The following is a 67,225-nucleotide window of genomic DNA, read 5'->3' as shown; positions in this document are numbered from 1 at the left end:
CGAGCCCTGCATGGAGCATCGAGCATCATCTGGCTCTCTGCTCAGCAGGGAGCCTGCTTCCCTTCCTCTCTCTGCCTGCTTCTCTGCCTACTTGTGATCTTTGTCTGTCAAATAAATAAAATCTTAAAAAAAAAAGAGGAAGAAGAAGTTCATTTCCTTTATTAAAGCACCTCTTTGGCAAGCTACTGCTAGCAATTTTAGTCAAGGCAGTTGTAAAAATATGTCCTGGACCAATCAGAAGTACTCTAACAACGAAAGATTATAGGCAGAGCTGTGTGAATGTGAGTGCAACTTACTGAATAGGGTTAGTCAGTTTCAAAAAAAAAAAAAAAAAATTGCCCGAGACTGGGAAAAGCCATTTTGGACTAGAAAAACATTTGTTCGGGTGCCTGGGTGGCTCAGTCAGTTGAGCTTTCAGCTCAGGTCATGATCCCCAGGATCTTGGGGTCAAGCCCCGCATCGGGGCTCCCTGCTCCAGCTCTCTGTCGCTCTGTCTCTCTCACTCAAGTAAATTAAAAAAAAAAAAAAAATCCTTAAAAAAAATTTGCTCACCTGATATATGGCAATATGTATGTATTTTATGAATATATGGGTAGGTTTAGATCCACTTGAAAGTAATAAAACAAAACAAAAGGAGGTCTATTGAATTCTAATGAATTCAAAAAAGAACAATTGGAGTCATCTTGAGGTGGAGACCAGGTAATAAAGGGCAAAAAAGGAAAAAAAAGAAAAAACACTTTGTGTTGAAATTAAAGCATGTAACATAATGAATCTTTTGCTCCATGGATTTAACCACTCATGCATGCAATGTAGCATAACTAAACAATCTGGGAAAGCATATATAGCTAGAATCAAGCACTGTTTAAAAGAACAAATTATTGGGGCACCTGGGTGGCTCAGTGGGTTAAAGCCTCTGCCTTCTGCTCAGGTCATGATCCAAGGGTCCTGGGATTGAGCCCCGCATAGGGCTCTCTGCTGAGCAGGGAGCCTGCTCCCCGCCCGCCCCCCCCCCCCCCCCCGCCGGCCTGCCTCTCTGCCTACTTGTGATCTCTCTCTCTGTCAAATAAATAAATAAAATCTTAAAAAAAAAAAAAAAAAACAACAGCAAATTGTTCACTGTGACTTGCATCAAGACTCCTTCCTGAAAGAATAAATGAAACAAGATGGGATCGGGAGGGAGCCAAACCATTAAGAGACTCTTAATCTCACAAAACAAACAGGATTGCTGCGGGGGAGGGCGCGGGGGTGGGGGTGGTTATGGACATTGGAAAGGGTATGTGCTATGGTGAGTGCTGTGAAGTGTGTAAACCTGGCGATTCACAGACCTGTACCCCTGGGGCTAATAATACATTATATGTTAATAAAAAATTAAAAATTAAAAAAAAAGAATTTGGAAAAAAAACCTCCTTCCTAGACTGCAACTTTCTTTCTGTCTAGTACCCTGGGCATTCCCGCAAGTCATACTGTGATATCCACTGCAACACATGCTCCTATCATCTACTAAATTCTGTTAAAAAAAAAAAACTAAGAATGCTAAAGTAGCTCTGGATTGTGAAATTGTGTAACCAACCTAGAATGAAGGGTGAATAGTATTTGGTTATAATCATTGTAATTAGATTTATACCAGGTTGCAAGAGAAGTTAGTGTGGGAACCTATTGTTAACCTTATTTTTTTAATTTTTTAAAAATTTTATTTATTTATTTGACAGACAGATCAAAAGTAGCAGTGGGTGGGGGGAGCAGGCTCCCCACTGAGCAGAGAGCCCAATGCAGGGCTCGATCCCAGGACCCTGAGATCATGACCTGAGCAGAAGGCAGAGGCCTCAACCCACTGAGCCACCCAGGTGCCCCTATTGTTAACCTTTAAAGGTGAGGTCAAATAAAACAAGGATTCATTCTGACCTATTTCCTCTTATTTCCTGAGTCCACATGGTAATTCTTACATTTTTAATTTGCTCTATTCAGATAACAACAAGTATTTCTTACCTCAGCCTAAGTCCTCCCACCCAGAGCCTCAGGCAGATATCTACCATTAAACCAGTTCATAAACTGCCTTTGCACTTACAATTCATTGTGAGATAATAGAAACTGGTATTATCTCATCTCCAGTTGGGAAAAATGAGGTCAAAGCAGTAAAGTTGCTGGCCAAAATTCTAGCACTCCACCCAGTGTTCAAGGACTGAGGGTTGCCCAATCTGGGTAATCTCTGTCCAACAGTAGTTTGACAGATAGAAGAGCGTATGTTAGTTCTGAGTCATTACACCAAAGTCACAAGTAAAAATTGAGTATCATATACCACGCCTCCTTCTTTCTTCCTTCACTGTTTGATACGACCTCCTTCTCAAATACTTGATTTATACCAAGATATAATCAGTGTTAATAATACATCAGAAGAAATTACAAGCTGAATCCCATCCTAAAAATTGAATTCTGTATTGATATCAACTGCAGTGTCAACAGAAGTGTATTACTTTCCATTGTTACCATAACAAATTACCACAAATGTAATAGCTCAAAACAACAGAATCTAGGCTTGCTGGTTTCACTGTTGAATCTCACAAGATTCAAATCAAGGTCTCAGGGGAGCTGCTTTCCTTTCTGAAGGCTCTGGGGGATAATCTGCCCCTGTGCTCCTTCAGATTGTTGGCAGAATTTAATTTTGTGGGTCATAGGATTGAAGTCTGTTCTCAGCTTCTATGCACCTGCATTCCTTGGCCGGTGGGCCCTTACCCCTCTCACCAGCAACAGTGAGTCAAGACCTTCTCACACTGCATCTCTCTGATTCTTCTGCCTTCCTGCTCCACTTTTATTTATTTATTTTTAAAGATTTTATTTATTTATTTGACAGAGAGACAGTGAGCAAGAGCATGAGCGAGGAGAAGGTGAGAGGGAGAAGCTGACTCCCATGTAGCTGGGAGCCTTATGTGGGACTCGATCCTGGGACTCTGGGATCATGACCTGAGCTGAAGGCAGTTGCTTGACCAACTGAACCACCCAGGCACCCCCTGTTCCACTTTTAAAGGGCCTATGGGATTACATTGGACCCACCCAAACAATCCGGGAAAAATGTCTCTAACAGTCAGCCAATTACATCTACGAAATATCTTTGTCTCGTAACATAACATATTGGCATGTTCCAGGGATTAGGGTATGACATCTTTGGCAGGGCTTTTCATCTGCCACCTGGGTGGCTCATTTGGTGAAGAGTCTGCCTTCTGCTCAGGTCATGATCCCAGGAGGCTCCCTGTTCAGTGGGGAGTCCGCTTCTCCCTCTCCCTCTGCCCCTCCCTTCTTTATCTCTCTCACTCTTTCCCAAATGAATAAATAACATCTCTAAAACACTACAGTCTTGGGGCGCCTGAGTGGCTCAGTGGGTTGAGCCTCTGCCTTCGGCTCAGGTCGTGGTCTCAGGGTCCTGGGATCGAGCCCCACATCGGGCTCTCTGCTCAGCAAAGAGCCTGCTTCCTCATCTTCTTCTGCCTGGCTCTCTGCCTACTTGTGATTTCTCTTTGTCTGTCAAATAAATAAATAAAATCTTTAAAAACAAACAAACAAACAAAAAAACCTGCAGTCTTTAGTTAATAATACTGTTTCAATATCCACTTCATCAATTATGACAAATGTAGCATACTAATGCATTATGTTAATAATAGGAGAAACTGCTGGCAGGAGGGCAGATATGGAATTTATGTGTACTCTTTGCTTAATATTTCTGCAAACTTAAAACTGCTCTAAATAATGAAGTCCATCAAATTTCAAAAAAGATGAAAATGTTAAAAATGAAATTTTCAGAGGTTTGAAGAATAGATAAAGGAAAATTAAAGGGAGAAAATAGAGAAAGAAATGTTTTTTGTTTGTTTGTTTGTTTTAAAGATTTTATTTATTTATTTGACAGACAGATCACAAGTAGGCAGAGAGGCAGGCAGAGAGAGAGGAAGGGAAGCAGGCCCCCTGTGTTTCTCATTCTCCAGTAACCCCCAAATTGTGTGTCAAATCAGTGTTCTCCTTACTCTTCAATGCTATTTGAAGATATTTTTTCCTTTTTTTCTTTAAGATTATTTATTTATTTATTTATTTGACAGAGAGAGAGAGAGAGATCACAAGTAGGCAGAGAGGCAGGCAGAGAGAGAGGGGGGATGTAGGCTCCCCACTGAGCAGAGAGCCTGAAACAGGGCTCGATTCCAGGACCCTGGGACCATGACCCAAGCCGAAGGCAGAGGCTTTAATCCATTGAGCCACCCAGTCGCCCCTCTTTCTAAGATTCTTATATTGAAATCCTAACCCCCAATATGATGCTACTAGGAGGTGGCTCTTGGGGGCTGATTAGGTCAGGAGGGGAGAGTCTTAGTAAATGAGATTAGTGCCCTTATAAGAGACACGAGGACTTGCTGCCTTTATCTCTCCTCACTGCCATGTGAATATACAAGGAGACGACCATCTCCAAGCCATGAAGTGAGTGCTCTCCAGATAGGAAATCTACCAGCGTCTGGATCTTGGACTTCGAAGTCTTCAGAGCTGTGAGAAATAAATGTTGTTTAAGACACCCAGTCTATGGAGATGGTTGTGGCAGCCAGGCTGACAAAGGCAGATGTATTATAAGCAACACTAGATGTTAATAGAAAAAATGCCTACACTGTTCTGAGGGAAAACTTTTTTAAGCCTAAAATTTTAAAACCAAACTATGAGTCAAGTTTGAGGGCAGAACAAAGTTATCTTCATACATAAAAGTGCTTAAAATGGTTCCCACCTATATCCCAATTCCTTTTGCCTGGCCCAGTCACCTGGTTGCTGAGTACAGTCCACTAAGGCCTTGTCATTGCCCATGGGTGGCTGGAGCTGGGAGTCTGCTTTCTAACCTGCTTCTCTCCTTCCACCCACCTCCCAGGCCAATAGCGAACAGCCAAGCACTGACACAAGGCTATCCAAAACTCCAGCTTCCTTGGGACCAACCTTGCAGTGTGGTTAGTGAGCCTTGGCCCCCTGGAGAACTAGACTGCGATTAGTCGCCACATGAAACATCATTCTGGCCCAGCTTCCTCCCCAAGCCCTAACCTGCTTCCCTTGCTCCCCTCCTCCCCAGGGAAAACCCTCATTAAATCACTCTCCTAAGAATTCCCATCTCAGGCTCTGCTTCTAGGGAATACGATCTAATCCCTTACACATTCCTCGAAAAAGACTGCTTGAGAATGATCTCCAACTTACAAAATAACAAAAAGAATCCAAGGGACCTCTACTTCTTTTTTTTTTTTTAAAGAAGATTTTATTTATTTATTTGACATAGAGAGAGACAGAGAGAGGGGGAACACAAGCAGAAGGAGTGAGAGAGGAAGAAGCAGATTCCCCACTCAGCAGTGAGCCTGATGCCTTGATCCCAGGACCCTGGGATCCGAAGGCAGATGCTTAAGGACTGAGCCACACAGGTGCCCACGGGACCTCCACTCTTGACCAATATGGAGTAACAAGGACTAAGTTTTCCCTCCCACATGAAACCACTGAAAAAACAGGCTCACTGTGTGAAACTGTACTTTTAGACATTGGATAGTGGGTAACACAGAACCGTGAACCCTGCAAAAAAGGGTGAAGAAATGAGGCGAGCCCTAGAATTACTCCAGCTGAGTGCTTGAAAAACATCTCCAGTCCACGCCACTGGGAAAGGGGACCCAGGAAGTGCCAGATGGTCTCTCTTGATTGAGGAAACGTAACTGGAAGTCTGAGAAGTGGCTAAAAATGCAGTGGCTAGAGTTTTTAGGGCAGAGCTGCAGAAAGGAAAGAGCTATACAGAGACAGAGTTCCAGAGACCTAAAGAGTATCTTTAGGGGTGCCTGGGTGGCTCAATGGGTTGAGCCTCTGCTTTCGGCTCAGGTCCTGATCTCAGGGTCCTGGGATGGAGCCCCAGGTCCAGCTCTCTGCTCAGCGGGGAGCCTGCTTCCCCCTCTCTTTCTCTCTCTGCCTACTTGTGACCTCTGTCTGTCAAATAAATAAAATCTTTTAAAAATTAAAAAAAAAAAAAGTATGTTTAAATCTTCGGCTGAATACTAATTCATGACTGCACGTGAAAGAAAGCCTGAGGTTGGGGAAAGAACCACCCAACGGGGCAGGAGGAATCATTCCCAAAGTTCCCCCTGAACTAGGAAGAGTCACTGAAATGTGAGGGCTGTTTTTTTGTCCCAACTCGTGCAAATTACTCCAGCTAATTCACAGGAATTTTATCATGGTCTTTAATTCCTAGCAAGCACTGAAAAAATTTAAAAAACTAGACACATACATATTAGACAAAGAGGCAGTGCTATCATTATTTAATAAATAGTGCTAGAGGCATGCTCCATTTAGAAAAATTATAAATTAAACCTCAGTTTGTGGCATGCAAAAACATATATTTCAAATAAACTAAAGTTTCAAATATAAAATAATAATGATCAAGTAATATTTCTGAGCTTTCATATTGAGCCTAATATAATCTTTACCACATCTTTATTTTTTTTTTTTAAACATTTTATTTATTTATTTGACAGACAGAGATCACAAGTAGGCAGAGAGGCAGGCAGAGAGAGAGGAGGAAGCAAGCTCTCCACGGAGCAGAGAGCCTGATTCGGGGCTCGATCCCAGGACCCTGGGATCATGACCTGAGCCGAAGGCAGAGGCTTTAACCCACTGAGCCACCCAGGCGCCCCTTTACCACATCTTTATGAAATCAGTATGCTATAACATTTGGATCATAGTGGAGTGGGATGCAGGCTTAGGAGTAAGACTGTGTCATTCCCCACCTCCAGCCCTCATTCTCTTTTAGCAGTGAAACTTAAGATCATGTCCTTTATGCATATCTCTTTTTTTTGCCCCTGTAAGGGCCTTTTCAATCCGAGTTATTTTTTTTTTCCTTTATTCTGGGAAATGAATCTTCACAACATATTATTTCATCATATAGTCCCTCCTTTTTCTTTCCTTTTGAGATTTCAATTAATTGGATTTGGCACTTTTGTTTCTCTTCACTCTACCCTTTAGTAATACACACAAACACATATACATAAACATACAGATAGTTAAAATTTGTGTATCTATTAATATTCACACATTATATATATATTTTTATATTTATTTATATATGTAAAGTTCATGTTTTTGTATATATCTATAATTTACATATTTATATAATTTATATATTTATATTTTTTCATTTTTTAATTTTCTAGTAGAGTTTCTCAATCTTATTTCACTAATTTGCATTTATGTGCGTTCATGTGCTATTAGCCTATCAATTATTTATTTTTATTTTCTTTTTAAAGATTTTATTTATTTGACAGAGATCACAAGTAGGCAGAGAGGCAGGCAGAGAGGGAGAGAGGGGGAAGCAGGCTCCCTGCTGAGCAGAGAGTCCGATGTGGGGCTCGATCCCAGGACCCTGGGATCATGACCTGAGTCGAAGGCAGAGGCTTTAACCCACTGAGCCACCCAGGCACCCCTAAACTATCAATTATTATGTTTTCTACCAAATAGTTCCACTTGTTTCGTCTTCATATTTTTTTTAATTTTTTTTAAAGATTTTATTTATTTGACAGAGATCACAAGTAGGCAGAGAGAGGGGAAGGGAAGCAGGCTCCCCGCTGAGCAGAAAGCCCGATGTGGGGCTCAATCCCAGGACCCTGAGATCATGACCCGAGCCGAAGGCAGAGGCTTTAACCCACTGAGCCACCCAGGCGCCCCTCATCTTCATTTTTTTAAAGATTTTATTTATTTATTTGACAGAGAGAGAGAGAGAGAGAGAGAGAGAGAGAGAAAGAAAGCACAAGCAAGGGGAGCAGCAGAGGGAGAGAAGAAGCAGGCTCTCCACTGAGTAGGGAGCCAATGCCAGGCTTGATCCCAGGACTCTGGGATCATAACTAGAGCCCAAGGCAGATGCTTAACCAACTGAGCCACCCAGGTGCCCGCGTTTTTGTTTTAGGTTTTTTTTTTTTTTTAAAGATTTTATTTATTTATTTGACAGAGAGAAATCACAAGTAAGCAGAGAGGCAGGCAGAGAGAGAGGAGGAAGCAGGCTCCCTGCTGAGCAGAAAGCCTGATGTGGGGCTCGAACCCAGGACCTGGTATCATGACCTGAGCCGAAGGCAGCGGCTTAACCCACTGAGCCACCCAGGCGCCCCAGTTTTTTTTTTTTTTTTAAAGATTTTATTTATGTATTTGACATACCGATCACAAGCAGGCAGAGAGAGAAAAGGAAGCAGGCTCTCCACTGAGCAGAGAGCCCAATGCAGGGCTTGATCCCAGGCCCCTGGGATCATGACCTGAGCTGAAAGCAGAGGCTTTAACCCACTGAGCCACCCAGGTGCCCCATTTTTTTAAATTATTTTTGTTCCATGGGCCCTTGGCTGGCTGTCAGAAGAGTACGTGATCTCTTGATCTCAGGGCTGTGAGTTTAAGCCCCATGTTTTACTTAATAAAAGTGAAATAGTAATGATTTTTGGTTCCTGAGAACCAAATCATAAATTATTTACTCATTTGTAGAAGATTCAGTGGGTCAGTCTTCCTCTTCTTCAGGAAAAACATTTATTCATTTAACAAACATTTATTGGATACTTCCCATGTATCAACAACTGTATCAAGTTCTAGAGACATGGTAGTTACAGGAGTTTCCCTCCTCCTAAGCTTTATTTGCTAATATATTAAGTCAGTAGATAGACTCTGTGAAACAAAGTTCACTGTTGGAAGTGATATTTTGATTAAATTGGTCAAAACCATCTCTAAGACTAATGTTTGACCTGAATGAAAAAAGGAAGTGGGCCAAAGGAACTGTAGGGGAGGATCATTCTAGGCAGAGATTATCATACATATGCAAAGGGCCTTTGTAGGGGGAATGCTTGGTAGTTGAAGCTCAAAAACCAATGTGGGGGTGCCTGGGTGGCTCAGTGGGTTAAGCCTCTGCTTTCGGCTCTGGTCGTGATCCCAGAGTCCTGGGATCGAGCCCCGCATTGGGCTGTCTGCTCGGCAGGGAGCCTGCTTCCCCCTCTCTCTCTCTGCCTGCCTCTCTGCCTACTTGTGATCTCTCTATCTCTCTATTAAATAAACAAAAATCTTTAAAAAACACAAAAAACCAAAGCGCTAGAACAGCCTGTGGGAGGTGTGGGGGTAAGGGAGAGAAAGAGAGAGAAAATATAAAGTCAGAAAGGTGGTGTTGGGGCACCTGAGTGGCTCAGTTGGTTAAGTGTGTGCCTTTGACTTGGGTCATGATCTTGGACTCCTGAAATTGAGCCCCATGTTGGGCTCCCTGCTCAGTAGGGAGCCTGCTTCTCCTTCTCCCTCTGTCCCTCACCTGTCCCCATGCTCTCTCTCTCTCCCTCAAATGAATAGGTAAAATCTTTTAAAGAAATGAATAGGTAAGTGGCACCTGGGTGGTTCAGTGGGTTAAGACTCTGCCTTCAGCTCAGGTCATGATCACAGGGTCCTGGGATCAAGCCCCACATGGGGCTCTCTGCTCAGCAGGGGGCCTGCTTCCCCCTCTTGCTCTGCCTGCCTCTCTGCCTACTTGTGATCTCTCTTTGTCAAATAAATAAATAAATAATCGTAAAAAAAAAAAAAAAAAGAAAAGAAACTGGGGCGCCTGGGTGGCTCAGTGGGTTAAAGCCTCTGCCTTTGGCTCAGGCCATGATCCCAGGGTCCTGGGATGGAGCCCTGCATCGGGCTCTCTGCTCAGCAGGGAGCCTGCTTCCTCCTCTCTCTCTGCCTGCCTCTCTGCCTACTTGTGATCTCTGTTGGTCAGATAAATAAATAAAATCTTTAAAAAAATAAAAATAAAAATAAAAGAAATTAATAAGTAAAATCTTGAAAGAAAGAAAGAAAGAAAGGTAGGTGGTGTTACAGGCTAAACCCCACATTCATATACTGCAGACCTTAACCCCCAGTCCCTCTGAATGTGACTACCTTTGGAGATAGGGTCTTTAAAGAGGTGAGTAAGTCAAAATTAAGGTCTTTAAGACAGGCTGTAATTCAATCTGACCAGTATTTTTGTAAGCAGAGGAAATTTGGACAATAGAGGGATACCTGGGGCATGCACAGAGAAAGACCGTATGACACAGCAAGAAGGTTGCCGTCTGCCTGCCAAAGAGGTAGGCCTGAGGAGAAACCAACCCAGCCAACACCTTGATCCCAGACTTCCAGCTCCCATAACAATGCGAAAACAAACACCTGTTGTTTAACCCACCCAGTCTGTAGTATTTTGTTATAGCAGCCCTAGAAAACTAATACAGGAAGCCAGGAGCCATTTTTAACAGTCAGCTGTTACAATTTGAATTGAGATTTTATTCATAGAAACTATACAAAATGATATGTCCTTGTTTTAGTGGTGCATTTGGTGAGACTTTCTTGAGAATAATATTAAGACTCTGTAGGGGCCGAGGGCAGGCTGCCCCCAAATATGTCACTTTGACATATTGATTATTTTAAATAAAGTAACTTAAGAGGGGCACCTGGGTGGCTCAGTGGGTTAAAGCCTCTGCCTTCGGCTCAGGTCATGGTCTCAGGGTCCTGGGATCAAGCCCCGCATCGGGCTCTCTGCTCGGCAGGGAGCCTGCTTCCCTTCCTCTCTCTCTCTGCCTGCCTCCTGCCTACTTGTGACCTCTGTCTGTCAAATAAATAAATAAAATCTTAAAAAAAAAAAAAAGTTACTTAAGAGATAAGTTATGCCAAAAGGACACTCAGACCTTTCTCCATTGCTCTGAATGCAGGAAATAAATTTCCCACGTGAAAGGTACTCTCCCTGTACCAGGAGGTGAAGAGACGTCCTTCTTACCAGAGATAGGAAACTGAGAACTCAGAAAGTTGTATAAATAACTCTTATTATTATGTTTTTTAGAAGCTTTTTTAAAAAGATTTTATTTTTAATAATCTCTATACCTAATATGGGGGTTGAATTTATAACCTCAAGATCAAGGGTCACGGGGCGCCTGGGTGGCTCAGTGGGTTAAAGCCTCTGCCTTCGGCTCAGGTCATGATCTCAGGGTCCTGGGATCGAGCCCCACATCGGGCTCTCTGCTCAGCGGGGACCCTGCTTCCTCTTCTCTCTCTCTGCCTGCCTCTCTGCCTACTCGTGATCTCTGTCTGTCAAATAAATAAATAAAATCTTTAAAAAAAAAAAAAAGATCAAGGGTCACATGCTCTACCAACTGAGCCAACCAAGGACCCCAACTCTTGTCACTCTACTAATTTACCACCCCAGCCCAAATTCTGTTTAGAATTTCTTACTAAGCAAAACTTCCTAAGTAAAGGGTTTTGTTTTGGTTTTAATCCTGTCAATTCAATTAATTGTTTTTCTGACTTAAAAAGTATAAAAACTGCTTGCCTTGGTCATTTCTTTAGGGCTTGATTTCATTACTGGGCCTCTGGGTACACCTATTAAAACTTTTTTTTTCCCTCCTGTTAATCTGTCTCATGTAAATTTTATAATGTTCAGTCCAGCTGGAAGACCTTGGGAGTAGAGAAGCATTTTTCCTTCCCTTCAACTCATGGTTTGTTTCCATTTTTTCCCCGTGAGAAAAGAAAACATAACCAGTAGTGTGGTGAGAATTGGCTAAAGGTCCTGAAGTAATGACAGAGATTCACAGAGACTCACAGAGAAAAAGATGGACGAATTTAACAACAAGAACAATACAAATTTAACTCCTATATTTCAAAAATTAAAGTAAAAAGGCCAATATAAAAAGGCAAACCATAAACTGTGGGTAGATTTTTGTAGTAACTAAGAATGACAAAACATAGATAGTCTGTAATCTACAGTGATTGTGTTTTGAATACCATTATCTGTTTACCTTACCTCTGGTGACATGGGGAGAGCTGTGTCCATTCTCATTTTCAATCCTTGTGATTCTGGAGAGAACCTAAACCCCAAAACTCCAAGCTTAACATATAAACCAGACTTAAGCCAGTCAGCGAGTCACATTCTTAGCGCCTCTCCCTTCCCTCCAATAAGTATGATTGGTTCAGGAATGGATGAATTACTGAAGAAAGAGGAGAGATTTTGCTGGGACATCTGGGAAGGAGAGCTTGTTTTTCTTTCTTGATGGCTCTGAAGTCAAAGAGGTCATAGAGAATGAAACTGTTGGCACCATGTTAGTACCATCTTGTTATCATGTGGAATCCAAGAAAGAGACCAGTATAGGAGAATGCAGTATTAATACATGGAGAGAAAGTAAATTCTGATCACAGCATTTCAGTCTTGAAATCTAGTTCTGATATCAGCACTAACCCCAACTATTTATACAGGCAATAAATCCCTTACTAGTCATTGCTCTTAACATTGAAATTGTCTATCTTTCAACTAGATTGTTGGGTTCTTGATTACAATGACTCTCATTTCTGATCTATTCCTAGCATCTGGCAAAGGGCCTGGTATATTGAGGACAAGGTACATATATTTTTACTAAGCGGATATTAAATTAAGATGCTGTCATTAAAAAAAAAGATGCTGTCACATTTTAAATTTGCCTTAAAGACTACTGCAACTTCCTACGTGATTTTGACTTTTCACAACATCATGAAGATATTTTTTAGTCTAAGGTAAATGCATGACTCACAGAGAACTCACTAATATTCTCTCAGTATCACGACTCCATATTTTTGGTGGGCGATACATTTGATACATTTCCAAACACCCCCATAGCAACTAAAGTTTTAAAAATACACTCAAAGTCATATTTTTATCCTTGTCAGCTCATATACTATATATCATCTCAGATCGGAAGTCCTGGTTTGCCTTCCTCCTACTTAGGAAGGAACACAATCTCCAGGGTTTCATTATTAAGTGAACATTATTCATTTGTTCATTTATTCATTTGTTCATTCTTTCCTTCATATGTTCAATGTATTATTAATCTACTGCTGCTACAATCTACTACTGCTAATACCCACAAACTTAAAGACTTAAAACAAGACCACTTGGGGCACCTGGATGGCACAGTGGGTTAAGTGTCTGTGGATGAATTAAGCTACTCTATATTAATCTTAGCTGGGACACCAACAATCCATTCTCACTATTCCATCCTGAGCGTTAACTCAAAGTTAACCATAAAATATAAAACCCTTAGGTTCAGGATGTCACAGGATAGGCAATATCAGGAGAAATTAGTGATAAGACTGGAATAAAAATCAAATGTGAATTTAATGAAGGTGAGACTGTATTCAAAAGTATTATTGTGGGGTGCCTGGCCAGCTCAGTTGGTAAAGCACATAATTCTTGATCTCAGGGTCTTGAGTTTAAGCCCCATATCGGGCATCTGACCCATTTTATTTATTTATTTAGCTTTTAAAAAATTTTACTTAAAAAAAAGGAAGAAAAGGATTTTACTTAATTATTTTAGAGAAAGAGTGCACGGGAGTAGGGGTAGAGGGGGAGCGGCAAAGACGAAGGGAGAGGAACAAGTAGACGCAGTGCTGAGCACGGAGCCCTATGTGCGGCTCGATCTCACAACCTGAGCCAAAATCAAGAATCGGATGCTCAACCAACTGAGCCACCCAGGCATCACTAGCCTACTTAAAAAAAAAAAAAAAAAAAAAAAAAAAAGTGTTATTGCAAGAGAAAGAAACCAACTACTGCAAGCGGGGGAGGCTGATTATTGCAACATGGGGAACGTTTTGACCACAAGGTGTACGAACGACACTCCAGACTTAGGCAGAAGAGAAAGTAAACAAAGCTAGAAAGAGCTTGCTGTGGGGACATGGGGTGAATGGGTGATGTCAAATATAATCATGAAAACTTTACTAAAAAGGCATCAGGAGTTTTCAGCCCCACCACTCACAGTCAGCTGCAGACCCAACAGGAGGAGAAAACCTGATTTTAAGACCTGACCATTCACAGACTTGACCTTGCACACGCATACTACCCTACTACTCCAGCCAGAAGAAGAGATGCTTTCCTCCCCGGCTCCCCTTCCCCTGCGACAGCTCAGTCAATGAGAAGCCGCCACACTTTGAGCTCCCATTTTATCCCAATGGATTTCTCATTTATAACAGCCTTCCCAACTTAACCCCTTTTCTCCTTTAAAAAAAAAAAAAAAAAAAAAAGGTGCATTGAGTGAGTGCCCCGGGTGGCTCAGTTGGTTAAGATACTGCCTTTGCCTTAGGTTATGGTCATGGAGTCCCTGGTTTGAGTCCTTCACGCAGCTCCCTGCTCAACAGGGAGTATGTTTCTCCCTCCTACCCTTTCCTCTCTCATGTTCTCTCTCTCTCAAATAAATAAGTCAAATCTTTAAAAAGAGAGAGAGAGAGAGAGAGAGAGAGAGAGAGAGAGAAAGGTGCCTCTCTTTTATTCCCTGGAATAAATCTTGAGTGAGGTGTTGCTACAGCTTGTTTGTTCCAGATTGTATTTTCTTTTATTCCCAAATAAACCCATCTTTGGATGGTAAAGTAACTGGCAGTTTTTATTTTTATTTTTTTTTAAATTTATTTATTTTTTTATTTGACAGAGAGAGATCACAAGTAGGCAGAGAGGCAGGCAGAGAGAGAGAGAGGAAGGGAAGCAGGCTCCCTGCTGAGCAGAGAGCCCGATGTGGGGCTCGATCCTAGGACCCAGGGATCATGACCTGAGCCGAAGGCAGAGGCCTAACCCACTGAGCCACCCAGGCGCCCGAGAATAAGCTATTTTATCCTCAAGGGAATGTATACTGGTGAGGCTGAGGATGGCCCAAAGTTTAGGAGCCTGGGGTAAGGAGACAGAGTAACAGGGGAAAAAATTTGTTTTTAAGTTATGTTTTAATTACTGAATGGGAGCCCCTGAAAGATATGAGACTCAAAAGGGGGACTAAAGGATTGGGGCTTTATATACCATCATGAGCCAAGGGAAGATTTAGGGGTTTGTGGCTTCAAAGACAGGAGGGTGAGTCACAGGAAGTTGAGAAAAAGTGTTTGGTAAACAAAGATTGTCCTGCCAGGCAGGTAATAGCTCTCTAGTAATAGCTCTCTTCCTGGTACAGACCCCCTTTCTTATGTAAATTACCTTTATAATGTAGCTTTCTCTTACAAAAGGGTAATTCCAGTTTTCAGAGCTCTCCTGGGCCGACAGTTTCTTCAAAATAATCAGTTCAAAATAATCCTTCTGCCCAAATAGCACATTTTGGGATGGCATATTCTGCCCTTCAAATTGTTAAATTGTTTTTATTTTTTTTTTTTAAGATTTTTTATTTATTTATTTGACAGAGAGAGATCACAAGTAGATGGAGAGGCAGGCAGAGAGAGAGAGAGAGGGAAGCAGGATCTCTGCCGAGCAGAGAACCCGATGCGGGACTCGATCCCAGGACCCTGAGATCATGACCTGAGCCGAAGGCAGCGGCTTAACCCACTGAGCCACCCAGGCACCCAATTGTTTTTATTATAATAAATCTCAGAAAGTCTTATCTTTTAGGGATGGATAAATACAATAAAGTCTGGAAGAAAGGTGATCCCTCAGTCTGGTAAGTAAAAGCTTTGCATGTCAGTGAAGATATGATTATTTCATACTTTCCAAAGGAAAAAGGCAGGAACTTCTTCCAGCCTACATTAAGTTAACTGAAGCATTTTTGGTTGTGAGGAGGGAATGATTTTTAAATGTGGACATCCTGATGGCAGTAGGCAGAAAGAGAATGAACTAAGATGTTCTATTAATATCAAGGGAATGTGTGTGGGTGTCTATGATCCCGCTGTGAGTTAAAGGACTGCTGACTTGGGGGGTAGAGGCCACTGGGTGAGTCAGGTGTAATCCTGGGCCTCCGTCACAGCATGCTGAAAGGACTGGCATCCAATAGTTACTTGTCACACCTGGGGAGCAGTGGTTCCATGTCCGGAGAGGCAAGCCAAGGGGATCTCAGGCTGCTGCTTTCCCCACTTCACTGAGCACTCTGCACCCACAGCAAAGCTGGCACTTTGAGAGAAACATGCACTGTTCCTAACCCCAGCTCAGAAGTGTTGCCTGGGAAGAGAAACTTGTTCCTCATCTCCTCCTCAGGAGGAGCTGGAAGCTCCCAATCTGTTTCCAAAGGAGCTGACTGCATTCTTAACAGGGCTTGCAGAAGTTCAAGCCTAAGGGCTTCAACAGTGGAGGTTGTGGTGAAAGGCAACTGGAAAGAGATTCGTGCATTTAATGAGGATGCAGACTAGGCTTGTGGGCTAGAGAGAACAGAACAATTGGACAGGTGGGAGGAATTCTCTTGGAGACAGAAAAATATATGGAACACTAACTTCAGAAACTATGCCTTTAAAGGAGGCACGATTTGGGACACCTGGGTGGCTCAGTTGGTTCAACACTGGACTCTTGATTATGACTCAGGGTCCTGAGACTGATTTGTGCATCAGGCTTTGCATTGAGTGTGGAGCCTGCTTGAGATTCTCTCTCTCCCTCTTTCTCTGCCCCTCCCCTCCACAGTCACGATGTGTGTGCTCTCTCTCTCTCTTTCTCTCTCGCTCTCTCTCTCAAAACAATAAATAAAAGAGACACAATTTTATTGGATTACTTTGCAGAATAATTTAAGCTCATGGACAGACCAAAAAAAAAAAAAAATCAAATAATAATAGAGTAATTGGCCAGAAATTAGTGTTTAACAGCTGAATGTGGGCAGGGAGAGAAAGGAAGAATGCAGGTGATTGTGATTGTAGGCTGTACCTCCTTCAGGAGCAGTATGAGAGGTTCAACACTGTGTGTATGTGTGCATTGAGGAGTGGAGTGGGGACTAGACTTCCCTAAAATGATCTCGCTAATTATTGAACAAATCAAGGGAGAGGTGTGCTTGCTTGACTAGGGTTGCTGCTAGCAACCTGGACCAGCACCGTGGCTGAACGCCCTTCTAAAGGTAGAAAAATTAGGGTACAAATACATGACAAGTGGGCAGAAGGAGAAATAATAGCTGAGCATCAAAGAATGCATAAGTGGGTTATGAAATGAGCGAAATCCAGCATTGTATTAATGCCTTGAGAGAGAGGCTCAGGGCAAGAAAATAGTATTATCTCTTAGCATGATTATACCAAATGTCCTGAAAATCGAAGCTATGTTTGAGGCTACCCCTGCTTTTGGAACCTGACCAGGTCAGATGAAAAGTCTACAAACCTGAGTCTGGGAGACATTATGGTTGTACAGTCTATTGATGAACTAGAGCAACTGTTAATGACTATTACATTGAACTCTAATAGTGGGCTCGCATCTTTTGACTAGTATTTTCAGGCAACATCTACTACAAAGGACATCATTTGGCAGAGAATTTCAGAGAACCGCTTCCTGTGGAGACCTTAAGCTATGTGGTCTGTTGCTCCCAGCACACTGATGCTGTGGAACTATAAACCCCCAGGATCAAATGCTTGCAAGGGTTTCTGGTTATAAAGGAAACAATGTAATGGTTGTGCCCAACATGCTACAGTGTGTTATGCACACACACACACACACAATCATCCTTATTTGGGGGGTTGGAAAGCTATTAATTAGAATAGAGGGAAACAATGGGCTCCTGAGGAGATGAAAACAGTGGCCATCTGAGATCCCCGAAGGAAGGGCCCCACCCTGACACCTGAAGGCAATGGAAGGCCTTAGGGCATACTCACTAAATTACATATGGTTTTGACTACCACTCATTTTTTTTTAAGATTTTATTTATTTATTTGACAGAGAGAGATCACAAGTAAGCAGAGAGGCAGGCAGAGGGGGGGGGGGAAGCAGGCTCCCTGCTGAGCAGAGAGCCCGATATGGGACTAGATGCCAGGACCCTGAGATCATGACCTGAGCCGAAGGCAGAGGCTTAACCCACTGAGCCACCCAGGCGCCCCTGACTACCACTCATTTAACCCTTGCATGGGGTGCCCAACATTTTGGGACAGAAAATTTGTATGCTAACCACACCCAGCCATTAGTACATAATGGCAACAACCTACGTGGTATATTCAACAATGGCCCACAAGTTAGAAAAGAGCCTTAGGGGAGATAGATGCCAGTCTAGGTATCCTGGGACAAGGAGAATTTGCTTTTAATGAAAAGCAGAAAAAAAAAAAAGCAACAGTCAGGGGGAAAGGATTAACTAGAATTCGCAGACTAGAGGGTGTTCTCTTCTTGGAAAAAAGCGAAGGATAGGAATCACCCTGGAGATATAATGAAGCATTAGCAGAGCAGGTCAGGCAGACTCAAAAAATAATGCTGGATAACACTAGGACATAGCTTTGGGAAAGGGCCTATACACTGATCCAAAAGGTCCTCTTGACTAATTTAATACAGAGAGAAGCTGGAGTGGCTGTGGGGAAAGGGATCCTAGCCTGGGGTTTAATGGGTGCACCTGTGCAAATCTTAGGACCTCCAGGCTTATGGAAGTTCTCTAGGGGCACCTGTAATTTACATGGATGTGTCATGACGGCTCATGCCCCCAAACAGGTTGAAATAAAACATATCCTGCAGGATAATTAGTAGGGATGACGTAGTTTTGGAATGTTGGTGAGGTCAAGAGGCGACCGCCAAGAAAGAATTCTTAAGATGTCTTTGGTACAATGAGGTGATTTTGTTAAAGCATGGGGAGAGCTGCTGCACTTGGGGGGTGTGAGGAATGGCTGATTCTGTACTCTGGGGTTGGGGGAGATAAAGAAAAAGGGAGGTTATCAAAAGGACTTTGACATGTTAAAGAAGATCCTCCGGATACTGGAGGCCTTGCTATTATCAGGCTAAGGTTGTTTTCTCTCTAGCAAAGCATTAAGAGAGCTGGAAGTTTCCTGGAGGAATGTCACGCATATCCTGGGAGAGAGGGGTTCCGGGTGTTAAGTCAGCCTGTGCTTTGTCCTCAGCTTGCCTTCTGCTCCCTCATAAGGGATAGGGAAACTGCTATAGAAAATGTAAAAATGGGTGCATATTAAGATGGACACACTAATGCTTCAGGAAAGCTCAACTTTAAAATGAATGAATTTTTCTCTGCCCCATTCTTGAAGCCCCCACCCCTTCACTTGCTTTTCTGTAGAATCCTTTGTTCCAGGTACTTGGTATTAATGTTAATACTTAGTAAGGAGACTCAGATGGCTGGTGGCCGTGCCAGTCAGGAGACCATCTCAAAGACACAAGGAGCCTGGTCGGCAGTATGTACCAGATCCTATCAAAACTCCCCAGGGGCACCTGGGTGGCTCAGTTGGTTAAGCGTCTGCCTTTGGCTCAGGTCATGATCCCAGGGTTCCTTGCTCAGTGGGGAGCCTGCTTCTCCTTCTCCCTATGTCTCTTTCCCCAGTGCACTTTCTGCCAAATAAATAAAACCTTAAAAAAAACCCAAAAAGCAAAAAAAACTACCCAAATCCTGTATTGTCCTAGAAGATCCTTCAGCCTTTTAGCTTAGGCTAGCTTTCGGTCTTAGAGGCATCAGCCTGCTCCGGTCTCCTTTGCCTGGCACAGTGACAAACTATCTTCCTTTTTTATATCCAAACATCGACTTCATGTTTGAGCTTCATGAGCTCCGGACACAGAGGTCGGTTTCACAACTGTAGGAACTATTTGAATTACTACATATATCCTACTGTTGGAGGAAGGTGGTCCCCACTGTATTTACATACGAAAACCCATCTCAGTGTAAGCCTATGAGATGAGGGTGATTGACTTTTTCTTAATTAAATTGAATTAACCCATGTGAAGCTGAATAAGGAAAACCTTATTTAAAAGGGATTCAGGAGGGACACCTGGATAGCTCAGTCAGTTAAGCTCAGGTCATAATCTCAGTGTCCTGGGATCGAGTCCCGCATCGGGCTCCTTGCTCTGTGGGGAGCCTGCTTCTTCCTCTGCCTCTGCCTGCCATACTGCCTGCCTGTACTCACTCTCTCTCTCTCTCTCTTACTCTAACAAATAAATAAATAAAATCTTTAAAAAAAATATCTGTTAGATGGGCAAGGGTAGATTCTGCTGGGAACGCAAAGTAAGTACCTCTTACTGATTTGTTTGGTAATGAACCCAAATCACACTATGACCATGTGGCAATAGGGTATAATGTGGCTATTGTTGGGAAGATGTAACTACCTCAGTTAATACTGACTGATGGTCAAATGTATTGGGAGATTGAGTCAAAGCCTACTCAGATTGTAATATCTATGGAAAATGGCCAGAAGAAGAAAGGAATTAGACCTAGGAACCCATCAGTGGGTATCCATGCTAAACAGTTCTGCACAGGTTTAGGGGCGGAAATCAACTAGTACAAGAATATGAAAATGTTTATAATAGCTTTGTAGGAAAAAATAAATGTTTCTTTTCTTCTTCTTCTTTTTTTTTTTTTAAGATTTTATTTATTTATTTGACACAGAGAGACACGGAGGAAAGGGAACACAAGCAGGGGGAGTGGGAGAGGGAGAAGCAGGCTTCCCGCCAGGCAGGGAGCCTGATCCCAGAACCCCAGGGTCATGACCTGAGCCGAAGGCAGATGCTTAACGACTGAGCCACCGAGTGCCCCTAGATATTTCTTTAAATCTATCCCTGGCCTCCCCAAATGTTGGGCATATTTGTATTGGTTCTATTGCTAGATCTGTCCTATAAATGTTATACCCAATATAACTGTTCTGATAGGTATGGTTCATTTTGCTGTCAGGAATATGTGCTAAAAAAACAAACAGGGGCGCCTGGGTGGCTCAGTGGGTTAAGCCGCTGCCTTCGGCTCAGGTCATGATCTCAGAGTCCTGGGATCGAGCCCCGCATCGGGCTCTCTGCTCAGCAGGGAGCCTGCTTCCTCCTCTCTCTCTGCCTGCCTCTATGCCTGCTTGTGATCTCTCTGTCAAATAAATAAATAAAATCTTTAAAAAAACAAACAAACAAACAAACAAACCACCCAGGGTGTGGTTTGTGATACTCTGAGATATAAAAAGAAGTATGTATTTTGTCTTCATCTGTGGCTCCTGGCTCATAGCTCACAAGACCCTTGTTATTTCCCAAGAGGTTAGAGCAGTCAGGGGATCTTGTGTTATGATTATTAGTTTTTTGTCTTTGGTTCCTGAAACAGTTTTAGAATAGTGAATTTTGTTGTTGTTGTTGTTGTTGTTGTTATTCATAACAAACCCTTTCAATCAGACTTGAGTTTATATTAATGAGGTGATGTTGGAAAGCCCCTAGGTAACCTAAGGGTAGGAGCTGTTGTCAGGGGAATCCACCAGTGTGATTAGAGGGTTGAAACTTTTTTGAGGGGGGGCGTTATTTATTTGATAGAGAGAAAGAGAGAAGGCGCACAGGCAGGGGGAGTAGCAGGCAGAGGGAGACGGAGAAGCAGGTTTCCCGCAGAGCAAGGAGCCCAATGTGGGACTCAATCCTGGGACCCTGGGATCATGACCTGGGCCGAAGGCAGACGCTTAACTGACTGAGCCACCCAGGTGCCCTAGAGGGTGAAATTTTAAGCCTCACCCTCCAGCCTCCAAGGGGAGAGAACAGGGGGTTACATCTTTTAATGGCCAATGATTTAATCAGCTGTGCCTTTGTAAGAAAGTCTCCATGAAAATGTTAAAGAATGAGGTTCAGAGAGCAGGTTGGTGAAAAAGAATGCATCCATATGTCAGAAAGATGGCGTACCCCAAACTCCATGGATACAAAAGCTCCTGAGATCAGGACCCTTCGAGACCCCACCCTATGTATCTTCATCTAGCTATTCATTCATATCCTTTAGTATCCTTCTACAATCAACTGTCAGTCTAGTAAGTAAATGGTTTCCCCAGTTCTGTGAGCTGCTCTAGTGAATTAATTGAACCCGAGGTGGGAGTTGTGAGAACCTCTGACTTATAGCCTATTGGTCAGACGTACAGATAATAACCTGGACTTGGTGATTGGTGTCTGGAGTGGCATGTGTGTGGTCAGTCTTGGGAGACGGAGCCCTTAACCTGTGGCATCTGATGCTACAGTAGGTAGATAATGTCAGTGCTGACTTGAACTGTAGGGTGCCCAGCTGGTGTTGCAGAATTGCTCCGTGTGGGAAAAACTCCCACATAGTTGATGACTGGAAGGAAGGTAGTACCGACAATACAGGAGTATTTTGTGAGTAGTAAGAAAACAGTGTTTTCTTTACACAATCGAACAAGAAGATAACAATAACAGGCCTGGAAAGGGGGCAGGAGGACCAGTATGAGAGTTGCTAAAATGTATTACCAAAAATGTCCATTTGCAGGGCGTCTGGAGGGCTCAGTTGGTAGAGCATGTGACTCTTGATCTTGGCGTCATGGGTTTGATCCCCATGTTGGGGCTAGCGTTTACTTAAAAAAATAAATTAGAAACAATTTAGGGGAGCCCGGGTGGCTCAGTGGGTTAAAGCCTCTGCCTTTCACTCAGGTCATGGTCCCAAATCCTGGGATCAGACCCCTCATCGGGCTCTCTGCTCGGTGGGGCGGGGGGAGGGGGAGAGCCTGCTTCCCCCCAACCCTGCCCCCGCCTGCCTCTCTGCCTACTTGTGATCTCTGTCAAGTAAATAAATAAAATCTTAAAAAAAAAAAGAAAAAAATTTTAAAAAATGTCCATCTTCCAACAGAAATTTTGAGGCATGCAAAGAAACAGGAAATTGTGATACCGGCCTGCAACAGAAACTGCCTATGAGACCTACTAGATGTCAGATGTAATAGAAAAACACTTCAAAGTGGCAAAATATGTATTGAAGGAAAGCATGATGAAAGAAGGAGGGCACGACAACAATGTTGCATGAAATAGAGAATATCAGTCAATAGAATGTAAAAGAAAAACGAAATGCGAATTCTGTTTGAAATTGAAGTTGAAAAGTTGAAAGAGTAATTAAAAGATAAAATAATAATTAAAACAAAAATTGACTACAGGGACTCAAGAAATTTGAATGGTAGAATAAAGAATTAGCAAAGTTACAGATTCTTGGTTCATAACCCTCCTGGGAGCTTCCCAGGTGTAATCTGAAACTGACCCCCATGTTGGAGGGCAGGGAGAGACGGAAGAATGAGTGGTACGTCGCAGTTTCAAGAAGCAAAGGGAACTTAGCTATGAGGTTTATACTGGGCAGTAGAGAGATGAATGGATCTCCCTACCTGCTCTCCGAATCTTAAGTTAATAAAGAGGCCCTAACTCTTTCAGTCACATATGCAATGCAGGTGTTTTCAGCATGTCACCATCTCAAGCCTCTGTCCTTGGAGCAGCCTCTGGGAGCAGGAAAGACAAGTGGAACCCATATTTCAGGGACAGGGGAAGGAGTTAGGAGCCTCCATTTGAGTGCCCAGGCCCAGGTGATGGGTCAGTCAGTGGTCACATCTTTTTGATGACCCTCCCCAACAAAGATAGATTGATAAACTTCCTCTAAGTACTCTTTAGCTCTATCCAAAACATTTGATGTATGTTTACTACTAGTTTCAAGTACTTACTAATTTTTCATATGGTTTCCTTTCTGGCTATTTAGAAATTGGTTGGGGTACCTGGGCAGCTCAGATGGTTAAGCGTTTACCTTTGGCTCAGGTGATGCTCCCAGGGTCCTGGGATGGAGTCCGAATTGGGTTCCCCACTCCTTGGGGAGCCTGCTTCACCCTCTCCCTCTGGGTGAAGGGATAGAAGAAGAGATAGAAGAAGATAGAAGCTGCTTGACCCCCTGCTTGTGCTTTCTCTCTCTCTCTGTAGGATAAATTAAAAAAATTTTTTAAAAATTTGTTGTTTAACCTGTAAATCCTTGAGGCTTTTAAAAATTTCTAATTGTGGGCGCCTGGGTGGCTCAGTGGGTTAAGCTGCTGCCTTCGGCTCAGGTCATGATCCCAGGTCCTGGGTTCAAGCCCCACATCGGGCTTTCTGCTCAGCAGGGAGCCTGCTTCCTCCTCTCTCTCTGCCTGCCTCTCTGCCTACTTGTGATTTCTCTCTGTCAAATAAATAAATAAAAATCTTTAAAAAAATAAAAATAAAAATTTCTAATTGTTATTGACTTTCTGATTTAATGTGGTTGTGTTTAGAGAGCATATTCTATAAATTGCAAGCTTATAATATACTGAGCTCTTTTGTGTCCCATCCAGCAGAAGGTCTATCTCGCTTAATGCTTTAGGTGCACGTGGGAAGGATGTGAATCCTGCTATTACTGAATAAATTATTCTCCAAAGGTGAGTAAAGTTAAAGTGTTCAATAATTATTTTTAGATCTCCCACATCCTTCTAGATTTTTATTTAGTTATTAAAGGGGAAATTGATATTTCTACTTCTGATTGTAGATTTGTCTATTTGTCTCTTTAGTCAGATTTGCTTCATCTATTTTTTTTTTAATTTTTTTTTTTATTTTTTTTTCAGCATAACAGTATTCATTATTTTTGCACCACACCCAGTGCTCCATGCAATTCGTGCCCTCTACAATACCCACCACCTGGTGCCCCCAACCTCCCACCCCCCACCCCTTCAAAATTCTCAGATCGTTTTTCAGAGTCCATAGTCTCTCATGGTTCACCTCCCCTTCCAATTTCCCTCAACTCCCTTCTCCTCTCCAACTCCCCTTGTCCTCCATGCTATTTGTTATGTTCCACAAATAAGTGAAACCATATAATAATTGACTCTCTCTGCTTGACTTATTTCACTCAGCATAATCTCTTCCAGTCCCGTCCATGTTGCTACAAAACTTGGGTATTCATCCTTTCTTTCTTTCTTTTTTTTTTTTTTACAGCTTTATAAACATATATTTTTATCCCCAGGGGTACAGGTCTGCGAATCGCCAGGTTTACACACTTCACAACACTCACCATAGCACACACCCTCCCCGATATCCATAACCCCACCCCCTCTCCCAACACCCTCCCCCCATCAACCCTCAGTTTGTTTTGTGAGATTAAGAGTCACTTATGGTTTGTCTCCCTCCCAATCCCATCTTGTTTCATTTACTCTTCTCCTACCCCCTCGACCCCCCATGTTGCATCTCCTCTCCCTCATATCAAGGAGATCATATGATAGTTGTCTTTCTCCGATTGACTTATTTCGCTAAGCATGATACCCTCTAGTTCCATCCACGTCGTCGCAAATGGCAAGATTTCATTTCTTTTGATGGCTGCATAGTATTCCATTGTGTATATATACCACATCTTCTTTATCCATTCGTCTGTTGATGGACATCTAGGTTCTTTCCATAGTTTGGCTATTGTAGACATTGCTGCTATAAACATTCGGGTGCACGTGCCCCTTCGGATCACTATGTTTGTATCTTTAGGGTAAATACCCAGCAGTGCAATTGCAGGGTCATAGGGTAGTTCTATTTTCAACATTTTGAGGAACCTCCATGCTGTTTTCCAGAGTGGTTGCACCAGCTTGCATTTCCACCAACAGTGTAGGAGGGTTCCCCTTTCTCCGCATCCTCGCCAGCATCTGTCATTTCCTGACTTGTTAATTTTAGCCATTCTGACTGGTGTGAGGTGATATCTCATGGTGGTTTTGATTTGTATTTCCCTGATGCCGAGTGATATGGAGCACTTTTTCATGTGTCTGTTGGCCATCTGGATGTCTTCTTTGCAGAAATGTCTGTTCATGTCCTCTGCCCATTTCTTGATTGGATTATTTGTTCTTTGGGTGTTGAGTTTGCTAAGTTCTTTATAGATTTTGGACACTAGCCCTTTATCTGATATGTCGTTTGCAAATATCTTCTCCCATTCTGTCAGTTGTCTTTTGGTTTTGTTCACTATTTCCTTTGCTGTGCAAAAGCTTTTGATCTTGATAAAATCCCAAAAGTTCATTTTTGCCCTTGCTTCCCTTGCCTTTGGTGATGTTCCTAGGAAGATGTTGCTGCGGCTGAGGTCGAAGAGGTTGCTGCCTGTGTTTTCCTCGAGGATTTTGATGGATTCCTTTCTCACATTGAGATCCTTTATCCATTTTGAGTCTATTTTCGTGTGTGGTGTAAGGAAATGATCCAATTTCATTTTTCTGCATGTGGCTGTCCAATTTTCCCAACACCATTTATTGAAGAGGCTGTCTTTGTTCCATTGGACATTCTTTCCTGCTTTGTCGAAGATGAGTTGACCATAGAGTTGAGGGTCCATTTCTGGGCTCTCTATTCTGTTCCATTGATCTATGTGTCTGTTTTTGTGCCAGTACCATGCTGTCTTGATGATGACAGCTTTGTAATAGAGCTTGAAGTCCGGAATTGTGATGCCACCAACTTTGGCTTTCTTTTTCAATATTCCTTTGGCTATTCGAGGTCTTTTCTGGTTCCATATAAATTTTAGGATTATTTGTTCCATTTCTTTGAAAAAAATGGATGGTACTTTGATAGGAATTGCATTAAATGTGTAGATTGCTTTAGGTAGCATAGACATTTTCACAATATTTATTCTTCCAATCCAGGAGCATGGAACATTTTTCCATTTCTTTGTGTCTTCCTCAATTTCTTTCATGAGTACTTTATAGTTTTCTGAGTATAGATTCTTAGTCTCTTTGGTTAGGTTTATTCCTAGGTATCTTATAGTTTTGGGTGCAATTGTAAATGGGATGGACTCCTTAATTTCTCTTTCTTCTGTCTTGTTGTTGGTGTAGAGAAGTGCAACTGATTTCTGTGCATTGATTTTATATCCTGACACTTTACTGAATTCCTGTACAAGTTCTAGCAGTTTTGGAGTGGAGTCTTTTGGGTTTTCCACATAGAGTATCATATCATCTGCGAAGAGTGATAGTTTGACTTCTTCTTTGCCGATTTGGATGCCTTTAATTTCCTTTTGTTGTCTGATTGCTGAGGCTAGGACTTCTAGTACTATGTTGAATAGCAGTGGTGATAACGGACATCCCTGCCGTGTTCCTGACCTTAGCGGAAAAGCTTTCAGTTTTTCTCCATTGAGAATGATATTTGCGGTGGGTTTTTCATAGATGGCTTTGATAATATTGAGGTATGTGCCGTCTCTCCCTACACTTTGAAGAGTTTTGATCAGGAAGGGATGCTGTACTTTGTCAAATGCTTTTTCAGCATCTATGGAGAGTATCATATGGTTCTTGTTCTTTCTTTTATTAATGTGTTGTATCACATTGATTGATTTGCGGATGTTGAACCAACCTTGCAGCCCTGGAATAAATCCAACTTGGTCGTGGTGAATAATCCTTTTAACATACTGTTGAATCCTATTGGCTAGTATTTTGGCGAGAATTTTTGCATCTGTGTTCATCAAGGATATTGGTCTGTAGTTCTCTTTTTTGTTGGGATCCTTGTCTGGTTTTGGGATCAAGGTGATGCTGGCCTCATAAAATGAGTTTGGAAGTTTTCCTTCTATTGCTATTTTTTGGAACAGTTTCAGGAGAATAGGAATTAGTTCTTCTTTAAATGTTTGGTAGAATTCCCCCGGGAAGCCGTCTGGCCCTGGGCTTTTGTTTGTTTGGAGATTTTTGATGACTGTTTCAATCTCCTTACTGGTTATGGGTCTGTTCAGGCTTTCTATTTCTTCCTGGTTCAGTTGTGGTAGTTTATATGTCTCTAGGAATGCATCCATTTCTTCCAGATTGTCAAATTTGTTGGCGTAGAGTTGCTCATAGTATGTTCTTATAATTGTCTGTATTTCTTTGGTGTTCGTTGTGATCTCTCCTCTTTCATTCATGATTTTATTTATTTGGGTCCTCTCTCTTTTCTTTTTGATAAGTCTGGCCAGGGGTTTATCAATCTTATTAATTCTTTCAAAGAACCAGCTCCTAGTTTCGTTGATTTGTTCTATTGTTTTTTTGGTTTCTATTTCATTGATTTCTGCTCTGATCTTTATGATTTCTCTTCTCCTGCTGGGTTTAGGGTTTCTTTCTTGTTCTTTCTCCAGCTCCTTTAGGTGTAGGGTTAGGTTGTGTACCTGAGACCTTTCTTGTTTCTTGAGAAAGGCTTGTACCGCTATATATTTTCCTCTCAGGACTGCCTTTGTTGTGTCCCACAGATTCTGAACTGTTGTGTTTTCATTATCATTTGTTTCCATAATTTTTTTCAATTCTTCTTTGATTTCCTGGTTGACCCATTCATTCTTTAGAAGGATGCTGTTTAGTCTCCATGTATTTGGGTTCTTTCCAAATTTCCTCTTGTTATTGAGTTCTAGCTTTAGAGCATTGTGGTCTGAAAATATGCAGGGAATGATCCCAATCTTTTGATACCGGTTGAGACTTGATTTAGGACCAAGAATGTGATCTATTCTGGAGAACGTTCCATGTGCACTAGAGAAGAATGTGTATTCTGTTGCTTTGGGATGAAATGTTCTGAATATATCTGTGATGTCCATCTGGTCCAGTGTGTCATTTAAGGCCTTGATTTCCTTGTTGATCTTTTGCTTGGATGATCTGTCCATTTCAGTGAGGGGAGTGTTAAAATCCCCTACTATTATTGTATTCTTGTCGATGTGTTTCTTTGATTTTGTTATTAATTGGTTTATATAGTTGGCTGCTCCCACGTTAGGGGCATAGATATTTAAAATTGTTAGATCTTCTTGTTGGACAGTTCCTTTGAGTATGATATAGTGTCCTTCCTCATCTCTTATTATAATCTTTGGCTTAAAATCTAATTGATCTGATATAAGGATTGCCACTCCTGCTTTCTTCTGATGTCCATTAGCATGGTAAATTCTTTTCCACCCCCTCACTTTAAACCTGGAGGTGTCTTCGGGTGTAAGATGAGTTTCTTGTAGGCAACATATAGATGGTTTTTGTTTTTTTATCCATTCTGATACCCTGTGTCTTTTGATTGGGGCATTTAGCCCATTAACATTCAGGGTAAGTATTGAGAGATATGAATTTAGTGCCATTGAATTGCCTGTAAGGTGACTGTTATTGTATATTGTCTCTGTTTCTTTCTGATCTACTACTTTGAGGGTCTCTCTTTGCTTAGAGGACCCCTTTCAATATTTCCTGTAGAGCTGGTTTGGTATTTGCAAATTCTTTCAGTTTTTGTTTGTCCTGGAAGCTTTTAATCTCTCCGTCTATTTTCAATGATAGCCTAGCTGGATATAGTATTCTTGGCTGCATGTTTTTCTCATTTAGTACTCTGAATATATCATGCCAGCTCTTTCTGGCCTGCCAGGTCTCTGTGGATAAGTCTGCTGCCAATCTAATATTTTTACCATTGTACGTTACAGACTTCTTTTCCCGGGCTGCTTTCAGGATCTTTTCTTTGTCACTAAGACTTGTCAATTTTACTATTAGGTGACGGGGTGTAGACCTATTCTTATTGATTTTGAGGGGGGTTCTCTGAACCTCCTGGATTTTGATGCTTGTTCCCTTTGCCATATTGTGGAAATTCTCTCCAATAATTCTCTCCAATATACCTTCTGCTCCCCTCTCTGTTTCCTCTTCTTCTGGAATCCCAATTATTCTAATGTTGTTTCGTCTTATGGTGTCACTTATCTCTCGAATTCTCCCCTCGTGGTCCAGTAGCTGTTTTTCCCTCTTTTGCTCAGCTTCTTTATTCTCTGTCATTTGGTCTTCTATATCGCTAATTCTTTCTTCTGCCTCATTTATCCTAGCAGTGAGAGCCTCCATTTTTGATTGCACCTCATTAATAGCTTTTTTGATTTCAACTTGGTTAGATTTTAGTTCTTTTATTTCTCCAGAAAGGGCTTTTATATCTCCCGAGAGGGTTGCTTTAATATCTTCCATGCCTTTTTCAAGTCCGGCTAGAACCTTGAGTATCATCATTCTGAACTCTATATCTGACATATTACCAATGTCTGTATTGATTAGGTCCCTAGCCTTTGGTATTGCCTCTTGTTCTTTTTTTGTTGTGAATTTTTCCGCCTTGTCATTTTGTCCAGATAAGAGTTTATGAAGGAGCAAGTAAAATACTAAAAGGGTGGCAACAACCCCAGGAAAATATGCTTTAGCCAAATCAGAAGAGATCCTGAATTGTGAGGGGGGAGAAAGGGGATAAAAAGGGGTTCAGAAAGAAAGAAAAAAAAAAACTATTAAAAAAAAGAAAGCCGATAAAGAAAAAAATATAAAAAGAGGAAAAAATATATATATATTAGATAAACTATTTAAAAAACGTTAAAAAAAAGAAAACGGTAAAAGTTAAAAAAAATTTAGCAGAAGAAGAGAAAAAGAAAAAAAATTGAAAAAGAAAAAAAAATTAAATTAACTGCAAGGCTAAAAAATCATGGGGAGAAAGCCATGAGTTCCGTGCTTTGCTTTCTTCTCCTCTGGAATTCCGCCGTTCTCCTTGGTAGGTGAACTTGGTCCTGGCTGGGTTTCCCGTAGATCTTCTGGGGGAGGGGCCCGTTGTAGTGATTCTCAAGCGTCTTTGCCCCAGGCGGAGTTGCACCGCCCTTACCCGGGGCCGCGCTGAGTCATCCGCTCGGGTTCGCTTTCGGGAGCTTTTGTTCCCTGAGCGCTTTCCGTAGAGTCCGGAGGACGGGAATAAAGATGGCGGCCTCCCGGTCTCCGGCCCGGAGGAGCCGAGAGCCCGGGGCCCCACTCCTCAGTGCGCCCTCAGAGAACAGTGCCAAATGACTCTCGTCACCCTGGCCTCCGGCCGCGCTCTGAGCTGACCGAGCCTGCGACCGGTTCAAGGCAACCCCGAGCTGAGAGTCACTCCTCGGCTCTGTCTCTGTAGCCGGCTTCCCCGTTCTAATACCGGTAAGCTCTGCGACACTCAGACACCCCCGATCCTTCTGCGACCCTGCGGGACCTGAGGCCGCGCTTACCCCGCCTGGGCTTCACCCCAGTTAAGCCTCTGGAGCGATGTCCCTCAGCAGAACAGACTTTTAAAAGTCCTGATTTTGCTCCGTTGCTCCGCCGCTCGCCGGGAGCCGGCCCCTCCCCCCGCGGTCTATCTTCCCATTGCTTTGGATTCACTTCTCCGCCAGTCCTACCTTGCAGAAAGTGGTTGATTTTCTGTTTCTGGAATTGCTGTTCTTCTTCTCTTCAATCTCCCGTTGGATTTGTAGGTGTTTGCAATCTTTAGATAAGCTATTTAGCTGATCTCCCGCTACCCGAAGTAGTCTCAGCCTGCTACTTCTCCGCCATCTTGACTCCTCCCCCCGCTTCATCTATTTTTAAGCTCAGTTATTAGCCACCTACACTTTAGGTTTGCTATGTCTTCTTCATTTATCATTATAAATGTCTCTATCTCTGATCATTCTTTTTTTTTTTTTTTAAAGATTTTATTTATTTATTTGACAGAGAGAGATCACAAGTAGACGGAGAGGCAGGCAGCGAGAGAGAGAGAGAGGGAAGCAGGCTCCCTGCTGAGCAGAGAGCCCGATGCGGGCCTCGATCCCAGGACCCTGAGATCATGACCTGAGCCGAAGGCAGCGGCTTAACCCACTGAGCCACCCAGGAGCCCTCTGATCATTCTTCTTGTCTTGAGTCCATTAAGTCTAACATTAACACGACTCTTTCAGTCAATAAAGTCCGTTAAGTCTAACATTAACACGACTCTTTCAGTCAATAAACGTATTGACGTATCTTTTTTCATCATTTCCTTTTTTATCTAGTTATGTTTTTGTTTTCCATTTCAAAAAGTCATGGATATGGATGGATTCAGGTCTATTCTTTTCGTCACTTGTTTTCAATTTGCCAATGTTATTATTTTGTTTTTCTCTTTCTCCTTTCCTGACTTCTTTTGGGTTAAGAGAATACTAATTTAGTGTTCTAGTGTAATCATTTCTCTGTTGGCTTTTCAGCTATATTTTATACATTATTTTTTAGGGTTGCCATCAGAATTATAATATGCATGCCAATCATAGTCATCTTGCAGTGAATATTATGTGATACTTTATATAAAATGTATGAACCTTGTAACAAAGTAGTTTCTGTTTTTTAAAATTCCTGTCCTTTGTACTTATATATTTATGAACATACAAATAGTTATTATACGAACATTTTTTTTTTTTTTAAGTAGGCTCCATGCCCAGTGTGGAGCCCAGTGTAGAACTTGAACTCACTACCCTGAGATCAAGACCAGAATTGAGATCAAGAGTCAGACACTTAACTGTCTGATCCACCCAGGTGCCCCCACGTGTATCTATTATAATAGATTGTGGATGCCATGCTGTTGACAGCCTGGATTATCACTTTTTCCTCTATAAGGAATACTGAATTTTATTTTGCAATCATTTGAATGACTGGTAGATCCTTTTGGTCTTGTCAGGCATCGGTTTTGAGTTTAGTCCTAGGATGTGTCCCTTACTCTGGATCATGGTTCTTTGAAATAGGAACCTTCTGAAGTTCCAGGGATGCTTCTGAGAAAGCTGGGTGGGGTCTTCAATGTAGGGTTGTGGTTTGGCTCTCAGCTCTGTGGCAGGTAACCCTTGCTAGGCCTTGAGCAGTCTTGTCCTGTATTCATGAACCCCTAGCCCATGGCCCTGGCCCCATAGTGAGTCCCGACATCTGGGCTCCCTCGTCTCAGATACTTTGCTGCACAAATCTGAGCCACTTTGGAATCTCTAACTTTTGTCTGTTTCCTCAGCTGAACAAGACCACTGTTCTGCCAGGCCTCCACTTCTTCTTCTCACTGAGCAAAAGTGTCTCCTGACAAACATCTGAGGTGATTGTGGGACCCCCTTTAGAGGTGTCTATTTTGGGGCACCTGGGTGGCTCAGTGGGTTAAAGCCTCTGCCTTTGGCTCAGGTCATGATCCCAGGGTCCTCAGATCGAGCCCCTCATCGGGCTCTCTGCTCAGCGGGAAGCCTGCTTTCCTTTCTCTCTCTCTGCCTGCCTCTCTGCCCACTTGTGATCTCTGTCTGTCAAATAAATAAATAAAATCTTTAAAAAAAGATGTGTCTATTTTTGCAATGTTCAGTCATGTACTGACTGTTGTTCATGCCTGGACACAGGATTCTGTCCATATTTGGATTATATTTGGTAGTCTGGTATGGCTAGAAGCAGAAGTTTCTCTGTGATATTTTAGAAATGTAATGGATTTAACACAATGTGATATCTTGGATTGGATCCTGGAATAGAAAAAGGGCATTCATTTAATTTAAATCTTTTTTTTAAAAAGGATTTTATTTTTAAGGAATCTTTACACCCAGTGTGGGACTTGAACTTACAACCCTGAGATCAAGAGTCTCTCACTCCACTGACTGAGCCAGACAGGTACCCCAAGGGTATTACTTAAAAAACTGGCAAAATCAAAATAAAGTTTGGAATTAATTTAATAATAATGAGATTAATCTTTTAGTTTTCTTAAATGTACTGTGGTTAAATCTGTTAAGAGGGAATTGAGTGAAGGGCACAAAGGAATTCTGTTATTTTTTAAAAGATTTTATTTATTTGAGAGAGAGAGCGAGAGAGCACGAGAGAACCAGCATGAGTGGGGAGGGGCAAAGGGAGAGGGAGAAGCAGATTCGCCCCTGAACAGGGAGCCCAATTTGGGGTTGATGATCCCAGGACTTGGGGATCATAACCTGAGCCGAAGACAGGCACTTAACTGAGTGAACTACCCAGCTGTCCCTCTATTATTTTTTTTTAAAACTTGTATATCTAAAGTTATCTAAAAATAAATGGCTTATTAAAAATATAGCATTGGATGCTGTGGCCATTAATAACAGTAGCTAACATGGCACCACTATATGCTGGGTATTGTTTTGAGTTCTTTACATATATTAACATACTCTCTCCTCACCAGAGAAACAACCCTATATGGTGTTATTCACATCTGCATTTATAGAAGAAGAAATTTCAGCACAGAGAAATTAAGCTAGTAAATGGCAGAACTAGAATTTTTTTTTTAAAGATTTTTTCACTTATTTGCCAGAGATAGAGAGAGAGAATACACACAAGCAGGCAGAGAGGCAGGCAGAGGTAGCTAGAGAAGCAGGCTCCCCGCAGAGCAAGGAGCCCGATGCAGGACTCGATCCCATCACCCTGGGATCATGATCTGAGCTGAAGGCAGCAGCTCAACCAACTGAGCCACCCAGGAGTCCCAGAACTAGAATTTAAAAAAAAAAGATTTTATTTATTTGAGAGAGAAAGTGAGAGAATGGGCAGTTTGCTTCTCCCTCTGCCTCTGCTGCTCTCCTTGCCCATTCTCTCACTTTCTCTTGGGTCATGATCCCGGCCCCCTGGAATGGAGGTCTGAGCTCCCCAAGCTAAAGGCAGACACTTAATCCACTGAGCCACCCAGGTGCCCCAGAACTAGAATTTGAATTTTGCAATCTGGTTCCAGGAGTCAGGCTTCTAACCACTACATAATACTTCCTCAGGTTACAGCAGGAAGTGCTGCTTTCTCATACCAACTGCCAGACCAGAACAGTGATGCTTCAGTAGATGCATAACTTGAAGATGCAGTATGAAAAGAGATTTACACAAAACAAGAGCCCAAAGTACCTAAGGAAGGTATCTGGACCACACATGTCTAATACCAGACATCACATAAGTCACCTAGAAATTTTGTTCCCTCTTAACAAAGGAGAAGGGCAGGAAAGGAAGAGGGGAAAGAAATACTAAATATTTACTCAAAGAAGCCGAGTTAATTGGAAAATAATTAAATTTTTCCCCCAGAGCAATTATTATGCTTAAAAATGTTTATTTCTGCCAAGGGAAGACTTTTAACCTAGTTGTGTGACAGAAAATCAAGTTTTATTTTTGCAATGCACCATCCCGTATGAATTTCAAATCTGCTACAAATGCACATCTGGTTGAAAACTAGTGTCTTCCCACTCCTAGGTAAAGCTCAAGTTCTTTCAAAGCCAGAAGGTCCTTCTTCCTAGCTCTCTAGCCTCCTGCCATGTCCTCTTTGCTCTGCTTGCTCCAGTCATTTCTTTAAAAATTTTTTAAAGTTTTGATTGAATTTGTTAAAAGAAACGTCCTCTCTCCAGTTGTGTGCTAATGGTGCGGTGGGGGTGGCAGTGTGTGAGTCTCCACCCAGAGAGGATGAAGTTGTATTTGTGTTTCATTTTTCCCCTGCAAAAAGCTTGTTTCCATTTGGCCCACCGTGGGGGAGAAGGTGCAGGGTGGTCACACAGGGAGAGGCTCAGGCAGAAGCCCTGGCTCTGGCGGGGGGAGGGGTGGAGAGGCCAGCGGGGTCCCCCCTGAGGCTGCTGGGCTCTGGGGGCTCCTAGCCGTGCCGGAGGGGGTCCTCTGGAGGAGAAACCCGCCCGCGCAGGTGGAAGAGGAGTCAGGTGCGGGGCATCTTCCTGATGAGCAGCACCTGCTCGTGCTGGAAGTGGCCTTCCGGAAGTCGAGGGCCCAGGGCCCGCGGGTCCAGAGGGTCTGTTCTGGTCCTGCCCCGGGACCGCGCTTGCTCCGGCCTGCAGGGTGTGACCCACGCCCTCGGGAGCCACCTCGTCGCTGCGGTCGAGTGGAAGCCCTGAGACAGGTGGGCGCGAGGCCCGCAGGTGCTGGGGAGCAGGCGGTGGGACCCTTCCGATGAACCCGGGAGCTCGTGGTCTATGGCGACGAGGCGAAGCTCAAGATACTCTGCTGGCTGCTCGCGGGGGGCAGAGGATCGCGGAGAAGGGGATTCTGGAGGCTGCGCCTGGAGAAGAGGTTGGAGGCGGGAAGAAGGGGCGTCCCGGGTCGGTGCCGTCCAAACTCTGGAGAAGCCAGAGACAGGTCCGTGGGTCTGCTCGGTGCTTTTATTTTTTAATTTTTAAAAATTTAAAAAAAGATTTTATTTATTTATTTGACAGAGATCACAAGTAGGCAGAGAGGCAGGCAGAGAGGGGGGAAGGGAGGCAGGCTCCCCGCTAAGCAGAGAGCCCGATGCGGGGCTCTACCCCAGGACCCTGGGATCATGACCTGAGCCAAAGGCAGAGGCTTCAACCCACTGAGCCACCCAGGCGCCCCTGCTCGATGCTTTTAGTAAACTTTATTATTTAGAACTTTATTATTATTAGTTTTAGAAAAATTTAGAAAAATTATAAGTAGAAGTAGAGAATTCCCATGTACTCTACACGCAGCTTTCCCTGTTATTAACATCTTACGTTGTATGGTACTTTTGTTATAATTAATGAACCAACACTGATATATATATATATATATTTTTAATTTTATTTTATATCCCTGCAGATAAACTTTTAAGTTTTCTCTCTATGCAATCCCTGGTACTCTGGCCCACTTTAGCCATTTCATTTTTCACAACCCTCCTTTCCATCGTTTCAACTCACAGAGTCCAGCAGGCTCTGCAGAGCAGACCTGGTAACTTCCAGGGAAACGAGCTGGGACAGTTTTGGAGAAAACGTTTTCTCTTGACGGTCTTTTAGGGTTACTGTCCTTTGCAGTCTGACGTCTAGTGTCTTTACAACCATAGTTTCATTTATTTGAAACCTTTGGTTGTTCAGGCAGGAGAGTAAATTGGTCGCTGTTTACTACACTGACCAGAAGTGGGATTTCCTTTTTTTTTTTTTAATATCATTTTAAGCTTTGTAAGCATAACTTTTTTAAAAAATATTCTATTTATTTGACAGAAATCACAAATAGGCAGAGAGGCAGGCAGAGAGAGAGGGGGAAGCAGGCTCCCCGTGGAGCAGAGAGCCTGATGCGGGGCTCAATCTCAGGGCCCTGAGATCATGACGTTAGCCGAAGGCAGAGGCTTAGCCCACTGAGCCACCCAGGTGCCCTGTAAGGATAACTTTTATAGTCTGTGTTGACTCACGCTGTTAACTGAAATTTTGTTTACCTCTTTGCTGGTCTGTTTTCTTGTTTGTTCTTGCCCTTTGTCCTGAGCCAAAAGCTCAAGTGGTGAGAGGATTCACCTGAGGCAGAACAAAGGCGATAGAAACATGGGGCTTACTGCAAGGGGGTGGGGCAGGACAGCAAAAGAGAGACTGTCTGCAAGGAGGCTGTGGGTGGGGGTTGTTTGTAAAGGGGGAAGGTGAGGAGGTATGGGGAGTATGGAATTTTACCTTTTTTTGGTAACTGTGCCTGGTTTTAAGTAGCCCATTGGTCAGTTAGGGCCTGTAGATACTGCACCTCAAAGTATCACCTGATGGGCCACTTTTCAGCCAGGTGGTCACTCTGGGCCCTTTAGCCTTGATCAAGTTTCCATTGCTCATTCTATTTGTTGCCTAAAAGCAGCTCTACACATACTTTAACAAGTATCTGTAGCAATACCTTCAGGCTGGGGAATTGTCCCCTTCCTCCAGAGAGGATTTCCATGTGCCTCTGCCACAGGGAGTATTTGGGGGATCATTTGGGGGTATTCTCAGTTGATGACAACCCTAAATTTTAAGGCTTGGGATTCCCTACATATCAGGCAAGTAGAATGTGGGTGAAATTCTGTGGGAGGGCTGGGCCACATCCTACACCCTGGGATGGGTAGGTCCTTTTGGGGTATCAGCTTATTTGATACATTATTATTAATTGAAGTGCATGCTTATTCAGATTTCTTTTTTTTTTTTTAAGATTTTATTTATTCATTTCACGGACAGAGATCACAAGTAGGCAGAGAGGTAGGCACAGAGAGAGGGGGAAACAGGCTCCCTGCTGAGTAGAGCCTGATGCGGGACTTGATCCCAGGACCCTGAGATCATAACCCAAGCTGAAGGCAGAGGCTTAACCCACTGAGCCACCCAGCAGCCCCTTATTCAGATTCCTTAGTTTTTACCTAATGCACTTCTGTTGCAGGACTCTATCCACGGCACATTACATTTAAGCATCGTGTCTCCTTAGGCTCTTCTTGGATGTGATGATTTCTCAGATTTTCCATTTTCCATCAAAGAATTTTGATAACTTTGACAGTTTTGAGGAGTAGGGGCCAGATATTATGTAGACTGTTCCTCACTTGGGATTTGTCTGATGTTTTTTTCATGATTAGATTGAGTTTGCAGATGTTGGGGAGCAAAACAACAGAGAAAAATTACCTTTTCCATTACATTATGTTACAAATACTTTCTAGGGGCGCCTGGATGGCTCAGTTAGTTGAGCATCTGGCGTGGGATTTCGGCTCAGGTCATGATCTCATGGGTTGTGGGATGGAGTCCTGCCTTTGGCCTCATGCTTAGCAGGTGGTTGCTTGAGTTTCTCTCACTCTGCCTCTCCCCCCACCTCTTTCTCGCCCCCAAATAAATAAGTAAATCTTTAAAAAAATACTTTCTAGCAACTTTGGCTGAGTAGCTGTTTGTCAAGTATCTCCACTGTAAGTTTCTTCCTCTCATCACCTCTCTTTCCATTACTATAGTCTGTGGAAACTAAGTCACTTTACAGAGCTCATACTTAAGGAGTACAGATCTCTGCTTCACTTCCATAAGACAGAGTATCTACATAAATTATTTGGAATTCTTCTACACAGGAGATTTGTCTCCTCTCCACCATCTATTCAGTCAGTCGGTCAGTTTTTTTAATATCCATTTTGGTCATGGATATTTATTTTATACTTTGGGTTATAATCCATTACTATTTTATGTTGTTGCTTAAATTGTACCACCTTTGGTCATTGGGAGCTCTTTCAGTTGGCTCCTGTGTTCCTTTATACATACCCTCATCATTGTGATTTTTGTTTCTTTGTTTTTAGAACTTCTTGTTTTCTCGCACTGAAAGATAGGCCAGGTTCATCTCAGATATTTCCTCCCCCAGTTCTAGATTGAGCTGTTTCTCCCAGGCACCCTGGTTCCTTTTATTAGAGAATAGTATTAAGATCCAAGATCTGAATACTAGGTGTACTTTTTGATACTGGGGTGTCATTACCCCGCTGACAGATCAAGTGTATGTATACTAACCAGTGTATATACATATATCTGTAAATATTCCTATACGTAACTATTCAGTAAGCTAAACATAAGTTCATTCTCTCCAACCCTAGTCCATTATTACGTGGATCTCCTTCCCTTGCTTATTTGTAAACTCCCATTTCAACAGTGAGAAAACTGGCTCTCCGCCCCCGTCACCTACATTTACTTCAATTCCAATGCATTGATTCTAATATATAAGTAGCAGTATCAAAAATTACCCCCCCCCATACTTACCTGGTGACGGAGATATCATGGTCACAAAAGTGGTTTTCCCAGGGTGAGGCTCGTCCATTGCAGTCAGGATGTGCCGACCCCAGTGATTTCCCCAAATGTGGGAAACTCAACTGCATGATTTATGGTAGAGGGGGACTGTTCGTGTTCTCCCCTGGGAAAAAAAAAATTAACCCCCAATGGGAATTAATATTATCAATTAGAGTATGGTGCTGTGGATAGTTTCTTTTGACTTTAATCTTGCAGACTACTCATTTCCAAAGTTACGTAAATCAACACCATTCCCTCCATTAGTGAGGCTGTTTGTTAACTTGTAATACAATTAGATTATTTTGTCAAAATCTGGGGTGCCTGGGTGGCTCATTTGGTTGAGTGTCCGACTCTTGATTTCAGTTCAGGTTGTGATCTTGGGGTCATGAGATCAAGCCCTGTGTGGCTCTGAGCTGGCCATGGAGCCTGCTTAGGATTCTCTCTCTTACTGCCTCCGAGCACCTACAGGTGTATGCATGCACTCTCCCTACCGATTGATTTCTCTTAAAAAAAAAAAAAAAATGTGTGTGTGTGTGTGTGTGTGTGTGTGTGTGTGTACCTGTACGTGTGTATACACACACACATTTTATTCTAGGATCTCTCCCCCTTCTAAATGATTCCTTTAAATTTTCATACATTAAGATTCACTCTTTATGCTATGAAGTTCCATGAATTTTGTCAAATACATAGTGTTAGATATCCGTAGTTATAATATCATAGAGAACAGCTTCATTGCCGGGAAAATAATCCTTTGTACTTCATCCATTTAGCCCTTCTCCTCATCTCTGAATCTGTGGCAACTACTGATCATCTTACTGTCTCCATAATTTCTTCGAGAATGTCATACAGTTGAAATCATACAGCATGCGGCTTTTTCAAAATGGCTTCTTTCACTTAGCAATATACATTAACGTTCCTCCATGTCTTTTCATGATTTGATCGCTCATTTATTTTTATCTTTAAATAATATTCCATTATAGGGATGTAGCGTAGTTTATTCACCTATTGAAGGAGATCTTGTTTGCTTCCAGTTTTGGCAATTATGAACAAGGTGCTATAAATATTCTTGGGTAGGGTTTAGTGTTGACAAAGTTTTTCAGATTAGTTGGGTAAACACCTGGGAGCACAGTTGTTAGATCATATAATAGAATGTTTAGCTTTATAAGAAATTTCCAAATTGTCTTCCAAAATGGTTTCACCATTTTGCATTCCCATCAGCAAAGAATAAGTGTTCCTGTGGCTCCACATTCTTAACAGCATTTGATGTTGTCAGCGTTTTGGATTTTAGCCGTGGTATAGGTGTGCGGTGGAATGGCATTGTGGTCTTAATTTGTACTTCCCCAAAGGCAAATTGTGTTGAACATCCTTTCTTGTCCTCGTTTACCATCTGTTTATTTCTTTGGTGTGGTGTCCAGATCTCTTGCCCATTTAAAAAATTGAGTCCTTTTCTTGTTGCATGTTGAGAGTTATATATTTTCGATATAAGTCCTTTCTTATATATGTGTTTTACAAATATTTTTTTCTCAGTCTGAGGCTTATCTTTTGAGTCTCTTAACAGTGTCTTTCAGAAACCAGCAATTTTATTTTGTTTTTGTAGTATTTTATAGCCAATAGAGGTCTCGTAATTGTTAAAGCTGTTTAAAATGGCTCGTGGTCTCTCTGTATTTTTTTACATGGTTTTTTAATTTATTTATTTTGGGGGGTGGCAAAGGGAGAGAGAATCTTAAGCAGACTCCATCCTGTGGGCAGAGCTCCATGTGGGGCTCGGTCCAGGGACCCTGAGATCACCATCTGAGCTGAAACCAAGAGTTGGACACAAGGAACTGCACCACCCAGGCGCCCTGCTCATGTATTTTTTTTTTTTTTAAGATTTTATTTATTTATTGGACAGAGAGAGAGATCACAAGTAGGCAGAGAGGCAGGCAGAGAGAGAGAGAGGAGGAAGCAGGCTCCCCACCAAGGAAAGAGCCCGATGTGGGGCTCGATCCCAGGACCCTGGGATCATGACCTGAGCTGAAGGCAGAGGCTTTAACCCTCTGAGCCACCCAGGCGCCCCTCATGTATTTTTTAAAATAGTTTTTTTTTTTCTATATTCTGTTACATATTTTTTCTCTTCATTCTCTGAACATTATTATGTCTTTATTAGTATTTAATGTAAACTACAACTGCCTAAAAAAACTTTCGCATTATTTTCTGTGTAACTTGTAGTTCAGTGCTTCATGCAAGGTTATTTTTGTCATTATTGTTACAAAAAGTAATACAAGTTCATTGGGGAAAAAATAAAACTATAGAAATACATCAAAACCTGAAGTTTCACAGTGAACTTTTATAATTTCACTCCTATAGATATTATTCATTTTGTGTTCCTGCTCTCCCCTGTGTAAGTTTTGATAATGTATATTAATATCTATAAGAATGGATATTATATTTATATCAAATATCTTTTGGCATCTATCAAAATACCCATGTAACCAAAATAACCAAACAACTCTTTATTAATGTATTAAGCCACAATAATGGATTTCCTAATGTGGAACCATCCTTGTGTTCCTGGAATAAATCTTACTTGGTCATGAGGTGTTATCTTTTAACACCTCATTGGTAAATTCAATTTACTTGTCTTTTTTTTTTTAGGATTTTGTATTTATAGCCATAAGTAATGTTGGCTTTCTTTTTAGGATTTTGTATTTATAGCCATACCTAAGGTTGTCTTTCTTTTCTATTTTGTGGTATCCTTGGCATGTTTTTGTATCATGGTTGCAGAAACCTCTTAGGATAAAACATAAGTCATTCATTGTACTTTATTCTCTGGGGGAGTTTAAATGACATAGGAATAATTATGTCTTTTTGTTGGACTGAAATTGCCCATAAAACTCTCTAGGCCTGGGTGCTTTTGGTCATAGAGGAGTAAGTTTTATGGTTAATTTTTCTGTTTATTTTATGATAATCTATCTATCTATGATGATATATTTAATGAACTCTCTTCCTCTCTTAATTTTGACTGATTTTTCTTTGAAGGGAACTACCTGTTTCATTTTTCTTTTCTTTTTTTAAAGATTTTATTTTTTTATTTGAAAAAGAGAGAGAGCCCAAGCTGGGGGATAGAGACAGAGGAAGAAGGAGAAGCAGATTCCCTGCTAAGCAGGGAGCCAGATTCAGGGCTCAATCCCAGGACCCTGGAATCATGACCCAAGCTGAAGGCAGACACTTAAGCAACTAAGGCACCCAGGTGCCCCTCGTTTTTATTTTCAGACATTTAATATTAGAAAATTACAAAGGTATTCTCTTAAATTTTAAAAATCAGTGTACCTGTGGTTATATCTTTCTCATGTTCAATGCTTTTCTCTTTATATGCTTATTTTCTTGGATTTATTAATCAGATTTTCCAAAGATTTGATTGTTTTATTGGTCATTTTATAGCACCATCATATGAATTTATTTGTTCATGTGTAGGTTTTGGTTGACATACAGTTCTTTTATTTTTATTTTTTAAAAGATTTTATTTACTTATTTATTTGAGAAAGAGAGAGATCACAAGTAGGCAGAGAAAAAGAGAGGGGGGAAGCACGCTCCCTACTGAGCAGAGAGGCTGATACGGGGCTCTATCCGAGGACCCCGAGATCATGACCTGAGCTGAAGGCAGAGGTTTAACCCACTGAGCCACCCAGGCACCGCAACATACAGCTGTTCTTCAGGAAATTTTTAAAAAACTTCTTAATAGAATCCAGTTTATCAGTTTTTAAATGGATGATGCTTTTGTGTTGTAAAAATCCATTGCCAAATCTAAGGTCACTGAGATTTTTTTCCTGTGTTATCTTGTAGGAGTTTTCTGGTTTTGTATTTCTCATTTAAGTTTATGATTTATCTTGAATTAATTTTTGTGAAAAATGTAAGTTCTGAATCCAGTTCCTCCCCCACCCTTTTTGCATATGGACATACAGTTATTGCAGTAGCATTTTTTTTTTTAAAGATTTTATTTATTCATTTGACAGGCAGAGATTACAAGTAGGCAGAGAGGCAGGCAGAGAGAGAGGAGGAAGCAGGCTCCCCGCTGAGCAGAGAGCACGTGGGGCTTGATCCCAGGACTCTGAGATCATGACCTGAGCCAAAGGCAGAGGCTTTAACCCACTGAGCCACCCAGGCACCCCTGCAGTAGCATTTGTTGAAAGACTTATTTATTTATTTATTTTTTTCATTCAGTTGTCTTTACTTCTGACAAAACTCTTTCCTTAACCGAACCTTAGTTAGGCTCCTCTTGGCCCTTTATTCTACTAGGCTTGTACTTGGCCTGCTCAGTTCAGTTTTAGCAAGAATCATATCAGTTTGGAGCGAATCTCCATTCTTAGTAGTAATCACTCTTGATAGCTCATCAAATTCTCATCTCCCACCTCAGTATCTTATCACCATGACCTGCCTTTAGCAAGAATCCTCCTTTTCCTTGATGTTTCCTTTTCGTAAGTTTCCGTCCTCTGTCTCCCACCTGCTCCTTGGCTATAAATCTCCTCTTGTTCTTACTGTAATCAGAATTCAGACTGAGCTCTCTCCTCTCTGCAAATCCCGATGCAATAGTCCCCCTCAGATAATGTCTTGCTGTCTTTAACGAGTGTCATGAATAATTTTTCTTTAACATTCTGTTGTCAAGATCAGTTGACAATATTGTATCGGTGTATTTCTGGTTTCGGGGCTCTTTGTTCTATTCTATTGCTCTATGTGTCTTTTTTTTTTTTTTTAACAGATACCATATCGTCTTGATTACTGTAGTTTTACTTTAAGCCTTGAAATCAGGTATTGTGAGTTCTCCAACTTTGTTTTTCAGTATTATGTTGGTGATTCTAGATCTTTTGTTTTTCTATGTAAACTTTATCTTTTTAAATTTAAATTACATTAGCCAACATACAGCACATCATTATGTGTTCAGTGATTATTTTGTCACTATCTACCAAATAGCTTGAAGAGATTTAGGTTGGAATTGCATTGAATCTATAGATTATATTCTAAGAATTAATATCTTAACAATATTGAGTCTTTTAATTTTTTTTTATTTTTAAAGATTTTATTTATTAATTTGTCCGAGAATGAGAGCACAAGCAGGGGGAGCAGCAGGCAGAGGGAGAAGCAGGCTCCCTGCTGAGCAAGGAGCCCAATGTGGGACTCAATCCCAGGACCCTGGGATCATGACCTGAACCAAAGGCAGACACTTAACCGATTGTGCCACCCAGGTGCCCTGAGGTCTTACTTATTTAAATAAATAACAGGTCAGAGTGGAAGAGAGAAGGACAAGCAGACTCTGCACTGAGTGTGGAGCCCAGTGTGGGGCCTGATCTTACCACCCTGAGATCACAACCTGAGCCAAAATCAAGAGTCAGACACTTGAGATGCTGGGTGGCTGTCAGGTTTTTTTTTTTTTTTTTTTAAAGATTTTATTTATTTATTTCACAGAGAGAGATCACAAGTAGGCAGAGAGGTAGGCAGAGAGAGAGAGAGAGAGGAGGAAGCAGGTTCTCCGCTGAGCAGAGAGCCCGATGCGGGACTCGATCCCAGGACCCTGAGATCATGACCTGAGCCGAAGGCAGCGGCTTAACTCACTGAGCCACCCAGGCGCCCCATGGCTGTCAGTTTTAATTAATGCATGTACATTGTTCTTTTAGACATAATGCTATTGCATACTTAACTATAGTTCGGTGCAAACATCACTTCATATGCACTGGGAAATGAAAAACAAATCATTTGACTTGTTTTATTGTCATATTTACCTTACTGCAATGGCTTGGGACTGAATCTGAAACATCTCTGAGGTATGCCTGCAGTTCCAGAAATTTGGGGGTTTTTTGGATTTTCTACGTAGGCAATCATGTCATTTGCAAACAAAAATCATTTTATTTCTTCCTTTCCAGTCTGCATGCATTTTATTTCCATTTCTTGTTTTATTGTAGTAGCCAGGACTTCCAATATAATATTGCTATGACTTGAATATTTGTGTCTTCCCCAGATTCATATGTTGAAACACTAATCCCCAGTGAGATTGTATTTGGAGGTGAGGTCTTTGGGAAGTAATAAGCACATTCGCTTATGAGGGTGGGGCCCTTATGATAAGATTAATGTCCTTATAAAAGAAGAAAAGGCACAGCATCTCTTTTCTGCTTGTATGCACCAAGGAAAGGCTATGTAAGGATATAACCAGGAAGAGGGTCCTTACCAAGAATCTTACCATGCTGATAGCCTGTTCTCAGACTTCCCAGCCTTCAGAACTATGAAAGATAAATGTTTCTTCTATAAACCATCCAGCCTATGGTCGTTAGTTATAACAGCCTGAACTGACAGAGACAAATGTTAATAAGAGTGGTGAGAAAGGACAGGCTTGCCTAGCTCCCATTCTTAGGATAACAGCATCTGGAAACGGGATGTGGTGTCAGCCCTGACATAGCTCTTTTAGTGCCTTGTTTGGAGCCTCCCCTGTTCTGTTCGGGCTTCCTGGAGACCTCCTCATGGGAGAGAGTCTGCACCTTGCCACTCTTCCAGCTGTCATGCACTGTTATTACATGGGAGGCCTGTGGGTGTGTGTGATGTGCAGCAAAGGGGAACATCCTGTCATCTTGGGATTAAACCTCAGCCTTTCAGTGGGCTTTTAGCGCATCTCTAGGTTAGGACCTTCCCGAGTTTTTCTTAGCTTTTTTCCCCTTTTGGAAGAGGTAGGAAGGGTGGATGGGGCTGGAGTCACACAATTGCCTTTGTTGTAGATGGGATCCCAGGTTCCATGGTCTTTTCTCTTGGCGAGTAGCCTGCTGCGTTAGGGAGAAAGCTCTGGACTATACAATAATCTTCCTTTCTTCCCCGCACATCCTTCCACAACCACAAGAAGATCTTTCCTGGGTCTTCACTTTGAGAAACTGGTGGGGCTACTGGAGGTAAAAATGTGTGAAAACATGATAGTCTCCTGAAGACTGCTGCTCCCAGGATTTTCTCACTCTCATGCTGGCCCACATACAGCCCGGCAGCTTGTCCGTGTAACCATGTCAATACTTCTAGCAGCTAACGGCTCCAACAGTTTCGGCTTCACCTAGGCGGATTTCAGTCCCTGAATGAGCCAGTTTCTCCAGAATTCGGGGTGCTGATTTGTCCTGCAACCTTAGTTCTCTAAGGAGTCCAAGAAAAGTCACTGATTTTCAGTTTGCCCAACTTTTTCTTGTACTAAGTACAGAGTGACAACTTCCAAACTCTTTACGTGTCCTAGCTGAAACTGAGAATCTGGGAAATCTTTTATCACTGATACTGTTTAGAATTGCTGACTCATACTGCTGATAAAACGTAGACTTTTCGTAGGTTTTATTTTTTGTTTTAATTTCTCTACAGGTGCACCTGGGTGGCCCCAATTGGTTAAACCTCTCACTCTTGATTTCGGCTCAGGTCATGATCTCAGGATGGTAAGATTGAGCCCTGTGTCAGGTCTGTGCTGGCTGTGGAGCCTGCTTATGATTCTCTCTCTCCATCTCCCTCTGCCTCTCCACCCTGCTTAAAAATAAATGAATGAATTAAAAGTTTAAAAAATTGTCTACAGATAAACTTAGTCCTTATCACTTCATCTGGGAGGACTACTCTCTCTCCCCACATGAAGCCTTTTGTGCACACTGGATCATCCCTGGTTTTTCTACCATTTTTCTCTCTCTCATCTTTTACCTGCTGACTCTTAACTATCCTTCAGTCTCAACTTAAATCTCATTTCTTCAAGAATATTTATTTCCCTCTCCCTTCAATGTAGGTTTAATCTAAACTTGGTTAAATTACTCTATTTTATATTCCTTTAGGCTCCTGCATACCACTTTTTGTATATTTAACGCCTTTGAAATTACTTTTTCAAAGTCATTCCTATAAGGGCAGGGATCATTTTTGTTTTCCTAGTACCTGGCACAATGTAAGTACTCAAAAATATTTCATTTGATTGGTAATTGACTGAAAGATGTAACCCTAGGATTGTATATCTTGCCGAGTTGTCTTTAATGTGCAGCAGTAACAGAAAGTCATTAAAATGCAATATTTGAAAAACATTACTTGAATTTGTAATCTAGGATAAGACCAAACAAGTAATCATGCATAACTAGAGAAGATGTGCTATAAATAGTGAGTTGTCAACATTAAGTCCAGTAAATTAGACATGTTTCTTTTTTAAAGCACAGAACAGATTGCAGTTGTTAGGATCATTGAAACAAAAGCTCTATGATGCGAAAATAATAATTTGGCAATAATAGAACAATATAAAAATTGTAGAGCATGACCAAAAATTGAGGAGTGTCAAATCTGTACTGTTTAGTTCTAAAGTTAATTGATTGAAATATATGTATGTTTAAGAATTTATTGAAAATCATAGACATTATCATTGGTTAAAGAAAAAAAGAAAACAAAAAACAAATTGTAACTTCCAAATTTCTTTAATAAAGGATGGGATTGGGAGCAAACAAGGTAAATAGAAACTGCATAATGAAAGAAGTATGAAAAACAAAAGTTGTGGAATAATACAGAATTAGGACCTACTTGCAGTGCCTGGCTGCCTCAGTCAGAAGAGTGTGTGTTCTTGATTATGGGGTCGTGAGTTCAAGGCCCATGTTGGATGTAGAGAGTTCTTTAAAAAAAAAAAAAAAAGGGGCGCCTGGGTGGCTCAGTGGGTTGGGCCGCTGCCTTCGGCTCGGGTCATGATCCCAGGTCCTGGGTTCGAGCCCCACATCGGGCTTTCTGCTCAGCAGGGAGCTTGCTTCCTCCTCTCTCTCTGCCTGCCTCTCTGCCTACTTGTGATTTCTCTCTGTCAGGTAGATAAATAAAATCTTTAAAAAAAAAAAAAAAAAAAAAAAAAGAATTAGGACCTACTGTCTACACTGAAACATTCATACATGTATAACTTAAAAGGGGTAAAGTTATCTAATAAAGGAAAAGATGCTCAGATCGAGTAAAAAGATGTATACACACATATATGCTGTCTGTGGGGGCCATAATTTTGAAAAATGACTCAAAAATTAAAAATGAATATACAAACAGGGCACCTGACTAGTTCAGTTAGTAAGCATGTGATCCTTGATCTTGGGATTTTTTTTTTTTTAAAGATTTTATTTATTTATTTGTCAGAGAGAGAGAGAGATCACAAGTAGGCTGAGAGGCAGGCAGAGGCAGAGAAAAGGTTCCCTGCCAAGCAAGGAGCCTGATGTGGGACTCAATCCCAGGATGCTGGGACCATGACCTGAGCCGAAGGCAGCCGCCTAACCAACTGAGCCACCCAGGAGTCCCTTGATCTTGGGATTTTAAGTTCAAGCCCCACTTTGGGCCTACAGCTTACTTAAAAAAAAATTGTGCAAAGAAATGCAAAAAAGGGCATGCAAAAAATGCAATAAAAACTTATAATGACAGAAAAAAATTGAATTATTTAAAAAAAAGATTTTTTTTTTTTTTTTAAGTAGTCTCTGCCCAATGTGGGGATTGATCTCATAACCCTGAGATCAAGATCCCATGCTCTGGGTGCCTGGGTGGCTGAGTCAGTTAAGCATTTGCCTTCGGCTCAGGTGATGGTCCTGGAGTTCCTGAAGTCCTGTGGAGTCTCAGGATTGAGCCCTGCATCAGGCTCCCTGCTCAGCAGGGAGTCTGCTTCTCCCTCTGCCCCTCACCCGGCTCATGCTCTTTCTTGCTCTGTGTCTCTCAAATATATAAGTGAAATTTTAAAAAGAAAAAAAAAATAGATTCCAATGTTTTCCTGACTGAGCCAGCAGGTGCCCTCAGAAACAGTTGAATTTAGAGAAAAATATCACTTGTGTTCTTTAAGGATATAATCCAACATGAATATATAGCTAAAATATATAAACCAAAATGTTCTTTTCAAGAGTGTGAAGAAAATACATAGAAAATATTATAGTAATGGAAAATGTTATAATCTGTCTTAATCCTTGAATGATAAAGTGGACAAAAAATATGTGAGGCTACAGGGAAATAAAAGTTGGATTAATAAAATTAATTGATATGCATTTCTTCAGCTCTATATCTAGCAAACAGGTGATGCACTTTCTTCTCATTTTTAAAATATTTATAGATTTTGTCCATATAGTAGGTCAAAAAGAAACCTGAATTAATTCAAAGTAATACAAACCATGTTCTTTGCTCATGATGCAAAAAGTTTTTGATATTGTTCTTTATAAATGTAGGTGCGAATAAGATTCAAGTGTCTGGAAATGAAATGTTTCTTCATACACTTCATGTTAAAAAGTTGAACTCAGAAGGGGGACCTGGCTGGCTTAGTTGGTAGAGCACGCAACTCTTGATCTCAGGGTTTTGAGTTGGAACCCCATGTTGAGTGTAGAGATTACTTAAAAGTAAAATCTTAAAAAAAAGTTGGACTTTGAAGAAAATTCATACACTTAAGTATTTTCATTATCAAAAAGAAACAATTAAATTAATATTGAACTCAGATCTTGGGAAAAGAACAATGAAATAAACCTAAGGAAAATAGAACAAATGAAGAGAGAAGTACTAATTAATGAATAAGAAAAAAACAGAATAAATATATGATCTAGGAACTAGTTCCTTAAAAACAAACCTTATTACATAATAGACCTACCAGTTGAACTTTATCAAGAAAGAGTGGAAATGTAAATATAGGGGCACCTGGCTGGCTCTTTCAGTAGAGTATGTGACTCTTGATCTTGGGGTTGTAAGATCAAGCCCCACATTGGGCATGGAGCCTCCTTAATTAAAAAAAATTATAAATGCACAAAACTGGATGAAAAAGGAAAAACAGTAGCTTTGGGGGGGAAATGAAAGAAATTGTTAGAAAATATTTTGTGAGGCATTTGGGTGCTCAGTCAGTTAAGTATCTGACTAGCTCAGGTCATGATCTTGGGGTCCTACTCAGCAGGGGGTCTGCTTCTCCTTCCCCCTCACCCCACTCATGCCCTCTTTTTCTCTCTCTCTCATATGAATAAATAAAATGTTAAAAAAGTAAGAAAATATTTTTCAAGTCTTAATAAATTTGAAAAATATGGAATGGTGTTGAAATTTATATGCCACTGTTTAAGTTTTATAAAACTCATTTTTTTAAATTTTTCTATAAGTGATCTGAATATTTTCATCAACTCACATTCCAATGAATGATAGAAAATTAAATTTGTACTTGCCAATTAGAAATATCTCATTCTTTTCAGGATAAGAGTCTCTTTTCTTTGAAACTGTGCCTTTGGGATAAAAGCTCAGTCTCTGATTTCCTTACCACAGTTCTTCCCCAAAATAGGGTCTGGATGTGGTTGACTGGAAAACTGTTTGGTGATGGGGTAGGGAATAGCTTTGCATTGGCTCTTTAGTGACCTCTGCGGCTGAGCTCTGCTTTTGATGAAACTCCTGGTCTGCTCTCTCGATCTGGGGATTATTGGTGGGCACTTTGGCTGGCTTCCATGTGAGTAGGCCTTTCCTCAACCTTTGCTAGTGCTTCTGACCATCTGAGATCTGGCTAGTAAGACTTCCATGTGACTACTCTTGGAGCCATCTGCCCAGAGGTTCTCGACTACAGTTTTTGCTCTGCCTCTCCTGTAGCAATCCCTTGGCAAATTCACTAATCAACTACATTCTGCATCTTTCCAGAGGGCACATAGGAACTTCTGGATCCTTTGGGATCTTAGCGCTCTACCTGGCTATTCATTTTGTAGATTTCACTCTGGAGTGGTTGTCTTATTTCAGTGTGGCAACCTCTGAAGCCCATTCCTTGCCCTGACCTACACTGATTGAGGACATCTAAGCTTTCCACCAAATCCCGAGCTTCCATTTTGGGAGGAGGAACAGGAAAAGGGGAAAGGAGATATTTTAAATGGAAAGAGAATATTTTATTTTTATTATTTTTTTAAATTAGTTAAGAGAGGGAGTGCACATGACAGGAGGGCTGGAGGGAGAGGGAGAGGAAAACTCAAGCAGCCTCTGTGCTGAGTGCAGAGCCCAATGTGGGGCTTGATCCCATGAACCTTAGATCAGACCTGAGCCAAAATGAAAAGTTAGATGCTTAACTGACTGTGCCACCCAGGTGCCCCAGCAGAGAATATTTTAAATCAGAAGAGAATAGACTACTTTAAACTGGCTGCTTTATCCTCTTCTTGTACTGCTCACTTGGATGGGTACCCATGAGCGACATGGGCTTAGATAAAATAAATGATAAAATAAACCTATTTGTTTTTCACATCTCATTGGCAATTATTAAATTTTTTGGATCACTACATTTGAAGTATTCTGGGATGTATTCTCATCTGTTGTAAATCTTGTTGCCCAAAAGTTGTTCCGTTCAAGCTCAAGTCAGATTCTATCTAGAACAAAGGAGTCAAGGAGCTTAAAGTTTTACAACTCACTTTTTTTGGAGTCTTTGGTTAAATACTAGTACGATGGCCAGAATTTATTAACTGTGTGAAGAGATTTCTAAAGAAACACATCCTTTATATATCAAAAGCTAAGTTTAGGGCTCTGACTAGGAGTTCTATCATAAGTGTAAAATGGAGAAAATGCCTGGGTGGCACAGTCGGTTAAGAGTCCTACCCTTGGTTTTGGCTCTGGTCATGATCTCAGGGTCCTAAGATCAAGCCCTGTCAGGCTCCGCCCTCAGTGTGGAGTCTGCTTAAGACTCTCACTCTCTCTCCCGCTGCCCCTTCCCACTGTGCTCTCTCTCTTTCTCTCAAATAAATAAAATTTAAAAGTGACATTTTGCAATTTCTTTATAAAATGTCTACATGTATATTTCTTTTTTTTTTGTTATCCAGCATGGGATTCACTGGATTTCTGTATATTGATGTTTTTTATAGTTATAGAAAATCTCAGGTATTATCTTTTCAAGTATTTGTATAAAAGAAATTAAATAGAAAATCTTCTAAAGCAGCTAGAGAAAAGAATCAGATTAACTAAAGGAGTTAGGTTTACAGATCTCAAAAGGAGCAATGGAAAGCAGAAAGCAGATGATTGATATCTACAAGGTGATGAAAAATATGACAGCCAACCTAGAAGTCTCTACAAAGTGAAAGAATTCTTTGGCTATAAGAAAAAATATACATAGAAATCTTTAGATAAACAGAAACTAACTAATCACACAAAAGGGAATTCTTATAGATATTCCTGATATTGACCCTATCTAATAGATATTCATGAAAAAGACCCTAGATGTATGTCAGAGGTATAGAAGGAAATGAAGAGCAACAAAAGTGGTCTATTTAAATGAACGCTGTATAAAACGACAATAAAACTTGTGGTGTTCAGGATTTAGATATCTAGAGAAATAAAATACATGACAATGTTGAACATGTAAATTGGAATAAGGGTATGTGTAGTAAAGGATTCTCAGGCCTTTGCATTGTCCTGGGAGTTAAAGTTATTGATTATCAGACTTCGGTGAATGAAGGATGCATGTTGTAATGTCTAGTGTAACTATTAAAAAATACAGAAAGAGAGTCTGCTTCTCCCCCTGCTCGTGTTCTTGCCCTCTCTCTTGCCCTCACTCTCTCTCTCTCAAATGAATAAATAAATAAAAATCTTTTAAAAAATACAGAAACATATAATTTACAACTTAATAGAATGATAAAAAATGGTAAATATGTTCAAAAGAAGGCTATACCATTCTCCTGAACTTTGTAGTATACCTTTTCTTATGAACACATACCAGTATTTCTTCATCACTTACAGGAAAAGTAGAGTGTGTTACCTTAGGAGGAAGAAAGAATGTCTTCGGGGCACCTGGGTGGCTCAGTGGGTTGGGCCTCTGCCTTCAGCTTGGGTCACGATCTCAGGGTGGTGGGATTGAGCCCTGTGTCAGGCTCTCTGCTCAGTGGGGAGCCTACTTCCCCCTCTCTCTGTGCCTGCCTCTCTGCCTACTTGTGATCTCTCTCTCTCTCTCTGTCAAATAAATAAATAAATAAATAAATAAATAATCTTTAAAAAAGGAAAGAATATCTTCAAATAGCATTGAAAAGTAAGGAGAACACTGATTCGACACACAATTTGGGGGTTACTGGAGTATGAGAAACACTGATTTGTGAAGAATTCAAGAGAAGGATGAAGGGTTCAAGAAAAGAAATGTCCATGAGGAATATTAACTGTTGGTAATGTAAACAAAATTTCCATGGCATGTAGGTTTCTGCGGGCACAGGTGAAAGGTTTGGGAGAAAGGATGGCAGTGGGAATGGGATCAGCAAGGAGGAAGCTCTGAGCAGTAGAGGAATGCAGAGATTACCAGAGATGCTTCCTAGTGTTGGGTCCCCCCAAAATTGGGGAACCCCAATAATGGGTCCGTGATTAAAGGAGCGAGACTGATACAAAGCGAAGGTCAAGCAAAGCTTTATTTCGCGCCAAGCATCAGGAATCATACCGACCATCTAACAGAACGGTTGGGGCTGCCCCTACAGAGAGGACGACCCCTTCCTGCTTTCCAGACTAACTTTTATAGAGCAAAGGCCATGTGGTTGGGCCTGGCCACACACAGGTGGCCAATGAAATTATAACACACAAAGGAAACTCCACAGTGATGCTAGGTGACCAACTGAATTACAATTTACCCTAGTAGACATTTGAACCAGCCTATCACACCTTGGTTAGGATTGGCGCTAAAAGGCTCCCAAAGGGCGGGGGCCCCTACTCCTTGGTAGCTAGGAGACAGTATGCGCCCCCACTGACTGAATACCTCCACCTGGACTGACCCACCCTTGTACTTGGACTTTGTTACCTGGGACTGGTTTCCCGGACTTGCTTTTTAAAATAAGTTCCCCTGGGCCGGGGTGTGGGGGGAGTGGGGGGGTCAGTTTAAGCTTTACAGCAAAATGGCAGTTCAACCGGGGTGGGGCTGCTCTGGCTGAATAGGCCCTTACACTAGGAAGAAAGTAAGCGTATCAGGGGTGGGTGACATACTGAATTTAGCTCACTGGAAGATTGGTGAGCTGGTCTCATAAACCCCTTGGTAAATGTTAAGGCTTGTCAGATCAGAAACCTCAGCCAAGTGTTGGGTAGCTGGGCTTCTGAGAGATTTCTGAAAAATGGCCTTCAGACAATCTTGGTGGTCCCCATGACTTGTGCTGTGGAAACAGAAGCAACTGTTTGGACTTCACGTGACATCGATTATGTATCTGACTTGAAAGGTTGGAAAATTGTACTTATTTCTTAAAGTAATATGTCTGTTAAACAAATTGAATTTACCCTTCCTCAGAAGCTAGGTAGTTTTGGCCATATAGACATTCCAAAACTCAAGAGTCGTCTTTCCAGAAAGAACAGAAGAGTCCAGTAAACAGCCAGTTGAATTATGTGGCTCAAGAGAGCTATATAAATCAGCATAGAATCCAAAGTCTGTTCGGCATGCATAGTAGTTTCTTATCATCTCTTCCTCCCTTTTGAAATTCTGGTTTGTGCTCTGTGTTCAGTAATGATGGACTTACCTTGATTTCCCACAAGTCATCTCATAACTCAGTGTTTTAATAAATTCATCCACAAAGCTCATTTTAGAAATTATGTATTCTATCCAATATATATTCTGATTCTGTCAATGGCAAAAAGTACACCATGAACTTCACTCCTCTGGGGTTCGAATCTTTGGAATAAATGGTGAGACTCTCAGGAAGGGTAGTTAAGGAAAACAAAGGGCATACTCCTGTGGTCATTAAATGAATTGGGTATGGATGGAGTTTTGCCTTGGGAGTAACAGCTGTTGATACCATGATTAATCATTATCACCAACTCTGCAGTGGAAACTAATGAGGCATTTGAATGGTTTTAAATTCTTATTCTAAAATAAAAACATTTAATTTGAAGTTGAGAATCATAAACTGTTTGAAAAACAGCTGGCAAAATGTCAAGGGTCCGGTTTCTCCTGCTATATTTTATCTTCTAAATGGAAATGGAGCTGAGAGGTGGTGCACGGAAAGAACATAGATCATTTTACCACTCCTTGAAAAGCTAACTCCTCTTTCCCAATGTATTTTTTTTTCTCTGCTTTCTGTGAATCTTAAAATAGAGGCTCCCAAAGGCAAAAACATGGGTCAGCGAAAGGATTTATCTCATACTGGGAAAAAGTTACATGTGAATAGAAGAAACTTAATATATGTGTGTACACATACACTTGTAGTCTTTGGAAAGGCTCAGGAAATTAACCTAATATCACTGTTGGGACCAATGGAAGAGTAAGCAAACAGGCATGCAGATGTTCATCTGCAAGTGGAACTTGGTAAACAGGCAGTGTCACCGTTGGAAGGCAGGTGTTCAAGACCCCTCAGGTAGTTTGTTTTGTTGTTTGAGCTGCTTCTCCAGCTCTGTGTAGGTCTAGCTTGGACTTGGATTATTTTCTTCCCTTTTAAACAGTTAAAAATATTTTTTGTACTAAAAACATTTAAAAATAAAAATTTATATTAAAAATAATGATTACAGGGTAGAAAATTATAAAAGTGCACAAAATATAAAATGCCTTGTAATGGGGCATTTATACCCAGTTATAGCTGTCTTAACATTTGGAGTGTTCTCAGGGCGCCTGGGTAGCTCAGTGGGTTAAGGCCTCTCCCTTCGGCTCAGGTCATGATCCCAGGGTCCTGGGATCGAGCCCCGTGTCAGGTTCTCTGCTCAGCAGGGAGCCTGCTTCCCTCTCTCTCTCTGCCTGCCTCTCTGCCTACTTGTGATCTCTGTCTGTCAGATAAATAAATAAATAAAATCTTAAAAAAACCCCAAACATTTGGAGTGTTCTTATATTTAAAAATAAATCTTATACACACACACACACACACACACACACCTATAAGAGTGTATTGGAGATTCTCAGTCCTGGCTACACATCAGAAATCATCAGTGTGCTTTATGTAAGAGAGAAGAACTGAAACTCTAGTCGTTTAAATAATGCTTAAGGAATAATCGTTATTCCTACCTCAAAAGAGTCATAATATATACTTATTTACAAGTTAAATTAAGTTTTAGAGGGTGTATATATGTGAATATGCATGTATAAAATTGTTTATGAAAAATGTATATAGCTTCTCACTTTGATTTTTCGCCAATATTTTAAGTATTTCCATGTCATCCATAGTCATTACCCATAATGGCCACAAAAATTCCATCCTATGAAAACAGAAATTCCTTATTACTTTTTATTTATTATCTTATCATTGAACATTATTTCCAATAAATACACAATGGTGAGCATCATGAGCTAAATGTGTATACATTTATCTGATTATTCCATTAGGATAGTTTTCCCTAGATATGGATCTAAAAAAGGAAGGGGCAACATCTGGATCAAGAAAACATGGGGGTGGGTGATGGACTCAGTCCCTTGTGCATCTGACTCTTGATTTTGGCTCAGGTCATGATCTCAGGATTTTACACCGCAGTGTGGAGTCTGCTTATCCCTCTCCCTCCGCTCCTCCCCTAGTCTTGCACTCGTGTGTGTGCTCTCTCTCTCTCTCTCAAATAAGTACATAAATAAATAAAATCTTTTAAAAAAAGAGAGAGAAAAAAAGAAAACATGTGGGGTGCCTGGGTGGCTCAGATGGTTAAGTATCCGACTCTGGATTTTGGCTCAGATCGTCATCTCCAGGTTGTGGGATGGAGTCCTGGGCTCCGTGCTGGGGGCTGAAACTGCTTGGCATTCTCTCTATTTCTCTTTCTCTTCTCTGCCCTCCCCACCCCTACTTTCACTCACTTTCTCTCAAAAAAGAAAGAAAGAAAGGAAAAGAATGTTTTCCAGGGCATCTGGCTGGCTCAGTTTGTAGACCACGCATCTCATGATCTCAGAGTTGTTAGTTTGAGCCCATATTGGGTGTAGACATTACTTAAAAATAAAATCTTTAAATTAAAAAAAAAAAGAAAAAAGAAAAAAGGCTTTCCTAGGAACGCTACAGCAGATTCCCATTTATATCTTATTGGCCAGACAGTGTCAAAGGGGCATTCCTGAGTAGAAGGTCAGAATGGAGACAGTGCTGGGTGAGCCAACAAATGGAGTCCATCCTTACTGCTGTACAGTTTTTCTACACATTATTTGTCCTTTTTTTTTTTTTTTTTTTGGCACTAGGGTTTTGTAAGCTGTGCCTCAGTACGTATGGCTGCTGGAGCTTGCCCAGGGTGCTCTTTCTTGATGTGTAACACACAGAGGTTCGGCCAGTTCTTCTTCAACAGTGACACAAGGAAATAGAGAGCTCAGTGGACGTCGTATACAAGCTCATCATCTGCCATCTTCATGTGGCTGAGGGACCACTGCCAGACACAGCACCTTCTTCATCTGGAACTTGATCATGGTATTCACTTTATCGACTTTGGCCATCATGTTCTCATTGTGGGTCGGCAAGGAAGGGAACTTGCTAGCCTTCTTCAGGCCTGGGCCTGGGATTTGTGGGATCTGTTTGATCAAAAATTCTAAGACCAAAATTCATCATACCTCTTGACCAGCTTCTTATTCTTGTTGAGTTCCTTCAGCACCTCAATGTCCATGTGGGGGATATTCTTGTTGATACAACCTTAGTGTCCTCACAGTGCTTCTGGTCTCCTAAGACACACATGGAGAACTTAGGGAGGGGAGTGAACTTAAAGCCTGATGGTGCCCAAGAAATGTTTGTCCTTGTGAGTGTCATACTTCTTCAAGCTGATCTGCAGCTCCATTGTCTCCAAAAACCTCTAGTGCTTTTGCTGGTTCCTAAGTAGGATTTCCTATGTAGTCTCATAGCACTGTTATTCTTTTTCATGAGTAATAGTCATCTCTTTCCCAAGGTTTTTGTTTGGGGGGAAGGCAGAGGGAGAGAGAGAATCTTAAGCAGCCTCCACACCCAGCATGGAACCTGATGTGAAGCTTGATCCCACAACACTGAGATCATGACTTAAGCTGAAATCAAGAGTTGGACACTGAGCCACCCAGGTGCCCCATCTCTTCCCCAAGTTTAACAACCCTGAAGTCACATGCAATTACTGCTTCCAGCTTGGAAACCTTGATCTCTGAGTGGTAATTCTGTCTGGTCTGCATGGGGTTTAATTCAGTAGGTCTGGAGTCCAGCCCATGTTTTTATTTCTTTTCCTTTTTAATTTTATTTCTTATTTTTTATTTTTCAAAGATTTTATTTATTTATTAATCACAAGTAGGCAGAGATCACAAGTAGGCAGAGAAGCAGGCAGAAAGAGAGGAGAAAGCAGGCTCCCCTCTGAGCAGAGAGCCTGATGTGGGGCTCGATCCCAGGATCCTGAGATCACGACCTGAGCCGAAGGCAGAAGCTTAACCCACTGAGCCACCCAGGTGCCCCCGAGGTTTTATTTTTAACAAGTTTCAGGTAATGCTGCTGGTCCAAGAATCATACATATTACTTATCTGTAGTAGTATACCATAATCAAGAAATTGATACTAATATAATCTATTGATCTTATTCAGGTTTCATCAGTTTTATACGCTCTCATGGTTGTGTTTCTCTCTGTGTGTGTAATTAGTTCTGTGCAGTTTTATTACACGTGTAGATTTGTGTGATCATCACCTACAGTGAAGATACAAAGTATTTTCATCCAAGAAATGGCTTATGTTATCCTTTTATAGCCACCAGTATCTCCCTCCTTTATCCTATTACCCAGCATTTGACAACTGCCAATCTGTACATCACCTCTATAGTTTTGTCATTTCAAAGATGCTTTCATAAGTGAAATCATAATCTTAAACTCCCCATTTTCCCCTCCTCCCAGCCCCCAGCAACCACTATTCCACGTTCTGTTTCTGTGAATTTGAGTACTCTGCATACCTTATGTAAGAGGAATCATGCACTGTCTTTCATGACTAGCTTTTGCATTTAGAACAATGTCCTCCAGGTTCATTTCAATTGAAGAATATGTCACACTTTTCTTTTTAAAAGCTGAATAACATTCCATTGTATGCATGTATTGCATTTTGTCCATCCATCAGTGGACACTTGGGTTGTGTCTACTTCTTGACTATTGTGAATAATGCTGCTTTGAACATGTGTGTATATGAATATCTTTCCAAGACTTTATTTTCCTTTTCCTTTTTTTTTTTTTAAAGATTTTTATTTATTTATTTGTCAGGGAGAGAGAGGGAGAGAGAGCAAGCACAGGCAGACAGAATGGCAGGCAGAGGCAGAGGGAGAAGCAGGCTCCCTGATGAGCAAGGAGCCCGATGTGGGACTCGATCCCAGGACGCTGGGATCATGACCTGAGCCGAAGGCAGCTGCTTAACCAACTGAGCCACCCAGGCGTCCCTCCTTTTTTTTTTTTTTAAAGATTTTATTTATTTATTTGACAGAGATTACAAGTAGGCAGAGAGGCAGGCAGAGAAAAAGGGGGAAGCAGGCTCCCCTCTGAGCAGAGAGCCTGATGTGGGGCTTGATCCCAGGACCCCGAGATCATGACTTGAGCCGAAGGCAGAGGCTTAACCCACTGAGCCACCCGGGAGCCCCTCAAGACGTTATTTTCAATGCTTTGGGGCAAATATGCAGAAATGAAATAGCTGAATCATATGGTAATTCTACTTTGAATTTTTTGATGAAACACCATACTATTTTCCATAATGGTTCTGCCATTTTATGTACTGACTGAACACAGGGTTTGTAATTTCTCCATGCCCTTATCAGCACTTGCTATCTTCTTTTTTGACAGTAGCCATCATAATGAGTGTGAGATGGTATTAACTTGGGGGTTTTGTTTGCATTTATCCAGTGATTAGTACTGTTGGACATCTTTTCATGTGCATGTTAGCCATTTACATATCTTCTTTGGAGAAATGTTTATTCAAGTCCTTTGCCATTTTTCAATCAGGCTTTTTGTTGTTGTGATTGAGTTGTAGGAGTTCTTTATGTGTTCTGAAGCTTAATCCTTCATCAGATATATGATTTGCAAATATTGCTCCCATATCATAGGTTGCCTTTTTACTGTACTGTGTTTTGGTGCACAGTTTTTAATTTTGAAGTAGTCCAGTTTATTTTTACTTATGTTGCCTGTGCTTTTGCTGTCATATTCGAGAAATTATTACCAAATTCAATATAATGAAAGTTTTTCCCCATGATTTCTTTTAAGAGTTTTATTTACAGTTTTAGCTTTTATTTTTTTTTATTTTTTTTATTTTTTTTAAGATTTTATTTATTTATTTGACAGAGAGAGATCACAAGTAGGCAGAAAGACAGGCGGAGAGAGAGGAAGGGAAGCAGGCTCCCTGATGAGCAGAGAGCCCGATGCGGGGCTCGATCCCAGGACCCTGAGATCATGACCTGAGCCTTAACCCACTGAGCCACCCAGGCGCCCCCAGTTTTAGCTTTTATATATAGTTTCTTCGATCCATCATGTGATATCTTCGATTTGCTGAACCCTGTGAATGTATCACCTCTAAAAATTTCAAATAGAAAAACTGATAAAGGAACAACTTTGAGGCTTTTATTGTGTTAGAGTCAAACTAATACAAACATTTGGAAAAAAACTGGCAACTCTGTAGTATTCAGACTTCACATATAAGAAATTATTATGTAAGTTTATTTATTCATAGTTTTAAAAAATGTGGCTGATTAAATATTTGAAATTTTTGCAAGCAGGATTGCATGTTTCACTATTTTTCCTAGGTACAATATATTTAATTTCTGTTCTAAGTATTACATGTCCCTGTTATGTTTTCTCACTGTTTTTTTATTGGCTTTAAGGAAAACTATGTTAAAAATTTTGTATTGTGTATTCACTTCTATGAACTCTATTAGTTATACTATTTCTAATGTATTTTCCATTTGTTTCTATAGAATTGAATGCATGGACTGATCTCTGTTTCCAGATGATATGTTTATCTACTGGTATAACCCTAGAGCATCAATTTAAGATTATGGGAGAGATCAGTAAGGTGGTTATCTCTAAAATGAATATAAGCATAGATGGTTTTTCTTCATAGCTAGAAAACATATTAGAAAATCCCCTGCTAGTCATAGGAAAAATATATGAAAACTAAAAATAAAATATTCTCCTTCCATTTAATTTTATTTTTTAAATCTTTCTTGTGTTACAGAGCTTAGGTACCGAGAGCGCAGACTTTATACAAACTTGACATTTAATAACCATGTAACTCTGGGCAGTTAACAACCACTGTGATCTTCGGTTTCTGTATCTGAAGAGTGTTGTTATAGTCCCTACCTTATGAGGTTATTGTGATGACTGAATTAAATGATCTTAATTAAATGCTTAGTTTAGTGTATGACACATAATAAACATTAAATACTGTTATTCTATGAGCAAGACATCTAGAATAAGGCTATATAGTGAGGTTATACCAGGCATTCCTTTATTCTCTATGGCCCTAAAAAGGATGTTAGTATTTCAAAATGAAGCATCATGCTTACCAGAGATGAATTTACCTTGAATGATGCTTATGTTTGCACTTACCCATGTCCCTTGCAAGGGTTTGCACTTACCATGTCCCTTCCAAGGGTTTGCACTTATCCATGTCCCTTCCAAGGTTCTGGACAATGTGTTCACATGATCACATGATTATATACTTTTATAAAATCTGCAAAAGTAAAATATTTATTTATTTATTAAAAAAAATTTTTTTTTTAATTTAAAGCTTAGTTAGTTAACATACAGTGCAGTATTGGTTTCTGGAGTACAATTCAGTGATTCTTCATTTACGTACAACACCCAATGCTCATCACAACAAGCAAAAGTAAAATATTTAAGCAGTTTGCTAAGATTGCCACCATTTTTTTTCGTGTTGGCTTTCCCTCCAGCATGATTGTGCTACTGCCAGTTGGCATTGGAGTTACTGTGGCATAGCAGTTATTTATTGCTATGTAAAGATACCACCTTCCAAAATTAAAACACAATCATTTATTAGTTCAAAATTCTGTGGGTGGGCAATTTTGCCTGGTCTCTACTGGATTGCTCTGCTGGTCTCTCTTGGGCTCGCTCATGTGGCCACAGAGACTGGCAGGGCAATGAAAGAGTTTCTCTTGGCTTTCCTCATATGTCTGGGAAGGTGAGGAAACTGGACTTCATGTCTCCAACATCTATCAGTTTATCATAATAAATATATTCTTTTTGCCAACACCACACTGACTTGTTTCATTATGATTTTGACTCCTCCAACTTTGCTCACATTTTCAGAATTGTTTTGGCAATTCTAGTTCCTTTGCTTTTCCATACAACTTTTAGAAGAAGCATGTTAATATCTACCACATAGCTTGCTAGGTTGTCTACTAGGATTGCACTGTACCTACAGATCAAATTGGAGAGAATTGGTATCTTAACAATATTGAATCTTCTAGGGGCACCTTGGTGGCACAGTCAGTTGAGTGTCTCTTGATTTTGGCTCACGTAATGACCTTGGGGTTGTGAGATCAGGCCCTGCATTGGGCTCCATGGTGGGAGTGGAGTCTGCTTGGGATTCTCTCTCCCTCTCCCTTCCCCCCTCCAGCTTGTACACTCTCTCTCCAAAATAAAAAAATAAATCTTTTAAAAAATTGATTCTTCTAGTCCTTTCCTGTGGTATATCTGTCCATTTATTTAGATCTTCCTTGATTTTTAATGATGATTTATAATTTTCAATATATAGAACCAATTAATATTTTGTTAGATTTATTCCTAAGTATTTCATTTCTTGTGTGATATGGTCATTGGTATTTTTATTAATTTGAAATTCCAGTTACTCATTGGTGACAAGTGGGAATATAATCTTTAAAAAATAGATTAAACTTTTATTTTATAATGGGAAGGTTGGTATGTACAGTTAACTATTTCTTTTTAAGATTTTATTTTATTTTATTTATTTGATAGAGAGAGAGAGAGAGATCATAAGTAGGCACTGGTGTTAGATCTAGGTTTAACAGTTGGGTTCTATGATTTACCAAGGCATAAGATGAAATTTTTTTCCCTGGTATAATGTGGGATGAAAAATTGTGTCTCCAATAGGGTTTTTATTTAAACATACATAGGCAACTAAAAATGATTGGATATAATATACCTCCTGATACCCTGTCTGCTTTCTACTGCACTGAGCACTAGAGATGGTAGTCCTTGAATAGATATAAAAAGAAAAGAAATAATAAATAGAAGAATAAAAAACATGGCTATTTTTTATTATGGCTTTGGCTGATATAATTGAAATATAGTCATTTGTTTTGCTCGTTATTCTATTCCTTGTATCTCAGAGTTGGAGACACATAATGAGAGAGAGGCAAAGCCTTTTCCTCCCTTTTTTGGCATTTTTATGATATTTTATTTAGATTGTGGAAAATGTGATTTATAGTTCAAGAATGTTTCTTAATCCATTTTGACTGACAGTGCAGCTAGTGGAAATTCCCCTTGGAAATGTCATGTGATCTTCTTATTTTTAGCTTACAGTGTTATAGCCAATTTTTATCATTTTGTATATTGTGATGGATTTTCTAATGGTGAATTGAATGTGAGTTGAGTTGTATCAGGCAATGCCAGTGTGTTGCTATACTAAGAAATAGCCTGAGGTTTATGGAATAACTCTTGTAAATTCATATGGCCTGTAAATATGAAAGTTTATATTTAGAGTTCGTTTTGTTTTCTCTATAATCCAAAGTTCTGGGATCGTAATGAAGGTTAAGAGAGTTCCGGGGTGCCTGAGTGGCTTAGCCAGTTGGGCGTCTGACTCTTGATTTTGGTTCAGGTCATGATCTCAGGGTCGTGAGATGGAGCCACACATGGGGCTCTGTGCTGGGCATGGAGCCTGCTTAAGATTCTCTCTCCCTCTCCCTCTGCACCCCCCGCCCCGTCCCCCGCCCTGCTTCCACACTGCTCTCAATCTCTCTTTAAAAAAGTTCAATACAAGTGAGGGAATGAAAATGTATAGAGGAAACCCAGATTTTATGAGTTTGGAGCCATTTTACAAATAAAATCCGAAGTGTGGCTGTGCTGTCTTATAACCGAAGTGAAGTGTTAGTGGATGCATTGGAATCAAGGAATTTTGTAGCCAGGGAACTAGGTGTTAAGTCAGTAAGAATAACAATGGGATTGGGTAGGGATGATCAAAGTCATCAGGAATGGGTGTATGACCTGTAACTAATGGTAACAAGAGTGGTAAAAAGCTGTCATGAGTTGTTGGTAGAACCGTTGGAGCAAGGAACATCTGAAGCCATATTTCCTCTTTCCCGATTAATGAAATGGACTTTGGAAAAGAATGGCTTCCACTGGTGGAAAAGGTTGAGCTTGTTATGTTATCACAGCAAAGCAGTGTTTCAGTTGAGGCAACATTTGTGGAAAGTTCTGAGATTTTATGGAAGTTTCTCATAATTTGAGTAACTCCTTAAGGCTTCTTTGGTTCCTGTGGGAGTATACCCTTTGGTTTCAGGTCAAAACTATCTTAAAGTCAATGGAATCCTGCACTCAATTCCTATCTTCTTATGAGTCTATCTACATGGATTGAACTGGTTTCCATTTCCTTGGTATGAAAAAAAATCAGATCCCATGCATTCCTTTATTTTTGTTCAGCCTATCTTGGTTGTACCCAGCTAGCTTACTTTTTCTGCATCCCTTGAACCTCTTTCATTTTTTGAGGAGTAGCAAAATCCCCTAGCTTTTGATTCTTTTTGGAGGAAGGTAGCATAAAAGAAATTCATCTGCAAAGCCATTTATAGATGGCTACAGGTATTATAGACTTTTAATATACAGATTTATGAATTCAGAGTGGAGAGATGCTGGTGGGTGGGGGATGGAAACAAAGTGGAGAATGAAATTCCCATCTGTTCTGCCTTCTAATAAGTTGAGAGTTCATATAGTGATGTACTTTGAAAATATTTCCCAACTTTATATATGAGTATGTCTTTTAAAACCAGGATTAAAGTCTTTTTCTCTTCTCATTCCATCAGTAATGCCTGGCAGTCTGTCATGAGCTGATACCACATAGGTCTGACTGATTTATCCTTCCCAAAGTCCTGCTTACTATTCACCTTGTGATCTTTTAGTATTTTATAAATGAAATGCTTGATGAGTTTGGTCTTTTCAGGTATCAAAGTTAAGGTGACCAGCCTATAATCTCTAGAATTATTAGTTTATTTTCTTTAGAGGTAGAACTTACATGTGTCCTTTCTCTGTTTTTAGGCTTCACAGTTGTCCATCATGTGTTCAGAAAGATTGTTTCTGTGGTAAATTGAGGATATGAGGACATGTCTTCAATATTGCTGGATCCATGCTACCAGAGCAAACTGATAGGAAAACAGCTACTATCTTTAATCTCTGACTCATTTATCTCTTATTCTGGATGAACTTTGTATCCTCTGGCAAAGGTGGTTGAAACTTTATTTGATCACAGTTGAACTTTTTATAGGTTTCATACTCAGAATCAGCTTTAGGACAAAAAATTACTCATCTAGGAGCTCTGTAATTCACAGGCCGTAATCTCCTTGTTCTGAGATTAGACAATAGAAGGTATTAGAGGTATTTGGGAAAACTTGGGGAAGATACTGAATAGTGTAGCAAAAATTATTATTTTTCTGTGAACCTCTAATCTTCTGTTGCCATAGATAATTAGAAACTGGTCAAGGAGGCATCATTTCACTTTACTTTTCACATCAAAGAATCCACAGCTGTGTTACCCTGTTCTCCCAGTAAATCTAATTCAGAAGTTTTCCTAACTGTGAATTTCTAACTTATGAAAAGCTAAACTTAAATGAAACTAAACTTATTAAATGAACTGAATAGACTGAGGCAGAAAGCCCTTCATTTTTCACTTGTTCTTTGGATTAGTTATTTCTAGCCCTTGGGATAGAAACTTAGTAAGGTCCCAAGGTTTTTCTGTCTCAATAAATAATTAAAAGTACATCACAGACAAGTATCAAAATCCAAAATTTCATTCATTTAAAAATCTCTTCTCCCCCAGTTTAGGTCTGCCTCGGTCTTAGAGGACTGAAAAGGTGAGGTAGGGAGGGGTTTTGACCTAACTTTTGTCTTTTCTGGTTTCACTGCATTCTACACTTAATCATTGCTATTTGGGGGCCCTTTAATGTTAGAATAGAGGGAGAAGTAAGGGACAGAAGAGTTCTTCTGGTCTGGTAAAGTTGCAAGGTGGTAGTGATACCACCTGAGCATAGTAGAATCCAAGGCTTGTCCTTTTTTCCCTGTGGTACTTCTTTCAGTTTAGTGATTGTGTCCCTACCGTGAGGTTCCTGGCATGAGGGACGCTGCTTCCTCGTGGCCAGTTTCTTCCCTCCACTCCACTTCTGCATCCGTGGGTTGCCTTCATTTTCTTGTTGAGACTGACCTGCTCTTGGCCAGAAGTTTTGGTGGGAGTCAAGGTCAGCTGACTAACTTGACTATCAGGCAACTCCATTCTACAGGGTCTGTGCTTGATCGTTGGGAAACAGACCCTTAGCCCTGCTCTCAACAGATATGTAGCTTACTGTTGTACAAACTTATTCTCCTGTGGGAAGCTCTTAGCTATACTTATTTTCGCTTCTTTGTTCATCCATGGATCATCTAGCTTCCCCTATGTCTATCAGATACCAGAAAGTGTGTATTAGCTCTTCAGATGGTCCTTTTGAAACTTCAGCGGGGTTGAGGTGACCAGGGAAATTTTGTTCTCTTCCATGGGGAGAAGGAAATGTATAACACTAACAACAGTCTTCCCTCCACGCCCCCGCCCCCCCCGCAAAAATCCTTATTAGCAACCTCCCAATGGATTTTGTGTTAAGTGAGCAAAGAAGTGTCTTTGATGTCCACTGCAGTGTAAGCAGCAACAAAGCAGGCATTTTTGTCTGTTTTGTATATTCCTGTATCAGTAGGTTTTAAAAGAGGGCCTAGTAAGCACTCAGGAGTTTCTGTTGAACATATGAAGGAATGAATGAAGAAGTAGTCAAGCACCTTGTTTTATGATGTATATATGACATCTGTTGTATAAAAAAAAAGAAACTGAAAACAAGAAATGTCAGATTTAATACCCTATTAAAACAATTTAAAAATTGTGTTTACAAAGAAAGTAAATGGCCAAGTTTTTGGGTTATCACCCAAATTACAATGTCCAAAAATATGTGTATTTTTCAGAGAGCAAAGGCTATAAGTTCAAAGCTAAAAGTTTAACTAGTTGTAGACAGTCCAGAATGAATAGGAAATTTGGTTTGTTTTAGTAATTTATTCCATCCATTTGCAGATTATAAATTTCAGCGAAAACCTTAAGAGTCTTTGAAGAGTGTGCTCAAGTAGAACTTAAACTAGATTGTGGCTCACAGGTGGAAAGATGCTTTAGGGTTAACATCTGGTATAATGTTCTTCTCTTAGATTTCTCTGATATGTGTCTGTGCCTTTCATTCAGAGGATTTAAAATGTGTTTTGACTGTGGATCATGTTGGAAGTAAAGACTAGGAATCAGTGTGAATTTTTGGGAGTCCAGGCATCAGCAAAGATGATCTACCAGTGATGTCATTGGAAAAATTTCCCTAAAATTTCCTGGACAAATGATACTATTAGAGGTTATAAGGGAGGGGTTTCACAAATAAATTTTTTATTTATGCAAGATCACAAATGTAGACACA

At 40.8% G+C, this 67,225-nt stretch overlaps 1 non-coding gene and 1 pseudogene across 1 annotated transcript; one reads left to right on the top strand and one right to left on the bottom strand.

Annotated features, from left to right (window-relative positions):
* The first annotated feature begins 38,727 nt into the window (after positions 1-38,727).
* LOC125086487 (U1 spliceosomal RNA) lies at positions 38,728-38,889 on the top strand. The gene has a single exon (XR_007123225.1). It is a non-coding gene; the product is annotated as a U1 spliceosomal RNA (small nuclear RNA).
* Positions 38,890-50,986: 12,097 nt separating this feature from the next.
* On the bottom strand, positions 50,987-66,027 carry LOC125085563 (60S ribosomal protein L10a-like; annotated as a pseudogene).
* Between the last annotated feature and the right edge of the window lie 1,198 nt (positions 66,028-67,225).

The sequence above is a fragment of the Lutra lutra genome, chromosome 15 (assembly GCF_902655055.1).
Source record: "Lutra lutra chromosome 15, mLutLut1.2, whole genome shotgun sequence".
In the NCBI taxonomy this organism is placed as follows: Eukaryota; Metazoa; Chordata; class Mammalia; order Carnivora; family Mustelidae; genus Lutra; species Lutra lutra.
This window is presented reverse-complemented; position numbering and strand designations above follow the sequence as displayed.